Raw genomic sequence first — 72089 nt, forward strand, 5'->3', positions numbered from 1 at the left:
ATTTATTCATTTATAAATTTTTTTCCTTTTTTAGAAAACATTCACTAATTTATCAAAAAAATCACAAGATGTCGTCTCTTAATTAATTATGCTTATAATTTTCAATAAAAATTCAATGAAAATTCATTTTCATTATTAGTTGTGTATAAATGTAATTTTTATCAGCGCCCATATTAATTTTAATAAATAAATTTTATTTTTACTTGAATTTAAATTTTTTTTTCCCCGTTTTCTCTCAAAAAGAAATTTGTTTCGCTTTAGATACACAAAAATAGTATTTAAACCTTTTTTTTTATTTTACTCTCTATTAAAAATATAGAAAAGTGCACACCTTCTTTGACTTGCTTTTGCTTTATACCACGCCACTATACGTTCATCCAATGTATAATATGCAGGTATTTAAAAAAAATTAATCTAACTCCTCCGCCTTTCATTATATTTTTTTTTTATTTCTATACTTAATATAGTTATATTCAAATATGGCTAATAAATATATATACATATAAATGTAGACTATATTAAGATACATGATTGTATGTAGTGTAGTACAGATATTGTATAAGAAGATAAAAATCTAATTACCATTTTTGATTAATCAGAATAAATTTTCCGCTATGCCTTAACACCTTTATGAGAAGGCGATATACACACCATTTATTTTATATATAATATACCAAGAGCTATATTATGGGACTAATTTGCACATTTTGTTAAATACCGCATTCTATTTTACTTGACTGCTTATTTGCTTGATTATGCTTACTACTAGCTTGCGTTTCTTTTTATATTTTTATATGGTAAGTATTATAAAACACATTATCTTTCTATATGAACTGTGTTGTTTGTTAGTGTCGCTGTTTGTTAATGTTGTTGTTGTATAGCGAAAAAACTTTTATGCAATTATAATTCCTTTTTGTACTTTGATTTATGTGAAATCAATGCGGGATATCAAAAAGAATTTCGCATTTTATTTTTCTTATAGTATATAATGTTGATTTTTCTATGTTTTATATACACTAAAAAAATTGTGTTGTTTTTAAGGCGCGTGTATACTAAAAAAATTTCAAAATCTAAAGACTGAAATATTATTTAAAATATTTTCTTCGATAAAAATTCAAAGCATCGTCTGATTTTTATTTTTAATTTTTAAGAAAGAAATTGCTAACTAGCTATATACTGTAACAAAAAAAATATTAGTGTGTGTAGCTATGTATAATACTTATAGGTAAACTCAATTCTAATTAAGTTTTGAAATTAATTTAAAATCGTGAATGTCTGATAATTAATGCATTCCATTCATTTAATTTTTATCTGTAGGTGATTCAGACTAAATAATTGCAAATTATATATGCATGTCTTTTAAGTGCTGCCACGTGTATCTCTTTGTTGAATGAACTAAAAATTGTATATATTTATTATATGAAACTTTTAGAATTAAAAGAATTATTTTAATATTTACTTGAGTTCAGTATGAGAGTTCAATAAAACCTTGTCTTATATTTAAAGATAACAGCGAAACTAAGATTTCAGAGCCATGTAGATAGCAAATGGAATCCGTATTACAATTAATGAAGAAGGGAAAAGAGAATTCCGAAGTTCAACCACTGGATAACGGATGCAAATAAAAATTTCTTTTACATAAACAAAAGTTACAACTTTATAACAATAACTAAAATAAAATTTTATTTATTCTTAAATTGAATAGATTCTCAAAACCAAAAAAAAACTTAAAAAAATTATAAAACTAATTTATTCATATGGAAAAAAAATCTGACATTACGCTTTGCATATTTCAAGAAAAATATACAATGTAAGCGAATTGTTTCCGTAAACCAGCAATGTCATCGGGGAAAATAACCCAAGTTGATTTTAACAATTTTATTAAACACGCTTGCATATTTAATATTTTACAATTATAATTTTTCTTTATCTTATAATAAAATCTCTGACTATCTCACTCTCTTTACTACTTACTAAATTACTAAATAAAAATATACGCATTTTATTATTGTGAACATTAATGAAATTTTAAATTATTATATAATTCATTAAATCAAAAGAATAATTTAAAGCTTATTTTTGAATAGGTATACACATACGTATATAACGTATATGCAGGTATAGGTAGAGAAACTAAAACGAATGTAAGTATGCTAGAGAGTAAATAATTACACGCTAAGCAATTACTTTTATTTTTAATAATATTCATACAAAATTTTATTACGACATAAACATCTCAAAAGAATGTTTGATTATAAGTGAGAGAAAGAAAAGAGAACAAAAAATAAAAATTCCTTTTTTATCACTTTACCAACAAAATTTTGAAAAAAAAATGTTTTTAAGTTTCCCTGTATTCGTACGTCCGTCCATCTGTTCATGTGTCTGTTTACAAAACTTCTTTACCTTTTAAGATAGAAAATTGAAATTTTATTTGTACATTTTATTTTTACTAGATTTTTTATTTGTAAATTTTATTTTTTACTAGATTAAAACTGAAATTTTATTTTTACTAGATACTTATTTTCATAGAAAATTTTTCAAATGCTGCAAAGGCAAAATCTGCAAAGTGGTGGAGGGTTTCTTCTATCGCGGTGTATAACATAAATAATAATTTAAAAAATCTCTTTTTTTTCTACCATTTGACACCGTTTCTCTTCTGAACGATAAGATACGATAATGTACGAGTCTGAAGTTAACAGCTTTTAAATGCCAATAACCAGTTTATTTTACTAGAACAAAATTTCTTTTTTACCTCGATCCCCTCTCAAGTTACCATCTTTTAAAATTAATGAAATTTGAATCATCCTAAATGTATGCAATATATTAAAACATTTTTGTATATGATTGAAATTAGTTTTAATTATGTAATAAATACCAAGATTTTTTTTAAAAAGAGTATTTTGCAAGGAAAAATGCTACCTTACAAACCATTGGTTTGACCCAACTTTATTTTCCTTATTATCACGTCAGTTTGAAGTTGCAACTTATATAACTACTATATACCATTTATACTATTAATATTTTTAATATTACATCATTGCCATAGTAAAACATATCAGGTTCGTCATTTAAAATCGCCATGGGAATACTATTATTTGCTTACGTTCTTTTTTAATTTTATAATATTTTCTCTGCTCATTTCATATTTTATTAGCGGATTTTTAATGTTGGAGGGTTGCATGAGTTTTTCTGTGCGTTAATATAATTTTTTTTTTTCTTTTATTTTTAAAGATATCCCGGATAATATTTTTATGACTGAAATAAAATTCTTTTCTCATTTTTTTTTGTATTATTTTGTCTATTTTAAGCGGGAGTTGAATTTCAATCTAAATATTAATAAAGAAAAAAATTATGAATTCAAGGTATGTAATAGAGGAAAATTTTGGTTGACCATTTGATAAAACAGAAAAAGTGTAAGTGTGTATGCACACTCTAAAGAATATCAATTAATAATTAAATTCATTCTTATAAATGATATGTTAACTTTACATTTTTTGTCCCCTTGAAAGTGTACATTTAAGCCTGTTTCTTATTCACTTAATATTGTGGAACAGCTCTTTAATCGAATGGTTCTAACACTTTGTCATCAAATCTCTTGATATTTGACGATAACAATAACTTATCAGTGATATAATTTGAAATTGGTTGTAACAATCTAATAGAAATTTCAAATAATAATTCTCATTTGAAATTTCCTTCTATATCAGAATCAAAATTATTACATTCACATATGAAAAAATCCCGGTAAACCAACATTTTTTCTTTTACGAGTACCATAACTATACCATAGAAAACTATTCTAAAAACTTTTATCAATTTCTTCAATTCAAAGCATGATAGTAAAAAAATTTTAAAATTTTTGAAAAATTTCACTTACAATAGACAGACAAACGATTTTATAATTATAAGTAGAAAAATAACTTTCAAGTGAATTTCATAATATGCACATTTTGGAAAATGTACTAAAACAACATGAATAAAATAGCAGTAAATTTTTATAATAATATAAAGGGGAAAATCTATCTACGTGTGATTTTATTACAGTTACAAAAAACAAAAAACACAAAACAAAAAAAAAATACTTTTAATATTTAAATGTAGAGGAGCCACTGATACACTTCTTCAATTTATTGGTTATATAGAATGTTATGACAGAGTTATGTATTAAGATTAGAAATGAAAGATTTCAAAATGAACGAATAAAAAATAAAAAAAAACAACAAAAATTGTAAGAATATTTTAAAAGGTATATGGGAAAAAGGTGTGGATTTTATGACCAGAAAAATGTAATAATGAAAATATTTATAGTCAGTTGATATCTGCTCAAAATATAGTTGTCTGCTACTATTATTGTTCTTGTTGTTGTTGTTTTTGTTATCCTTATAAATAAAACAATAAATAGAATGGACTGGCTGACTAAACATTAACGAAATAATTTTTTTTTTTTATTATTTTATGTTCAAAAAAAAATAGACAGGCGATATTTCAAAAAGGAAACAATCCGTAAAATTGTTACGATAATTCATTTTTTACTCTTTTATATTATTATTTTTAATTTAATATTTTGTTTTCATTTTACTCCGTTAATTATGTTAAAACGTAATCAAGAAACGACAAAACCGCACGTTCGTTATACCTAAAAAAATTACTAAACCAATTGTACTTTGTGTTTCTATAAAAATACAATTTTGTACTTTTGTTTATCGCTCTGTTTTGGATTAATTGGATTCGTTGAAGTTTCTCACCATTTAACGGATAAAATTACCTAAAAAAAAATATAAAAATATGAAAAAACAAATGAAAAAACAAGATCAAAACCAAAATGTAAAATAATCAAAAGGTGTTGTTTATAGCAATGGGGGGTTAGTTTTTGTAATTTTCATAAATCTTTTCTTAATTATTATTAAAAAGCAGGAAAAAAAAACTCTTGCAAATTATTCCTTGTGTTTAATTCTTATTATTTTCATAACTAGATTTATGAAATCTCACCTTAGTTGTTGTAGAAATCTTAACTTAGTTGTTGTTGCCTTCTTTTTCCCTCCCCATGCTTTTTCTTTTGTGTCAAAAATAATTTCATATTGTTTTCAATGAAATTTATGATTTACCATTATTTTAATTTGCCTTTGAAATGTTAATTATATCGTTCAGAATATTAAAATAATAAATTTTAATAAAAAAAAAATTATATAAATTTTTATTAAAAATTAAAATTATACCAAAAAAAACAAAAAATTCAAATAAAATTATGAAAAAAAAAAATTTGAATTATAACCTCAAAATTTAATTCAACTTTTGTGTTAATATTAAAACTTTTTGAATATAATGGGGAGATTTTGAAAAAAAATCTATTTTAAAGAAAATCTAATTTTAATTTAAAATTTTATTTGAAAGTTTGAATCAACTTTAGAACAGTTTTATAAGAAACTAAGTAGCAACTAAGAAAAAAATTTCACTAACATTGGATCAATATTATAGGAATTAATTACGCAGGGTGATTGAGAATAAATGCTGCATAAATGAAACTTGTGCCATCCTGTATAGAAATGTAGGCTCATACTTAAACGACCATATGATATACAAACGGCTACATGGGATATATACAGTAGACACTAGGTATTCATGACGCAAAAAAATACTCTAATGTAATTGGTGCATATATGGTATACTCCAGATATTTTAATGTATTTTCGATAATGCATGTTCTGAAACAATTAATTAGTTCCAAGAAATTAAGTTTGAATAAAATCGAATGAAAAACAAAATATAATCAAATATCAATCAATGTTGCTATCAAGAGAGGATGTATAGCGAATCAAGATGGTGGACAAATAATATGATTAAGTTTTATGACATTTTCTTCAAAATTGCTAACACTTATTTGAATTTGTATTGATCATTTTGATATTCTTAAGTGTATTAATTACAAAAAAAAGGCGAAAATATAGAAAGGAAAATCTTAATTTAGGCTTATTATACTCTTCGAATTAGGCAACTTGTTAAATTCTTTTGAATTAGCGAATTCGCTAGTATTTATACAGTATTGACAACATTTTAAAATAAACAATCACAATAAAATTCCTTCTATTTTTAGCACATTAAATTATTTTTCACATCATATTTTCACTTGTCAAGTTTTTTCACGAATCCGTATAGAAATTAACGAATTCGCCTTACATAATTAATAAAACGCATTGGAAATTCAATTGTAAGGTCCAGATTTGCTACTGAAAACCTTTTCTGTATGAAACACTGCATAAAACAAAATAAAATATTGAAGAAGAATGGTAACTCAATTTAATGTGTTATAAAATATACCAGAACAAATTCACACAAACTTTATATAAAAAACATACTTCTTAATTTTTAGACTAATACAAAAACAAAATTCAAAAAATTTTGCAACTCTTTCCACAAGAACAGTAAATGCACAAGCAAACACAAACATAAAATCTAAATTGAAGTTCAATTACATTAAACTTCGCCAGACAGAATTTCTGACATAAGATAATTTATTATCTCAATTGCTTCACTTTTATTTAAAATGACAGCAAAACAAAGATCACAATTTTCACGACCAATCTGCCAATATTAAAATGTTTATCAGCTCAAACATTATTCAAAGGCATCTATACTACACATTTAAGTATAAGTATAATAAAAAGTAACTTTAAAAAAATATTTTTTTTTTCTTCGTTCTAATCCTTTTTTGTAAATAATAGAGCACCCCTTTTTGCCAAAAAAAAAAAAATCATTATATAAAGCACAAGGATCTTTAGTCGTCATCTATATTTTTTCTTTTTTGATAGTGATAAAAAATGAATAAACAAGAATTTCTCAATACAGAGTACTCTTCCCCCTTCCCTTAATAATGTCAGTTGATTTTGTTTTTTTGCACTCTTAAATTTTTTAATAAAAAAGAAAGGGAATTTAAATGCTTTGATTAAGTGTACAGTTTACATAGGGAAGTTAGCAACTGTTCGATTTTAAAGGTCTTATCCTATGACATTTTTTGCTTCTTGTTTAAATAGAAAATGAGGGCGAAAACGAAAGTGAATAGAAAAAAACAACAGGGGAAAAAAAATTAACTGTGATTCATGGATTCGCAGCTTTGTTATACCAGAAATTTTCATCATGTCAATAAGTAAATGTTTACTGATGATACGATAACCATTTGGGTTTGTATTTAGATCAAATAAAAAAGATTTATCGTTTTTCATCATCATCCTAGTTGTCATTTTTTAACAATATTATAAAGAGAGCATATATAAATATTTTAAAAAAGTATATTACCCACTCACCTGGTATACCATAGGATAACAAATGGTTCAACTCTTTTTAAATTACAAACTGAAATTTAAAATCCCTTTTACCTTTACGCCTTGTTTTTGTATGCAAAGCCCACATTAACCGAATTACGCCATGCATTTAAGAAATCTTTTTTTCGTAAATACATGGCAAATGAAGTATGATTTCCTTGCAGATTCGTAGAAAATAAGATGTACACGGTCATATTCATTAATAATTATCAAAATCCTTTGGAATTTTTCGCCACATTATAAAAGTCTACGAGTAGTATGTTGTTAGCAAGTAGCGGAATTGAAAAACTGAATTTTACGTATCATGAATGTCTTTTAAATAGTCGTGTAATTTTTTGTTTTTTGACATTAACGCATTATGCTAATTTATTTGTAGATGTTCATAGTTACGTGACTTTTCCCGGTAAACATGTTTTCAATACTCTACTTTACTTCAATAGATATTAGGAATTCTTTAAGAAGATTACAAGGTTGGGCAAGAACCAGTTGGGGATTCTCACGTTTGGAGATCACCTTGGGAATCGAGGCCTAAAAAATGAAAGCACTTGCAAATGGGCAACACTATTGGCAATATGAGGAGACCTCAATGCAATTTATACGAAATTGTGAGACCTTCAACCGCATGAATAGGGTTATACTAGGAAAGTGCGTACTCAAGTTGGCGGAGGTGTAGTCTACCGCATCTTTCAAGTCAGTCGAATTCATCAGAAGGTCAGTCTATTGGGGGTGTTGTAGGGACCAAGCGGGGGACACAATAGATACTTACATTATAATTTGATTTCAATAAAGGAATTTAATTTTATTATACCCGTATTAAATAGAAATTAAATCTTTTATTACAGCATAGCAAACGAAATAAACGAATCGGCAAGGATGTGAACCAAAATAAAAATTTAAACGACCGCCGTAAAATAAGGAAAAGAACTAAAACAAAAAATCTATATTTCAATTCGGCAAAACTAAAATAGTTAAAAAAAGAAAGTGAAAATTTTATATTTGAGCTCTGCAGTAAAAATTATTGAATTTTTTTCTCTTTTAATTTTTTTGTTTTTTATTTTGCATCAATTAATTTTATATATTACAACCTTTATTTTACATTAACCTTTAATAAAAGCCCATTAAATAAGTTGATTGATTGTTTCATATTATCTGGTTTGATTTTAAATTACCCTCTTTTGATAAATAGTATTTTAAAAATTTTATTAACCTATAAGGGTAAAAATTAAATTTCATATTTAAAAATAAATTTGTTATTGCTAGAGGGAATCGTTATTTAGTCATTGGAATATTATTGATATCATTTATTCAATTGGTTTTTTCGCAATAATTTCGCTAAAAACGCTACTGATTTAGGATCTCTCAAATAAAAGCAAAAGTTTGTCTCGCGAACCTTCTTTTCTATATGGCGAAACTGCATGTTTGTCTCTAAACATGAAGAACTACAGCAATTATTTTGGGATAGTAAACAGCAAATTGTCCCAAATGTATACATTGAGCGGAATCTACACTCCAGCTGAAAGAGATATTCAATTTATATGTTATTATATCGTGAATAAGAATGTTCAATTAGTTAAAAGGCAATTAACGTTGTTAACGAAAGTATATATAACAAGACTGGAATTATACTCATAGGAATCGACTCTATGTAAAAAATGGGAAGATCATCAAACTGATTATTGAATAGAGCTTTACCTTGATAAGTATTTGATAATTTTTATTCAATTTCTGTAAATTACTTACATTGAGCACAAATACAAAATTTTGCCAAATATTCACAGAATTTTTAAATTCCTTAAAGTTATAACGCAATATATCAGTGTTTCTTATGTTTCTATGATGGGAAGCATAAGTTACCAGTAAAACAAACAAAAATTATTCTACGCTACTGCCGTATATATTTTAACTAATTATACATTAACATCTATTCCAACTAAAATTTCGTTTTATTTATTATTATTAACAATTTTGTGCATTCGTTCCATACATCATTTAACTTGACTTGTTCCCTCCCCCAATTATGTTTCGTATTATTTATCCAAGTTGATCTTTAAGAGTAATTTCGAACTAAAGAATGTGTACCTAAAAAATTTTCTTTAAGTGATAACATAGGAATGTAATTAAGTCAAATTCATTTTTGGACTTGAACTAGATATTTATTCAAAAAAAAAATATGCATATTAAAAATTATTTATATAGTCGTGTATGCAGAGCGTTTTAAAATAAAGGATATACTTCACCACCTATTACGTAACATAATAAAATAATATAAATATAAAATTAACATACATAAAACATAAATCAAAAGACACAAAAATTTTCAAAAACTAAACAAAAAAAAAATTGTGTGCATTTTCCCCTTCAACTTTCAACTCGATTCATAACTCAGTTTAAGTAATTTCGTTTTTTTATTCTGTTTTGTTTGTTAAATATGAATCATGTTAATTAAGTTATAATGTTTTAATAATTCCTCAAAGAGTGACTTATCTAGATTCAACGATCTGAAAATAATTCTTTCCTTTCTATATATATATTTACGTATATATATAACTACCATTAATATTAAACAATATATATATATATTAAATAATATATGTATGTGTGTGCAATAATTACAAGATTAAAGTGGTGATAACTACACAACTTAATCTTAATATTAACAAAAAAAAAACAAGAAAAGAGACGAAAAACTATGTTATTTTCCTTTGGTTTTCTGCTAAATTAATATTTTATCCTATTTGAATATTGAGTGACGAGACATAAATACGAAAAAAAAATGACAGCAAATTAGTGTTAAATTGTAGAAAAATTCAACGTTTATTAACTGGTTTTAACTAACAAGTATTGAAATTATAGTTGAAATTATAAGAATTCATATTAACGAATTTATATATAGAAAACCAATGATTCTAATAATGCCAATGGTAAAAATATTGGAAGATTATTTTGAGACTATTTTTTAATCTAAATAAAATTGTCATAATTGTATGTTGTATAGGTATTTTTTTAAACGTTATAGTTATATAATACGTTCATATTTTCATTTAAGTTCAATTACTTACTTACCGAATTGAATAAATTTCCTAAATCAATACGGTTCAAATAGCATTTCAATAACTTTACAATATTTTTAAAAGTATGTCCACAATAGCTTAAACTCGTCCTTTCCGAATAAATTTTTGCAATCTTCCAACATGTTAATCCAATTGTTATGCTAAAAAGAAACAAAACCATTATAATTGATAAAATAATATGCAATCATAAATTTTAAACTATGAATACTTGATATTAATTGCGCAAAAAGTGACATATTGATTTCTAATTTCTACTCTTGTGGAGGCTACCCAGCTGCCAGATATTTCTGATGTCCTTTATCTCAATGCTTTCTACCAAATTAGACAATGCATTGCTTATAATTTATTTTTTTTAAAAATAGTGTGATCTATAATGGTGTTAACACCTGACCATTGATGCAGTGGTTATGGCACCGGCGCTTTAACCGAAGGGTCTCGGATTCAAACCCCGGTCAGGTCACTATAAAAATTATATTCAATATTATATAACTTAATATGCAATACTAATAAAAAAATATTATACAAGTAATTTTCAAATATTCCTAATATTCGATACTAAAGACTAAGAAAAATAAACAGTAAATTAATATAAACTGAATTATTCAGTTTATTAATATAAACTGAAATATTTAATATAAATAAAAACTACGGTAAGATAGTCACCTACCTAGCTAACTCTCTATGACTATAGAAACTAGGACATGATAGATATCATGCACTAGCCCTATACTCCTCCTAGGAGAGAAGAAGAAAAAAAAAAAATAGTGGTGTTAACGAAATTGGCAATGACTCTTGTAACGCTGTCCAAACTTCGCCAAAATTGAATGTGGTTCAAAATGTTTATATTATAAATAGAATGTTAAAAGTTGCAAGTGGGATCATCCAAAGAAGTATTTTAAAAAAACTCAAAAAAGTTACTCAGAAAATTAATCAAAAGTGAGTGCTTTTTGGAAAATCAAAGTTATTATTTTAATTAAGTTGTTAAATATTCTCTACTGAGGACATCATTTAAAAATCATTCAAAAACAGAAATGCTTGAAAATATGAGCCTTTTTCCAAAATAAAATAGTTTTTGAAAAATTACTTTAAAAAATTTAAAAGTTAGCTAGAGCTTTCAATACTTGGCCTAATTATTAAAGGATATCGAAATATATTTTTAATACTCACTACCACCAAAACTTAAAAATCTTAATTTTTTATACCATGTTATTTGTTCAATTTTTAAATACTCTTATTAATTCTGTTAATTTCATGTACATATATTCAACTCTTCTCATACACCATACAAATTTTTTATTAAAACTCTTATAAAAATTAAGAACGCTACCATCCATTACCACCATTAACTAAACCATTAAACAAGAATTTTTTTTCCCAATCCTATTGAAAAAAATATTATTATTTTTTTTTTTATTTTTAATTCCATAATTATCAATTACAGATTCTTTTATTTTCCAATATTTTTATTTGTAATTACACAAATTCAACATAAAATATATTTAATATATCACGAGAATAACTTATCAACATACATACAAACATACATTTATACGACATAATTTTATACATCAATGAAAATGATACTGTTATGTTACGTAATTAATAAGATTGGCTTTAACAATTATGATTGAAATAAAAAATTTTTTATACATAAAAGAAATGGAAAAAAATAATATTTACTTAACAGCTGCTGTTAGTGATATTGGCTTTTTTAATCAATAAATAAATTAATTTTGCAATACTTGCATTTTATTATCGATATTAATAATTTAATAAATTTATATAGGGAAATATAACCTCAATGTAATATTTATATGTACAAACATAAATGTCTCTATAAATTGATAAACATCAACAATATTCACCGCATATAATTACAACATGGTTATAAATTCATTATTTCAAGGTTAACGATTATAAATGTTATTACGACTTTTCCCCCATTCTAGTATATTTTTAATTCTCGGCTCTACCTATAGTGTAGTGTATGATATGTACGTTATATTTTGAATTCCCGATCGGCGTCTATAACTATACATAAATACATGCATGGTTAGTTGGAAAACAAAATATATAAAATATTTTTAATCAAAAATTATTGACTTTTTCATCTTCTATGTAAACACATACATAATATGTATATATATATACAAAGGAAGCCTTGCAATTTACATGCATTGCGTATAAGTACGTAAAAATATATGAGCATTAAAATTAAACAACGCAATTACAGGATGCATACTCAGTACATGCATGCATATACGTGCAATACACGTATATTTGTAATAAATTTTCGAATATCCCTGAATGATTTACTTAGAAAATGGAAAAATAAGGAATTTTGTATTCGCAGGCAAATTTTATGTCATTCTTTTATAATGTGGCATAGTTGTTATACATGTATGCTATACTTAAATAGATGTGATCATTTTTTTTATAAAATTATTGAATGAACAAAGCTGGAATAAATTCTAATTTTCACTAGAAACACAAATATTTTTCTTGTACATTTTATAAGCATTTGCAAGGCTAAAATTAACTACTTTTTCATATTAATCAAATACTAAATTTTGTAAATTTTTAGGAATTAATGTCCGACACGCAAAATTTATAGTTTTTTAATTTTTCCAAAGTATTCGATAATTTATACAATTTAAATCTTATTTCTACAAATATAGGAATATGTTGGCAAAAAATTTTTAATTGTAATTTCTAAATTTAAAGAATATGGCGATTTGCAAATTTTTTAAAAAGAACATTTTTTTATATGTACTGCTTTGACTCCTCAATAGGAAGTCTTCAAGTTAACCTTACCGCGTTTTAACACAATTAGCAATTTTATAATTTGAAATCTCTATTTCCTCCAGGCTTTTTAAAATCAAAATTTCAATAGAAATTTTCCTAATGTTTTTCTAATGTTATATAATATTCCGAGAAGATTTTAAATAGGAAAACTTAAAAAATCTAACCTATTTTCTGTAAAATAATTTAATAAAATCAATAAAGTACTTTACTGAATATTAATTGTCTTGTCTGCGCCTAATAAATTCTTTTTCAAATAATAACGGGTTTCTTATTGTAATGTATGAATAATTCATGTTATGAATTCATTTCTCGCACACTTGCACATTATATTGCCTATGTATACACCGTAAAACTCTTTTCTTTGAATTAAAGTACCTTAGATTTTGTCTTATTATAATTATTAATCTTATCTTTCTTCATTAACATTATTAAAAATTTTTTTTTAAATTTCATTTTTATGCCACAAGTATACGTATAGGTATAAGTACCAACCTTAAGTACAGACTGCATAATTTCTTACAAAATATTTGATATACGGATCTCGTGGCAAATTTTAAGTATTTTAAAGGAGGAGTGGAAAAAATTCAAAATTAAAAATAAAAAGCTGACTGTTTACTTTTCAAACTAAGAATTTTAACTTCTAAATATAAATACCATTTCTAGTTTAAAATCTCTAAAATATTAGAAGGGGTCGTAAAAACACTACAGTTTGATGTTTTTTCATTAATTGAGTGTACTTAAAAAATATTTTCATCTAGACATTTAATTGTTACAACTCAACTATATTTACGGACTTAGTGTAATTAAATTAGCTATATATAATATAGATGGGAACATATAATACATTTTTTCTCAGTATTGAATTCTTAACTGATTTCGCTTCACTATATCTTATCTTTAGTTCCAGTAGTAAATTAAGAACGCAATTAGCTTAGAATGTTAAATTTTTATAAATTTTTTAAAGCAATTTTTTGCGCGAACTTCAATTCATCAATATAATTATGCTTCTGAAACTGTAAGACTACCTCGCTCTAATGTGGAACAACCAATTTTTACCAATTTAAACCAGTTAAATTAATAGACGTTTTCATAAACACAGTATAAGCAAATTTGCTCATAAATAATAAGTACTGCTTTTTATTTACTCATAAACATGATTTATTTCTCATAGTATAGCAAAACTAGTATTAGTAGAGCAGTTAATGATAAAATAAACTGTTTTGATAGTTAAGAATGTCGCAATATTCATCATGTTGTTTTTGCAGTGTTGCGTTTCGCAGTTATTGTTTAACAATATGTGTTTATGAAAATCTTTAATAAATTGTAGACTATTAATTGTAAAATAAAATACATATTGCAGAGATTGTATAACTTGCTATGGTAGCTGTTCTCAGCTAACATATATAACCTAAAACCTTGCTCAGCTTCCACACAAGCATTATATAATTACCATTCTCAAACAATTAGTATGGACTATATGAACCTTTCTGCCATTTCTCATATAATTCTGGGCGAACATTCGTACTCGTACAACATTCATATAACAAAATTTACATGTTCGATTCTATTGCTTCTTCATACCATTTTTTTTTTTAATTCTGGGAAACTTTATACCTTACTTCTTCCCAATAATTTGTTTTTTTAAATGTGTCACCCTATCCACACTACATAACATAATAATATAGATTAATTACCTCCTTTTTAATTTAAGACAAGTTTTAAATTGCGTAGTTAAATGAAAAGAAATAAAAAAAAATAACACTCGTTCCAATTTTATAATATTTTTCCTTTTTTGAATTTTTTTTATCTGATTTTAAATGTGTTGGTTGAAAAACATTTTCTTTAGAAACTACTACAAAGGGAATAAATAAATTTAATTAAATAAAATTATAAAAGTAAAATTCGTTTCACTTTAATTAAGTTTTAAAATTAATAAAATAAGAAAAAAAAAAATTAAAAAAAAAAAAAACTTTTTACAACGTAGAATATTTAATTAAATTTATCCTTAATACGGTCGCCATATTCAGACATTTTTTACTGTAAAGAATAATATGAAAAGAAAAACAAACTATCAAAAGTATAAAAATCCTGAAAATAATTTTTTTTTATTCTGTTATAGTTACCATTGCCTTCTTATTATTATAATACTGTTATGCTTGAAAATTTGTGTCCTGTCAATTCGTTTCGCACAACTGACACATTATATAATATGTATATGTATACCTTTCTACATACACATGCATGTATGTATATAATTTCTGTAAATTCATTTTAATAAATCAACAGTTATAGCGTACTAAAAACGTTTAAAATGCAACAAACATTTTGTAATTATAAAATGTAAAATAAAATATTTTTACAATTTGTTACACAATTTAATTTTAACAATGGATTTCTAAATTGTACTTTTATCTGTTATACATATATATAATAGAAAATTTTGTTTTTGAATTTTATATAAATTTTGTAAATAATTTTATTTCTATTTTAATTGTGAGTGGACAAGCGCAAGGAAGACTATCGATCGATCGACCTTTAAAAAATATTCTATAGAAAAATGAAAATTTTATATTTTTCCTAATTTCAATTATTGTATTTAAGTTTCAAATGCCAACATCCGACTAGACAAGGTATTTCCGCCGGTTTAAAAAAAAAAGCGAAAACAAGAAATTTAAAAAATTTATATAACGTTATCGTCCCACATAACCCAGCAACAACAATTTCAGTTATTATAAATATATTAAAACAAAATCTGATGTGGTCAGCACATAACAGAGCGCAATGTGTATTGTCTAGTTAAGTGAAAATGTTACAAAAGATTATAAAAATGCCTTTTAGACACTTCTTTTCAATTTTTAGGGCTTTAGTGAGCTTTTAACTAATATACCTAGAAAAATGCAAATTTGGCTCTTAGTAGAGTTTCGCTTTGTGCAATCCAAATTCCCTGAAATTCGGTAACAACCACAGCTTAAATATCAAATTTCAAGACATTCCATGAATCCGTTCCCTATGGTATTAAATGTAAAATCATTGTTTTAACACTCCAAATTTAAATATTAAATTTCGAGGAAATTAACTGATTATTTCTCTTTATATGGGCAAAAATCTGAAATTGGCCAGCAAAAAAATCCAGTTCCCAAAGCCTCATATACGATAAAAGTTGATTAATTCGTGATATATAGCCAAAACAAACTCATGTATAAAATTTCAGCCGATTTCAAAATCGGTCCAGCCGAACTTGAGATACACGCGTGCACACATGGACAGACGACAGATAGACAGACCAACAGATTGACGGACCGACAGACAGACAGACCGAAACCTGTCTAAAAATTGGTTATTTACACTACCCTATACTATGAAAAAATGCGTTCCCATAGAAAACTCGATATTGCGCAAAATTTTTTGCCATCACATAACCTTCCTTATTGTATGCAATGCGGTCAGTAAAAATTCTGTTGAGCATTTTCAACACTTTCCCCTATCGTTTCGACTTTACACACATATACAAAATCACAGGAAAATTTAGAAATTAAAATGTAATTTAAAAACAAAATAAAATAAAACAAAAAATTTTTTTGCGCAAAAAAAAAAATTTTTTTGTTTTCAATCGCATATATTCACTTAACGTTTTACATTTTTAGCGGACAATTTACTTCATTTCAAAAAAAAAGTTTGAAAATTAAAATAAATATAATATATAATGTATGTATAAGTTTGTATGTATATGTGCCTAAATTGTATATGTAATATTGTGTTAAACAGGATGTTAATAGCTCTAAAATATAATCTCTATGAGTTGAAAGCACACGTGTTTCATTGTTTCAAATATCCGGTATATGCTATATAGCTTAGCTATGTTATATATATAGAAACAATAAATAAAAAGTTCAAAGTAAATTATATGCAATATTATGAAAATTTGTGTTACAACTACAAAAACAGAACAGGATAATATAAATGTGGCAATTTCAGGGACATTTATTCAAATATTTGGAGATTAATTTGGTTTTTGTTTCTTATTTTCTTTTTTTTTTTTTGGAAAAAAGTTAATAACAATTTAGGGTAACCGAGGTTAATAAAATTTTAATAGATGGTTGTGTTGCAATTATATAAAAGAAATAAAAATGGAATATTCGTTTAAAATTTGAATAAAAAATATGAAAATATAATGAAGAGAATAGCAATTAAATGAAACGGATGCACACTATAAGGATCAAAAATAGATGAGATATCATAGAAACTTCACACCCCTTAAAACTTACAGTATAGAATAAAAACGGGTCTTTAACTTTCAGAAGGGGTTGAGATAGTTAGAAAATTCTCTTCTACAAAAAAGAGTTTCTAGTAAGGAGCTGTCTACATGAAAGTGTGTATACAAGTTTTGCAAACTGTTCCACGGACAGACGGAAAATTTTTTTGAAAAAGTGCTGAAAAGAAAATTTTAAATAAACATTCCTGAAACATGCGTGCATGTATTTATCTTTATGACGGCATGAAAGGATGCTATTTGTATATAGTATAATTAGATGTTGAAATGCACTCTTTCGGACAATTGCTCTCCTTTTTAATTGCATGACTTTTACTTAAGGGGAAAAAATGTTACAGAGTATGCATTTAATAACGAATTAAGATTCAATAGATTAAATGAATTATAAATAAATTACAATAAAATAGGAAAAATTCAAGGCGAAATTAGAAATAGGATAAAAATTAAATAGCATATAACAAAAATAGAATGTAAATCTGTCAAATATATATCAGTGTTGGTAAAACCGTCCGTCGTTTCCGCCGTATTTTCACAGTAAACATTGAGTTGGTATTTTGGTCAATACAAAAAAAGTATAGAATAACATGCACGCTTTTTTTATCATCCATTCACTGTAAATAAATGGGTTGATTTTTTTTTAAAGAACCCACTCTTTAGAAAAAAATTTATTTATGCTAATTGCGAAAATTATTTTAAATATATTAATAAATTTTATTTTATTTTTTTCTTTTATTGTTTAATTTCATTATTGAATTTTATTGATACCAGATCAATTTAAATGTTAATTTGATTGGAAATTATAATATTGATATTTGCCTTTTCTTCTTGTTCTCTCATCAGTTCAACATTTTGTGAATTTCGCTAAAAAAAATGGGTTAAAATGAATTTATTAAAAATTAAAAACAAATCGCAAAATGAACAAATGATAAAATATGAATAAAATCGCAAGTTATCCGATAGTTTAAAGTATTCTGAAAGTAGAGCAATAAATGGAGCCCTCTTTTTGGATTTATCTAAATTGCGACTCAAAGCAGGTATTCCGCATGAATAGCTTTTAACATTTCTGCTATTTTTTTTATTGTAAAATTCAATAAAATAAGTAAATTTTACTATAAACATATCTTGAATCTCAAAATTTCGCTTTTGGTTCCACCATTGAATATATTCTTTGATTTAGCAGATATATGTAAATATTTAGAAAAAGAATTTAAAGTGATAGTCATTACTTGTCCAACATTCTTGAATTGTTGAAATTATTTAGGAAATTAGCAAAAAAATAACCACCAATTTTTTTCGACCAGTGAATATTTTGTCAATTATTAAGTGTGAATATTTTGTTAAAAAACATGACTGTTACGAGTTAGTTACAAGTAAGATACATAAGATTATGCAACTTGCTTTTATATTGAGCTACGCCTTTTGTGTAAGTTGGAGTCGTTCTTAAGCCCATCGATCGAATATTAATAAGAGCTATCACTTCTAATAAGATAAAAAGAGCTTATTCTGCCGTTTAATAATTTAATTCAAATTTGAATACGTGTAAAAATAGTGAAATAAACTTTTCAAAATCAAAAAAAAAATTTCGACCCTATAAACCGCATGCCTTTTTTTCGACCGTATGCTCAGATCATAAAAAAAAAAAAGAACAAGAATTTTTAACTCTGACCGCTCTAGTACTTGTTAATAAAAATTGACATTATCTGTACAGATCTGACAATTCAGCGAGGTGAAAAAGAAAATCTCCCACGGCGATTGGTTCCACGTACAGGAGTTACCATGGCATCACAAGGATCGACTACAGATCCGGAGCCGCTACAACAACAACAAAATCGCCCAACTATCCAAATAAATTTGTTATAAATTAAAAAAATTAATTATTTTACCATACCTACACGGCCGTAATTTTATTTTATATAAATAAATGTACAAAAAAAAATTAAAATAATAATTTTATTATATGGATTTAATTTATTGTGCGAATTTTATCTCAATATAATATATGAATGCAAAATAAGTATAATATTAAAAAAATTTATATAGATTAATAATTTTATAATAAAGTAGATTTATACTGCATATTTATAGATAGAATTTTTTTTTACATTATTTTATTGAAAATAAATTAAAAAAAAATAAACAAAAACTTCTCACGTCATACTTTTATATTCCCACCATTATAACATAGGAGAGAAAAAATAGATACACATATGTATGTATATGTGAGTATGTAGATAGGTGGAATGCTACTGAATAACAAAAGATATTTTGTTTGAATAAAATAAAATTGAATATAACAAATACAATAAAGCACCCCTACTGTTGATATCCGATTATTTTTCTATTGTTTAATAAAAAAAATATGATCAAAAACATAAAATATATTTATAATAATTTTTGCGACAGCCAGACGAATTATTTGTCTACATATAGATTGAAAAAAAAAAATTACATATTTTTTTTTTCCTTTTCTCTATTATTGTTTGCTGCCGTCATCCTCCTTCAACTGCTCCTCCTCTTTTACCACGTTTAACAAAAGAAACAACAAAATAAAAACAAGGTGATATAAGTGGGTTCATTTTCATTTATAAAACAAAAAAAAATATTTTTATAATGAAAATTTTTTTGCTCCTTTTTAATTTTTTTTTGTTGTTTTTTGTATTTTATTTTATTTAAAATAAAATTTTAATTATATTATATGAATCTGTAATTCAGTCATGTAAAACAGAATCGATAAATTAACACGATTATGCAGTTTCGACTTTATTATATTTTTATTTTTTTTTTTCGATTTTTTTGATTGTACGTGCTGACAAATTTAATATGCGCTTCATGAATTCCCATTATACTTTATAGTATTAAGGTCTAAAGTATATAAACATTTATATATACATAAGTGTTATACATTATATGCTGAATGGTTTGAGATAGTGAATATTAAGGATTCAAATTGAATTTTCTTGAATAGTGCCTAAAAAAAATTGTTTACAATTTTTTAATATAAAAAAGCGTGGACGTCAAATTTTTAAAAATCAAATATAGTATTCATAGAAAAATCAACCTTGATTCCTCCATTCTCTAAATCCTGAGTTTTGTCAATTCACCAGTTGGAAAAGTTCGTTTATCAAAAGATTGTTGATATCAAAACTGTCTTACATGGCTCATATATGAAAGGCACCATATGATTTTCTCCGGTCAATTAATTTTCGCAAATGTAAGGGAAACTCGATTGTTGCGTTGAATATTTGCATAACAGAAGCGAGACAGGATTTTGAACGGTACAATTTTCTAAGTCATTGAAGAAAAACAAATTTTATAAAAAATAACGTTTACAATACTCTATTTTTCTAACTCCTGAACATAATGACTCATATATCAAATTGAATCCCAATTGACAAGGTTTGCAAATGTGCTAAAATTGCACACGGATTCATTTTTGTCTTTATACTCGTAAAATCAAAATTAATTTATGTTTTCGAATCATATTTCTACCAAAATGGAATTCACAATTACAGTTGTATCATCAAACGAATTCAATAAAGTTATTGGAATACGATCGTTAACTTTCCATTCTAGTTTACTCATAAATAAATAAATTCATAATTCGGTTCTGAAAAACTTCAATCACAACTACAATATCATATCACATTATGTAAAATTCAAGTACAATTATACTCAGATTCAGAAATTAATTATATTAAATTCCTCATTATATTAAACATGCTGAAACGAATTTAAATAAATGTGCACCATAATGTCTTTATAAACATTACACATTGAGAACTTTAATGTTAAAAATAAGTTTTCCTAATTAAAGAGTTAAACAACAAAGTGCATTGTACGAATATGAAAATAAGTTGAAAAATTACATAAAATTTTAAAATAAAAATAAACAAGGACAAGGCAAGTGAATCGCTCACAAGAAAGCACATTTCTGATGTGAGACAAAAATATGAAAATGTGCTTGTCTTTTGTGGAATTCTCGACAGAAACGATATTCCCCATTGAAGTGAAGCGTAAATAAATTACTTTTAGAGAGATTACCGGCACTCTGTCTATCTGCCTGTCTGTCGGTCTGGCTGTGCAGATCAGTATCTCAAGTTCGGCTTAACCGATTTTGATAAAATTTTATATGTGAGTTTACTCTGAAGATGAGACGGTTTAACTAACTTTGGGGATATGTCACGCCTCAAGAACTATGGATCAACCACATCAAACTTTTTTTATTGTCAAGGTTAAAATCAAAATCATTCACAATTTTAACCGTTTGTTTAACCCTTTTATTCCCCTTTTCTTAGCTTATAGACTAACTTACTCTCATTTCGGTTATTATTTTGAAGTTTAGAGAGGGAAATTACTTAATGATTCATGATTATGTGGTTTAATCACATGGTAACAAGGAAAACCTAAAAATTATTGTAATTTATTTTTTGAATGATTATTAAAAAAAACACACCAAATATTGAGCAATTAAAAGTTTATTCAATTTGTCAGAGAATGCCGAAAAATCAAATTTATTTATAATTCTTGTTGGGGTACACATAACGGTAAACTTTTCGACTAAGAAGAAGAAAATTGACATTTTTCTGCTAGACATTGCTTTTGAATGTTTTTTGTTACTTTGAGTTCCTATACAAAGGCAGGAAAGGATTTAAAAATTCTAGGTTTTCAGTTGAAAAATAGAAAGACCGACTACATTTAAAATGAAGGCTCAAAATTCAATTAATGTTTTTCTCATCCAACATGCTACGAGTATATAAGAGAACTAAGAGAAATTTAAACAAAATTTTCATTCAACCTTTTCCGCCTTCTTTTTCTCTTTTTTATTTAATTCACATTTCACTTTTTTTGACATTTATTTGATGTAACAGTTACATAAAAGGCTGTACAGTAGGTCTAAATCATTTTAATGTTATTATAATTTTTAAGTGAATTGTATGTCATCCTAATCATCCCACAAGAAAAGACCTTTCCAAATTCAAAAATTGAGGGTTTTAAATATGACATTTTCATTTTTTCCAATTCACATTTTTTTCCCTTTCATTCATTTATAAATTTGTATAACAATTTTTCACATAGCTAGTTACATACTATTAACAATTTTCCTTTACTATGCATGTAAACAAATCTTTTTTATACTTAAAGAAAGGACTAAAATTTGTTGACGGATTGTAATGACATATAAATTATAAATATACAAAAATATATTCTATGTATATGTATATGTAACTATATATGTATATAATTGAAGGACAACTTCTTTATATAATACATATTTAAAAAATATGTACACCAAATTAAATTATACAACAAAATGAAATTTATTTAGACGTCAATGTTAAAACTTTGTCGTATATTATCGTACTTTAATGTGCTCTCATTCAGAAAATATTATGAATGAATTTTTATCAGAATAAATCAGTTTCTCTATGTATAGTGTTAAATTAATGCATATAACACAATTTATAAATGAAATATATGTAATACTGTAACGAACAATAAGGAATAATAGAAATATGACACATTTTTAATAGGATTAAATCAAGATTGGAAGCGTAAACTTTGAATTTTTCTCGTCAAATGAGTGCATGCTTACGAGTATAAACAGATTTAACCATAAATGATATAAACAAATTTAAAAAAAAATAGTTTTTCTTTTGATATACTTAAAGTATTAAAAAAAATCTGTTTTTTTTTAGTATTAAAATGGTATATAAGAACTTTTCAGCATCCCATTTGTTTTTTTTTTTTTGGTTTGGCATTCAACCCCTTGCTTAATTTTCAAATGAAACCTTTTTTAACAATATTTTCTAATACCACATCTAGTCTAGAGTATAGAGTAATTCTTTTTTTAGAAAAAAATTATCGCTCAAGTTTCAAAAATAGAAAAGCTGACAATACTAAAAATTTAAAATCTAAATATCCGAAACTTTAGTATAAAAATTATTTATTTAGTAATGAACCTAAATTGACGCAATATGCAATATGCGATAGTTAATTAAAGGGAAGCTATATGCAATATGAGCAATGAGTGGGAGCTGTTTGCTTTCTTTTTTCAAAATTCTAATTATCTTCGAAAGGGAAAGGTTTTTTCTATTGTGAAAATTTACCCAAAATCTTTTAGGAATTGTTATGTGAGTTAAACCTAAATAAACAGAATAACACCCTTGCAATAATCGCAAGAAGGTTACATTATTTTAATAATTTCAAAAATTCTTCTTTAATCTTCTGGAAGCAAGACCAATTCCTAAAATGGTAAATTTTTTAATTAACTTTGAATTTTACTAAAAAAAAAAAAAAAAAACCAGCTGTTTTTGACGCAGTGTATTCTAGACAATCAATTTTGAAGCACTCGGCACTTGAGTACTGTTGGCCATAATTTTATGAACAACACGAATATTATTTGTATTCAAAGAATATTATTAATTTTCTATCGCTTTTTAACGAACTCGCTAAGACAAAAGTGAGTCTTCACGCAATTTTACGATATTTGACTTCAAATTGGATCTATTCATGATTATTAATCAGAGATCTAACCACAAAGTTCGTTATGACATCCCAATTCGTAAATTCTATCTTTAAATTCATTTAATTTAAAAGTTATAATCATTTTAATTTCAAAATGTCAACCATTTAATTTCTAAATTTGTTAAAAAACTAACACAAAACAATCAAATGAAAAAGCCATCTATGTATGTATGTGCGTATTTGTATAATATAAATTAAAGATTAAAAATTTAATCTCCTTTTTTTTTTTTGAAAAAAATTACAAATTTCTAATGCAATTTTAATAATCACCATATTATACGAAAACAAAAATAAAATTTAAGCAAAAAACCAAAAACTAGGAATTTTTCTATTTAAATTTTTTTTTTAAATAATTTTTTAATTCTTTAAATATGTATGAATTAAAAAATGACTGAATTAGTTTTTACAATAATATATTAAATATCATTACCATAAATATAAAAGACACATTTTATAATTAGCATTTAAATATTTACTCTTTTCAATTAAAATTTTGAATTCCTTCGTATTTTTCTATTATAAAATAAAATTTTACAATATTAACAAAACTATTTGTAATAAATATATACACACATACATAATAATTAAATATCTATACGCATACATGAACATATAAACATTCATATATGTATGTATATAGGTGCAAGTTAATGTATTTTGTAAAATTTATGTCATATTGTTATGCTAATCCTATAAAAATACAATTATATCCAACTCAAATATGTAAAAGTTTTATTTGAAATTTTGAACTTATTTTTATAAAATTATTTTGAATAATTTAAATATGAAATTATGATCAGTGGCACCGACCCTGCAACATCCGTGTTTATAGTGCAAATTTTATAATTTTTGTTAAATAATGTAAATTTTATTAATTAATCCAATAAAAAATTATGGATTTTGAATTAAGGACTAATAAATTTATCAGGAAGCTGACAATAACTGTTAACGCAGGATATTTTTTTTCAATGATTACACAAATCTAGTCATAAATTTGATACTTCTTCTGACCATATATGTAAGGGTTCAGTGATAGAATAATAATAGGATGCAAAAGCCAACCGATGGATGGTATAAGGGCACCCAATTGCGGCTATTAAAATTTGTAAAATTTCTTTCAAAAAAATTTTGAAAACTCAATCATAGATAAAATAGTTAATGTAAGAAACTCGAGTGACCTATACTCATACTAAATTACCATGACTTTTGCCCATAACCAACAAAAGTTTTCCGAAGGTCATAATCAAAATCGAAGTTATTAATTTGGGAAATAAAAGGACGTCCATTGAATAAAAAAATTAGATTGGATATAGGAACTTTATACATTAGGCTGATTCTCCTCTTACCTTTACTATTTCTAGAAATAAATTGCAAATTTAAAATTACTTGCTTACATATTTCGGATATTTACAGTATTCTTTTTAGTCTATAACTTAAATTTATGATTTTCGATTAATTTTGATGGCTTAAATTAAAAATATGATAATTTTTGTGATCAAATCTAACCTCAAATAATTATAACCAAATCAACTACATACATATACAGAATTATACACATTATTTGGATGTGCATTTACATATGTATATTTTATATGTATGTAAATTTATAATACAAAAATCCGTATGACTTTGAATTAAAATAATATTGTAATGAAAATTAAATAAAAAAAAATCACGTAGATTATTACGCATTTATAATTATAAATGAACATACACACATACATAATTAAGTACAGCATCTTTTACATTTATATTGTATGATTTTTATACAGTAAAAATGAAATCAAAAAATCCCAAATCTACATAATTCCGGTATTTAAAACGGAATTTCATAAAATATGAATTTATTTAAAATTTATACATAAAAAATTTTTGTCTGATTTCATTTTTAATTTTTTTTTCATAAAATTTTTCATTTTTAATTATGATTTTGATATTATCATTATTATAATACATAATAATAATAATCACATAAAAGAATTGACAAATAATCTGTTTTTAAAACTGTTATATTGAAAAGTTGAATTAAAGTTAAAATAAAATTTTACAATTAGAATAAAATTGATTTTAAATTTATTAGATGAAATTACAATTAAAAAGAAATTAAATATAAAATTTCTCAAAAATCGAATTAAAAATGACAATAAATAAAGTTGACCGTAACGTCGGATATCCAGATAAATTTTTGATTCTTTTGTGATGCATATATATTAAAAACTGTTATATTTGAATTTATATTATACATATATAGGAACATAAACTTACCTTAATAGCTTTCGAATGAATATTACACCTTCTTTTTATAAAAGTAAATCACTATAATTATGGCAGAAATATTTTCTTATTGGATTTATGTCAGCTATCAGCAATTCAAATATTCAGCAATTAATAAAGAATTTGTTGAAAAATTTGATCATTGAAAAATTGAAAATTCTTAAACTGGTTTATGGAAAATATTATATAGTACTCTATCAGAAGCAGTTTTTACTTTACTACAATCATAAAAAAAATTTAAATTATCACTGTTCTATTACTTTAAAGCTGGCAAGATTTTAACAAGCAAACACAGTACGGCCAGAAGATCTCAACAATTCTATGCAAATGCGAATGCAGTCTGTGAGTATGGCAAAGAGAAATGTTATACACAATATCAAATGCTCCATACTATAATAAGTTAACATAATGCGCACAGTACGAATTTGAATGCCGAATTGTTAAAAATTTTTCTGTGACTCTAAATAATCCAGATATGCTCCAAATTTTATTTTAAGTTTTAGACAATATATAAAACATACGAAGTTAAAACACGTTGGGTTTTACATTCGACGGTATAAGCCATGCAAATTTAAAATTCATATACCGGAAATTACTGTTTTTACAATACAACTTAACATAAATATTATTACTTACATTTAAGTAGTTTTTAAAATGTAAATGTCTAAGATTGGAATCAATTAAATCACACAACTATAATAATTGTCACATAAAAACCTATTCACTTTTGCATTACAAAATGTAAATAACTAATTAATAAACTCAATTTTAAACTTTTTCTCGTTATACAATTTATAATACGAGTAATAAATAAATTAATTTGACAAAATTAGTAACAAAAAAACTGAATTTAAAAATTATTTAATTTCTAAAATTATGGAACTTTTACAAATTCAAATATTAATAATAATAAAATATGTAAAGAACCTATTTAACATATTTATACATACATACATATATATCCTTTTTATACGCAAATATGTAAATTTAATTTTTAAATATTTATAGAATATTTTGGCAATTATGTATTTAATATACAGTAGACTCGCAGCTATACTGACATTATGTATGCACACACAATATGAATAAACAGAGAATAAAGTATAATAAATAAAAATAAATAAAAATAAAAATAAAAAAAATTTTGTGAACACAAAATTATTTATATTAATTGCTCTATTATAGGAAGTTATGCCCACTTTGGTGAATAATACTAATTTTGACATAAAATTTTAAAAATAGATCAACAATATATTTACCTCTCTTAATCATATTAAGGGCGCAGGAAAACATGTAATTTTTAATTTTGCAACTGTTTGATTCTTTATTTGTGTTCCAAATATTCATGCGGGCCCATACGTGCAACTGTGTGATCGCATGCAATTAAGCAATCAAACAGTAATTTTTTACAAACTGATTGTAACTTTTAATTAAAGCAATCGATTTGAAGTAACGCAATAGTTTAGTTGCTCAGATGTGCGCGCAACGATTTTACAATCAAGCAGTAATTACAAAACTAAAAATTCCATGTCTGCCTCAAACCTAACAATTTTATTAACTGAGCCCCTTCTGACATTAATCAGTTCATATGAATGAGAGTCCACTGCCTAAAATATGTAAATATTTTGTATACATATACATATAATATTACATAATGTTATGCAAATATACGCAAATATATACAAATATTTTTCCAAATTAAAATTTATGTAAATCATAAAATATTTTTGTTTAACTCATAATTCTCATAATTAATTTTTTTTTATTTTATTTTAATTTTTCAATTCTATTTTCTAAAAATGTAAAATTAAATTTTAACAAAATATTTAAAAATTAAAACTATTCTAACATCTATTCTAACTACATATATATACATATATTTATGTATGTGTAAAATAAACAAATATTTGTATAGGTATGGCAACATAGCCATGTGCATTAAAAACCAATTTATTGATAATATTTATGTGGAAAACAATTTTTTTGTTTCGAATTATACGGTATTCGTTATAATTATAAATCATTAATGTAAATAAAAAAAAAATAATTTACTTTCGGTTTGAAAACCTCAATATTTTAAGCCATAACATTTTTATTATTAAAAACTTTCCAAATATAAAAATATTTGGTAACAATTATAGTAATTAATATTATATAAGTATATAACGCTCATAATTAAGTATGCAGATAACTTTTTTCATTAATGTTCGTGTGTGCAGTTGCGTATATTTGAAATATTATTTTACATTTATATTAAATATTAAATGTTTTTATGTTAAGAAGTTTCATAAAAATTTATTTACTTATTTTTATTTGGACAACATTATTTATTATGCCATTGTACACATACACATAATATGTATATGTTAATAGAAAATATCAAAATAATAAATAATTTTTTAATATTTAATTTTTATTTAACATTTTGTCATTTACCACTAAATTAAAATAATTTTACCAATTTTGGTGTATCGTTTCACTTTAGTAATTAATAATAATAATTGCAATATTATGTTCATATAGTACAAGTGCCCATATCCATTTATTTATACAATGTATACATATTATTATGTTGGATATGTAGCATAATACACATGTACATATATCATAATTATTATTCATAATTGATATTATTGGTATAGGTTAAAGCAAGGTGCTTCTATCTTATGAGAATAAATAATGGAAATTCCTTCAAACAACTGCAGAACAAATGGATGGCGTAATCAAAGAAACGAGTCAAAGCAGAAAAAACTAAAAATTTCGAATTGGATTCGAAACAATGATCTACCGCTTTCTAGGAGGACGCTCTACCAACTAAAATATGAAGAAATTAGCGGCAAATTGTTCATCACATTGGTTTTTATATAGCAAACTACATGATTATGAAGTATTGTTTGCATGAAATTGTTACATACAATCTTCTATTTGAAATTCATATAATTACAAGAACGTATTGTGCCTATTACACTAATGATATTATTAACAATACAACGCGTAATTGTTTATCTTATTATTGTTAATTATACGAGTAAGGTGCAACTTTTTTGTTGATAATGAAAGAAATTGGCATGTGAATTTCAATATACCAATCGATTTTAAAATCGGTCGTCTGCTTTTTAAAAAGCATTCGTATAAATAAGGATTTGCTCCCTCTTCAGTTTGTTTTCTACTTAAATATCAGTGAACATTTTATTCCTGCCATTATTGAAAATTAAAATATTTTTAATAACATCAAATTTGTATTATTGAAAATTTTATTCTTTTCCCATTGCCCCCAGCATTTTACTGTCGAAAAACATAAAAATTAGAAATTTTATATATCAATTTGTTTCTTGTTTTCATATTTTTAGGCCCAATCGAAATCAAAAACCAAATAATGGATAAAAATTTAAAAGGTTCTTATATGTTTAGCTTTTTTTGGACGGAACTTCCTGAGCATTGAGGAACTGCTGTGCAACTCCTTTGGAGATATCTCCAGCTTTATACTTAGAACAGGAATACTCGTATTGTAGGCGTGGGGAGCTCTCTCGGTTCCCTTAAAATCCACAATCTACAATATTTTAACTGTTTTCAATTACATTGATTATCACCATTTTTAGTCAAATTTAATAATTTTTTTTTGTTCAAATAATTAACACTCTTTTTTCTTAAATTATACAATTTGGCCAGTGTTAAGCCAATCATCTTCAATAACTAATAAAACTTTTATTTTTAGTAAATAATTATTATTGGAATTAAATTACTCAAAATAATGATTTAAAATTCTTTATTCATTGATTCCAAATGAATTTTGTTTTACTTTATATAACAAAATAGCTTGGGGCTGAAGGATTTTTTCAATTTTTCATAATAATTTTTATAAATAATGTAATCAAAATTTTTGTGTGTAATTTTCTTTCATCAATTTTCCACACCATACTTTAAATTATAAAAATTACATTTGAAAAGTTATAGTCTACACACATTCTTAAAAAAATAAAATGCCTTAACCTTAATTTCCAACACTATTATTTTACTTCCTCCTTCAAGCAATTTATGCTTTTTGAGGACAAAACTTTTTTTAAACATCCACTTATCGAAGCATACAATAAAATTGTTAAATATAAAAGGAAATAAAAAAGCAAAAAATAAAATTAAATGTAGATCTTTAAGTAGAATGTATCTATCAATTGTTATGGGGTTGAAATTTTTTGTACTTCAATAATATGGCAATAAGAATGACAACAACTGAAAATAATTTTTGTTGAAAAGGCGATGAATGGTAACAAATAATAAAAAATATAATAAAAAAATAATAATAAAAAAATAAAATAAAATAAGAAAAGGAAAAATCCTGAAAACTGTCAATCATTCTTACAGCCATCATAAGACGAGAATAAAAAAAAATGACAGAAGAAACAAACAAGCCAAAAAAAAAAGAAAATATTTTAATGGAAAAATTGGAAACGTTTAAGTGAAAAATTTTTTACCCTCGACTAAATAACAATCTCCTGTCAAAAAGATATACATATACATACACATAAATTTTTTCTACTATAGGTACTTCTTTTTCTCATCCTCCATCTTTGTAATCTTGCAATGTCGACTTAAAATTATTTTTTTTTCCAATAATCTTTAAATATAGTTGATACTATAACAATAAATGTACTCGAATATAAATACTACATAGTTACATATGTATATGTATGTAAACGTAAATATGGATATATATATACAAGTACACAAATATACAAACATATTTATCTAAAATTTTCCTTTTTTATTTTTTCTCTTTTCCTTTTAAATTCTCTTGATTGGAGATCTCCAACTCTTCATTCTTCATTTTCTTCTTCTATGTATCGTAATTGAATATTTACCGTTAGTTTATTTTTATTTCCTTATTTTTATAACAATACAAATTAAGTTGTAAAATGATATTAGAGATTTATTTTTTCATTCGTAATGTAGTCATGAATAATTTTAAAAAATGAAATATCTGTAGTTTCGAAGACATATACATAGTATGCATTGTGTCATTCTATATGATATGTCAAAAGACAAAATAAAGTTTACGATATTAATAATTCATTTAACGTTCTATTCGTAAACCCTTAGGTATCACTGTCAAACGATAAAGGTTTCCATTTTAGATTTCTGTTCAAATTTGGTTAGACTTGTTTAATTAAGTTGAAATCGATGATTTGTCCATAATTATATTTTGGTGATACCGTTATATGTTTTATACAAAAATTTCTAACAATGCTATATAATATTACCAAAAATAAAATGGTTATAATAAGTTTAATTTATATTTAAGATAAGCTTTGTGCACTCATCATCGTTGTGCAGCAAGTTTTAAAGTTTAAAAAATTTTTCTTCTCTCGACGAATCCTCTTCAGAGTCTTCTAAAACGAACTTTTTCAACTTCCAAGAAATGTGTAAATTCTTGGAAGTTGAAAATTACTGAATTCAGTTTAAATAACAATTCCTGAATTGAATTTAAAAAGAGTATTACGACATAATGAAACTCAAGCATCTAAAATTAAATTAAATATGGTCAGAAAAGGCAATATATTTTCATTCGTACTTGGCTACTCATATGAATTAGAAATGATTCTGATTTCCGCACTCATTGATAATATTCAAGTATATTTACAAATTTTAAAATTGCAATATTAAGACATTAACATGAAATTCAGTTATAAAATCTTATAAGCTGAAATGTGTAATATTATCACAAATTTCTAGTCAATTGACCTGAATCTACACGTGAATAAATTGAGCGTATACATAGGCCTTCCTTTATGCTTTTTACACCGTTTCTCCAATATACGCATATAAATTTTATTTTCTATGAAGAGAAGATGTATAAGATATAAAGGAAGTACTACCTACAGACCCTAAATGTACACATGCTAAAAGATTCAATAGCACATTTTTTTCTATCATCAATATACCCTATAATAAGTAGTTAATATACTTTTCTTTTATGTTTAACTAAATAATACAAAATTTTGTTTTTTTACATTTTATGTTTTTATGTTATACTCGTATATTATTGTTTATTTAGCTTTTTCATTGTAATAATTTCAAATAAATATTGAATAGCAATTTACAATAAAAGCAAATATGTACAATCTCTACAATAAATAAATTTTTAAGATCAATGTTACTACAAAAAATAAAAAAAAATAGAAAAGGTGAAATTATTATATTGAAAATGTATAACAAGTAATTTTCTATTTTGTATTCTTAAAATATAATTTTAAACATAAATTCTTGATTTTCTTCTCCATATTTGTATATTTTTGGTATAATATTCATTATTTTCTAGCAACATACCTTCGTACTTTTGCATTCTATACTGAATACTTTGTTGTATATATTTATAGAAATTTCTTATTTGATTTAAAATGTATACAATAGAATTCTAGTAATTTTGTGTATTTTAGAATGAATAACAATATTGTAATTGCATCTAATATAAAAAATATTTCAATAAATAAATTTAAACTATTCATAAAAAATTATTTTATTTGAATTATAGATGTAAATAGATAATTTTTCATTATCTAGTTATGATCCTTAGATTCATTAAAAGATCTTCAAAACAACCGAATTTAAATTTAATAATTATTTTATTCATAAGTTTTATTCATACTCTTCTAAGTACATGCAATAAATTACAATGATGTGTAAGAACCAAAAGCGAGATGGTTCTCTAACTTGTCTGATCTAAAAATTAAGATTATTAAAATTTTTAATAGTATGTTAGTTTTGTAGAATATATTTTAGATTTTTATTATAAAGAGCGTTTTTTCTTAATTTAAATAAAAAATTTTTTAAAAAATCCATGAGCACTTTAGCAAAATCAGCAAATATCTACTCTAGAGCTACATATCTAATATGTAGCTCTAGAGTAATCTAATATCGACTCTTCTAGAGCTACATATATTTAAGAATGGCATTGTTCTAAAATTAGTAGTCTTTGTAAGATTAGAATTTCAGAACTTAAAGAACTGTAAGTTGAAAAAGTAATAATTTTCGGTGTTTATCAAAAATTTTGGAAACGCTGTTACCATCAACCGTCGTAGAATTGGCTCAATATTTTAGAAATCAGTTTGAAATCAAAAAGAAACAATTGGAAGCCCTCTTTAAGTAATTAGCTCACTTCTCCTTTTAATATTCATAAAATAAAATAGAAAAATTCAAATTTTACTTTACTAAATTTCTAATTTTTAAACCATTTATTTTGTCATTAGTATATTGTACAAATTAATCCAAAACCCTTCAAAAGAAAATCCCCAATGTATATAAAATAAAGATTAGTTTTTATGAATCGTTTTACATTAGAAAATTTTATTCAACCACAATATGAGAAATTTTATACATATTGCATAGAGGTAATTTAAACTCTTATTAGACAAATACAGGAACGACTTCCCTTATTAAAATTATTTTAAAATTAAACATAAAGGGTTTTTTATGAATAAAAACAATGTAAGTTTGTCTTATTTATGTTTGATCTACTTTAACCATTATCTTCTATATCTAACAGTCTATGTTAAAATGTACACATGTACACATACAAATAACATATTTTAATGCAATTTTTAATCTTTTTCCTTCGGGAATTCAAATACATATATAATATAAATACATTTTGTACACAATAATTCGTATATAAACAAATAAGACAAGTACTTAAACACATTTTTAAAAAATTACTTATTCATTTTTAAAATGAAAGTTAAATAATTTATTAAAATTTTAAAATTTATTACACTCACATTGTTTTAATACATGCGTGTATCTCTACACAAACATAAAGAGATTTTATAATAGAAATATGCGAAATATTAATTGATTATAAAAAAAAAAAATTTTTTTTTCAAAGTGGTAAACGAACACTTAATTTCCCATTAAAAGATCAAATTGAAGAGGTTATACGAGTATGTAGATGTATGGAAAATATTGTTTTTTGTTTTATTTATTTTATAAGTATAATGGGGTTTACTATTTTATTAAAAGATTAAAATATTTAACATTCCACATAACATTTTTATTTAAATGTGGTAAGAGAGTCATAACATAAATATGAGGAGGAAATTAATGAGGTCTTAGTGATTTACAGCAAACTCTTTTAGCAAGAATATATTTATTAAATGTAAAGAACGATATAAAAGATAAACAAATGTGTCGACAATGCTACAATATTTGTTCTAACAACTCTCAGCTAATATAAGTGCCAGTTGCTAAATGCTTTAGTAAAAAATTTTAAGAACTCGAAATCATCCATTTAAAACTAATTAGAAAATTTCTAATGAAGACTTCTCCAAACAAAACAGAATGCGGTAATGCTTTCTAATTCGTTCACTGTTTCTAATTCTGTTGGGCCAGAATATTTGGCATATGATGCTGAGGCACTTATTTGTGAAGACCTGTATTATATTAATGTATTTTTTGTTCACTAGTCAAGTTTCATTGCCGTACAACATTATTGGCTTGACAAAGGTGTCGGTGACCCTCAGCTTGATATTCCTGGAAAATTGTTTGGATTTCCAGACCTTCCATAATCTAGTGAAAGACGCCTTAGCTTTTCTGAGCATGCCCTCTACATCAGCTCTTGCCCCACCACCTGCACTTACATTACTCCCGAAGTACGTTTCGGTATTTACATCTTCTATGGCTTTGCCATCAATCTCACACGCTTCGTTGTTTGCAGTACTGATTCTGATGGGCCTTGTTGTCCTTGTATTTATTTGTAGGCCGACTTCTTCTGCGCAGTTCTTCAACTTCTGTAATTTTTGCTTCATATTTTCATATGTGTGTGTGAGGAAGCATACATCATTTGCATACACAAGATCATCCAGGGTATTAAAGATGTTCCAGTCGATCCCTTTTCTAACTTCATTTGTTTTCCCCACAGTCTATAACAAAATTAAAGAGGACTGGCAAAATAAGACAGACCGGTCTAACTCCCCTCGTTATTATTATGGGTCACTTAGTCTTCCCTTATAAAGAATTTGAGTCTCTGAATTTTCATACATCGCCTTAATAACTCTAATTATCTTACTAGATATTCCCCTTAACTCTAGAGCTATACATATTGCATTTCTTATATAGATTGCTCTGCAATTATTCTTATTGTGTTATTATGTTCAATACAGCTTCTTCCTACTCTAAAGTCCGCCTGTTTTGATCCTTAATTCTTGAGTGCATGATGATGGTTAGTATTTTGATAATAGCATTAAGTAATGTGATGTCTCTAGAGTTGCCGAGATCGCACTTTTTTCATATAGCTTCATTATAATTTTTTTTTCATTCTCTGCATATATTTTCAGTTTGTCAAATTCTATTCATTATGGGCTGTAGTGCTCTAGAACATTATGCCATCGGGCAGAGTTGCTGAAGACGATTGCAGTAATTTTTTTGAATTTTTTTCATAATTTTTGAATGGGCTTATTGAGTATATTTTATCCATAAAAGACAACTTAAAGCATTAATTTTATTCTTATTAAAAGCCTTTTCATAAACGACGACATAAAATTTTAACAATGCAAAATTTAGATTGGAAAAAAATATCCTTTGAACAAAATATGAAAATAGAATTTTTTTTTCAATGAATTTTCCTTTTTTTTAATTTATATAAATGAAAATTTTTAAATTATTAATTTCGAAAAAGAAATAATGAAAATATTTTTTTCCATGTCCAAAAAAAAATTAATTTAAAAATATTTTTATAAAAAATATTTTATTGTCAAGGATCAAAATACGCAAACACAATACAAAATTAATTTTAAGGTTAAATCCCACATAATGTCATATAAAATATTTGCAAAAAAAAACTCATTGTCTTTTAATAATCGTTTTTATAAAATATTTTCGATTCCAAAAGCATAGGGCTTAATTGCGAAATATTATAAAAATTTAAATTATATTTTTTCTTAATAATAAAGGATGAAATAAAAAAAATTAATATTTATTTATAAAGAACATTGTTTAAAATAATCGTATACAATTAAAAATAATAGCTTCAGATTTATTAACAAATCATATTTCATTGTTTTCCAGCCCTTGAAAATAATATATTATGTATGCTCTTGTAGTTTATTGTAATCCTTAAACAATTTCATAAAATTTATAGAATTCAAAATTATAATAATTTTTAAATTTCATAACCTAGAAATAATTATTTTTTTTTTCAATTTTACTTAAATTTCAAGTACTAACATTTATCATAGCTTGAAAATCGTATAATAACACTATACTGGCATGTACAACTCAGTAATTACAACTCCAAAACTATGGGTCTTAAATCTTTTATGATTATTAAGACTTATTATTAAAACCATAATTATGTAAACCAAATTTAAGTAAGAAATATGCCTTCAAAAACAGAAATTTAAATTTTTGTATATTTGTGCAAAAATTATGTTTCAAAAAATAACTCCACTCTCACACTTGAAAATATTTTGTATTATTCAGAACTCATTAACTTATTTCAATATATTAATTTATCTATATTAATTTCTAAAATTAACCAAAAATTTATTTAAACTTCCAAATTCTATAGAATCTTAAACTTTTAATTTTATAAAATATGCAATATTCATAATTTAAAATCATCTATTTTTAATTACACTCTCCAATATTTTAGAAAAATCCCTTCCACTACAAAATTATCTATTTGGTTTATTAAGATTAGAAATATGTATGTATGTATATGAAAACTAATTTTGAATTTCAAAGAATTTATAATTTTTAATATTTATCTACTTATATATTAAGGGCATTATCTTAATACTTAAACACAATATTTTATATTTTATAATTTTTCCCTTTATTGCAAAGCATACATAACATTCAATCTTTATCTAAGTATGATTCATACTTTTAAATATGGATTTTGTATAAAGAATAAAATGAGCTTGGCAGCTATTATAATATATACATATACTTCCATAAATTCACGCTCTTTATTAGGACATCATTATGTTAAATAATCTTCTTTTGAATCATTATAACGTCTAAATTAATCAAAAAATTTTGCGTTATTTTGATTAAAATGCATTAAGTCATAATGGTAATAAAGGCAATAACAACAACAACAACAGCAACAAAGAAAAAAAAAATGTCTATTATAATAAACCTTTCCTAGAAAATTCGCCTTTTCAAACTTACTATACGCATTCATATACACTTTAAAACTAACACAATCAAATAAAAATAACAGAAGAAAAATAGAAATAACAAGAAAATCATAATTTGCATAAATATAATTTTCAAATAAAGCACATACTTTTGTATGTAAAAAAAACAAAATTCGATGATGATGGGAAATCTCTCATCTCTTTACCTTTTCCTTTCACTATCATCCCCCTTTTCGTTTTTCCCTTTAAACTCTATTATTCTATATTTAGACTTTAAAGATATTTTTGCAACCCTCCGCAAAAATGATCAAAAAATTTTTTTCTTTTTCTATTCTTTTATTTTGATTTTGTTGAATATTTTACGAGTATAGGTATAGATTTGTTGCATTGTTAGCATATTATCCTTCTTATATATCCTTATTGAAAAATAAAATGAATATTCGTATATTTTATATATAGAGGAAAGTATACGCATTCATCTATAATGAAATTTATTAGAGGGAAGCAGCGTACATCTAATATTTTACACGGATATTAATAATGAGAGTTTGCATATATAGAGTGTTCCGAACTCATTCTAATTTTTTCATATAATATTCGTGATCAAATCAAATATTGAACAAGTTGTAGTTTGGCCGAATTACTTTTATAATACTGAATTGAAATTTGGATTCATTTCAATATTTACGAAAGAACCTGTCTGTTAAAGCCCTTTTTTGAAATACTAACACGCAGGATTTTTCGTACCATTATAACATTAGTGTCGCTTTTAATTTCTCTAAAATATCAAAATAATGGAATATAAATAGTACAATCTTGTATTGTTTAGTATATTGCAACAACTTGCTTTCGTTTAACGAAAATAATGTTTTTAATTTAAGAGATTTTGGGTTTTATAACCACAGAAATAAAGAATAAGTTATAAAAGGTTAAGATGACAAAACTAGACTCTTAGAGTCTTCAAAACATTAATAAAGAAATACAAACTAAGCTCTGGAGTCTGAGTTAATACTCCATTCATACATCTCCCTTAATTGTAAATGGTTAAAATTCGATACACCTTACCCAACATAATACTTATATGCGTATATATAAGATTCGCATACATATATTATTGCGTTTATTTCATAATTTTTGTGTTCTTTTACATTTTGGTTCTTTTTGTCAAAAAAAAAAAATTTATATGGATTTTAAAAGCATAAAGTAAAATAATATTTGCCTTATATTTTTCACATGGGGTAAAATATACAACATGTATGTTACTACATAATATTTAGATATCTACATCTTATATAAGAGATGTTGATGTTGCTGCTGATTATAAAATATGCATTTAAATCACTGGATCAGAATATAATTCAGTGGTTTTAATCAAGTTTTTCAACAATAAACAAAATGTTATTCTATAATAATAAATACATTAGCCTTTAAATTAAAAAGGAAATCAATACTTTATATATATATATAATACATATACATATCCTTACTAAAATTACATATTACATAATGTATGTATATGTACGTATGCATGTATGAAATGTGCCTATACACGGAATCATATTCAAAAAATTTGTGAATTTATTCGTTCATTTAAATTAACACACGAATCCTTATAAAGCTTAATATTTTTCGGGAATTTCCTTAAAATTTAGAATATAAATGTTTTCGCTTTAAACTTAAAAAATTAATGAATTCTCGAATTAAGTTTGAATAAACAGAAATTTTAAAGCAAAGAGTGTTTATACCCCAACAATATTAAAATAAAACTGAAAGCTCAAACAAATTACATAATTTGTTACAATTCCAGTTAAAACCAAGTTATTGTACTAATCCTTAAAATTTCACTAATAAATCCTGTGACTCATTAATACTATCTCAATTATTGATTACTAAATTGTGTTTGGAAATGTAAAACCTAAAAATTTCAAGGCAGAATCCCGTCATTAAGACTTTCTATATATGATATGTGTGCATATGTGCTCCTGAAAAATATGAAACGAGTCAATTAAATGTCTCAAAAATATGGTTCTTCAGACATTAAGTAATAATTTTTTGCTATAAGAAGTTCAAGAGTTTTTAAAACCTCTTATCTGCCCCATAAATAAAAATGAAAAATATTCATTTTCTAGGTCGTATCTCATTAGGAATCATTTTGTTATTTTTTATTCGTGTTTTTTTTTTCCTGTTCATCGTTGACTCCTGAAAAATCTCATATTTCCTTTTAGCTCTCAACATGATAAGAAAATTAATACACTAAAATGTAAAATATGTTGTAGTTATAATAGTCTAGTTGGAAAAAAAAATAAAAATAAAAAATTGTTTACATAAATATTTATAAAGACTCTTTTTCAACTTCAATTACTCAACCTGTCAGCATTAGAAATAGACCTTAAAAAATATTCATTTCTTGGTAATGAATACACAGATTTTACATTTTTCTTTTTTTCCCATTTTTGTTGTCAATGAGGTCAGGTTACTACATATATTTAGGTTTAATTTATAGAAAAAGTTTTTTTTAGTTTATCCCTATAAAATGCTATTTAAAATTTTGTAAATAGTTTCAATTTAATAATAAAATATGATATTCATGAGAATTGCCTACGTTTCTAAACAGCCCAAAGTAATTTTTGGAAAAATTATTGCATATAATTGTTACAGTGCTATTGGTTAAGATTAAGATGTGAAATAGGACACAAATAACGGTCTATATGATAGTATGTAATTATTAATAAAAATAAATCATTTTCATTTTATGATAATCAGTTGAGATTTGTAATTAGAAATTTATTTCCCTAACTATCTCAGTAATTTTATCTGATTAAGTAAAATTACAGGTTATAATTTCGTTTGGTTTCAGGTATATAGATTCGTATAAGACACGGCAACATCAATTACTCAATTATTCAGTTCGATTATGAAGAAATCGACCTATACAACGTTAAAAATAACAAGTCTATTTGACACAAATGTGGGATTATCGGATATCAAACTTCAATTACTGTTATCTAGAAGCATTTTTAAGCAATAATACAGAAATTTATCAAAAGGTTCAACAAAAATTTTTACATTGACTGTTATAAAAGTTCTTACTATTTAGTGGATAAACTGACTATATAATTACATACTAACACGTATTCTATGCTTCTCTTCCACAATTTAACTGTGTATTTATAGATTTTCCATTTGACTTTATATTGAATAGGTATACATTGGTCGAAATGTTTTCTTTACTATAAAAGTTACTGCAACTTTGAGAAATTTATGTTATTCAATGACCAAATATTAGTATAAATTTGTATATCTAAAATAATTCAAAAAAAAAATTTAGTTTCTTTCATAGCTTGCTTAATTAGTAATTTAATAGAGTAACGCTTACAAGTTTTACTTAAGATTTCATAGGAATAAACTTTAACACGATTTTGTCTTAGACATTTGAAGCGGCTAAACAATTAACAGTTAACTTTAATTGTCTCGACACGTTCATTAATTCTATTTTATTTTAACTTTGACAATAATTAAATTAAATCTATCTAATTATAATTATAAATAATCCACGCACATAATTTAATGAGAATTGAGAAAAACTAAACTGTTTACTAATTTTAAAGTTGAAGTGCTGCCTACATGACTGAAAATAACTTCAATTTCATTTTATCAATTTAATTTCAGAGCTACCAACTTCAAAATCTATATTACTTGTGAGAACTGCCATTTGCGTGTTATAAAATCAATTTAACAAATCGAAAAAAATCTTCTTCGAACTAAGCTATAAAAAGGACATTATTATTTTATAAAAAAAAAATTTATTATATTATAAGCAAACATACACACACATATACCCATTCAATACATATAAATAATATACTTACATAGATGAATAAGAAGAGCCATTAAATGTTAATAATTCTATCAAGCTGTCAATTACCAAGCCACCAAAATAAAAAAAAAAATAGCAATTTTTTTTTTATTTTCATCCTCTACCTAAAAAACATAAAAATGTTAAAGGATGACACTGAGAAAAAAACAAAAAATAAATAAAATTAGCAAAGAAAAAAAAAAGTTTAAAAGTCATCGTTATTGATTACATTTCGGCATTTTTTTGTTAGGCTCATTACCAAAAATTTAGAAAACAATAAAGCTGGGTCAAACCAATGGTTTGTATTGTAGCACTTTTCCCTTCAACAAGTGAAAATACTGCTTTTAAAAACAGTCTATGTACATCCACCACACTATTAAAATTATTTTCATTTATAAACGAAACTATTTCTAGGATTGCATATATTTAGGATGAACCATTTATGCAGTCTTTGAAATAAAGCAAAATTTAATATAAACAGGGGTTAACATAATGCTCGATTTTAAGGGTTAATTGTGTGAGTTAAGAAAAATAATTATATTTTTTAATGTCATGGAATTTACCGTTAACTTTTTGCGTTTATAGAAATTTGAAAAAACTTGCGGTTTCAGAAATATAAGGTGTCAAAAATTAGAATTTTACAAATTTCAAGAGGCGATAACTTGAGAGGGGGTGGAGATGGAAAAAAATTTTCTTCTAACGAAATGAACTACTTGTTAATGTCTAAAAGCTCCTAAAATTTCAAGTTTCTACAGTTTGGGATCTAGAAGAAAAACGACATCAAAAATTTGGAAAAAAAGGACTTTAGATAACGGTAAATTTGAACGGCCATTTTGTTTTTCTAAAATTTAACTATAGTATACCGTGGGAGGGGAAGCAAGCCACTACCTTTCTGCGTTTGCAAAATTTCAAAAATGCTTATAGTTTCATTGCAACAAATAGTTAAAATAGGCCGTTTTTAGGGCTTTGGGGGGGTATAACTTCTAGAGGGGGGGAGATAGGTAAAAATTTTGTTCTACGAAAATAAGTTTCTAGTAAAGATCTATGTACGTATTAAATTTCAGCTTTCTATCTTTAAGAATGTAGAAGTTTTGTAAACAGACACACGGACAGACGGACGGACGGACGGACGGACGGACGGACGGACGGACGGACGGACGGACAGAGTGAAACTAATAAGCACTTTTTTTCAAAAAATTTTTGGAAAAGTGCTAAAAAACGAAAGTTAAAAAATACAAATTCTGGCCGTACGCTATGCCAATGTTATTTATAAAACCTGTTAAAAAAATAACAACTCATCTCCTACAAACTCAACTAACCAAGCATCAAAAAATCTATTTAACTCCTAAAAAGGGTGTTTCCCGAAAAAATTTCGTCCCTTTTTTTTCGCCATGAATAATAATAAATTAACTCTTGCGGCTTTTTTTTTTACCTTGTCTTTTTTGTATTATTTGTCACATTTTTTGCCATACATACATTCATATATATATTAAGAGTATATACATACATAATTTATATTGATTCTTTGTAATTTCTTTTTATGTATTCAAGTCACCGAACCGTATGGCTTTACAAATATGTACTCCTTAAGAATTTTTTGAGAAAAAGAAGTTAAATGACAATAGAAGTGAGAACCTACCATCCACTATTATATATAATTTTATTTATTACAATGGTAAAAAAATATAGTTTGCAGGCTGTTATAAAATTAATATTTCGCTTGACAGTATTAGAAATCATAATATGCTTTTTGAATACAATGAAATATCAAATTTAATTTGACAAATTGTATTCGGATATGAGAAAAACTATCACAATGAAATTGACAATTTTAAATTATATTGATGGTTTAATCTTATGACGTTTCAGGTATATCATAACAATTTATGTCAAAACTTATACTTAAATCTAAATTATAAGAAATTATCTGAAAGCTTTAATAAAATTAGCGCCTTTTTAATTTTCTACATATTAGTTTCAACTGAATTGATTTGCAATGGAAGTTTTGTTTTAAAGTAGTGATTTGATATTTCTTTGAACTCAAGAATTAAAACATTCAATTGACAATAAATTATGTAAAGTTAACTTTAGTTTATAATTCTAGCAAAGTTCTGCAACAGAATTTGTAACAATTTTTTTCGCAATGTAATCGTATGAACTTAACCATTATTTTAAAAGAAAATGTACTTGATTTTTATATCTTACTGTTGCTTTGTTCAACCAACTATAATTCTTCCAGGATTTTGTTTTTTTTTTGTTAACATTTTTTGAAAAATCTATTAGTTTTTGTATTTAAATGGCAAGGTAAAAAAAAAACAAGAAGCAGATGTCAACTGTCATTTTGAATATATAGGATGTCTTATTTTATTACTGATTGTTATTATTTTTCTTAAGAAATATTGTAATTGAAGCCGAAATAATAGTCCTTTTAATATTTAATATTAAGAAGTCAAAAATATTTTCTTGTCCAATATTACTTTACGTTTTTCTTTTTTTGTTATCATTTTGTAGATTCAACTGTTACATAATTTATTTTTGATCCTATTTATTACACAAAGTTACACATTTAAATATTATAGAATAAAATAGTTCATATCTATATGTATAATAAAGTGCGGATCTATTAAATTGAATTGTTTTCCTGTTAAATTTGTATTTTTAGTTCGTGATACATACACATATACATACATATTCCGTCTCTAAAGTAAGATTTTTGGTCTAAATTTTTGCTTTTGAAATTCTTCTGAAGCTGTTATAAAGCAAAAGAATAATTACAGAATAATAATTTCATTCATTACCTTAAATTTTAATAGAGATATACCCTGTGTTTGCACACGTCTATTAACACGTGATTTTTTAAGTATGATTTTCAGAGTTAATGAGAAATCGTTGTAGGTCTTACTTCTAGTAGAATTCTTATGAGTCACCCAAATAAACCGAAATAAAATTAAATAATATAATTAAATATTTTTATTCATACTTCGCTCCTGTGAGGCGGATAGTGCTGGTGCACGATATTGTAAATAACCATGAACCGCATTTCTTACGTCATTGAGTTTACTAGGTAGGTGACGAGCCTACCGTAATAATTAAATATAATGTAATTAAGTAATATAATGCAGTTCAACAAATTTGACGTGTTGTTGAGAAGTTAGTTTCTTCATTGTTAAATAACAAACCAAATGCTATAGATACGCATATGTACATATTTGACATTTAACGAATAACTCATGAATTGTCAAAAGCCAAAAATTGAAAATGACCCGTTATAATATAATTTTGTGATATTTTGCATTTGTTATTATTATACATATTACATATACGTAATTACATATACATAAATCATATCGTATAATAATATATTAACAAATGCGTATACTCGTATACATATGTTTTGTATAGTCAATTTCATTATGTTTTATAAATTTGAAATACCAATGATGAAAAGACTGATGACAGTATAAAAGGATTTATAGTTGAACGATTTTCAATAAAATTTTTTACATTAGACCACTATTATATTTCAATTATAAGTATTTCATTTTTTGACCACTAACTATCACATTTATTTTAAGTTTATTATTTTGTACTATATGGACATAACATATATAAAAATAAATCTTTTTTATAAAGGATCATCTTGTATATTAGCTAATAATATACTCGTAACAATCCTTGCGGTTTATAAACTAAACTAAAAATTAATTATAATGATTAAGTAAATAAGGAAGTGAAAGAAGAAAAACTATTATGTATATCAGTCTTAAATAATAAAATAATTGATATTGAAAATAGCTACTGCAGAGTAATTGTAAAAATGTAAAATTCGGATTTGGAAGCGTTATATAATATTATACGAGATGACAGTGTAATCAACAAAAGGGACCATAGAAAATATTGATGAGACTTATAAACTTTCATCCAAACTTTGTTATACAAATATATGCTTTGCCTAAGAATTGGGTTATTAGATTTTGAATCAGTTGAAAAAATTAAGGAATGTTTGTTAACATGCTTAATTTTATGTTATGTGTGGCCTTAATATGATTCTTACAGCAGTCGTAAAAGTTTAAGTCTGAAGCTTTATTTGAACTCAATTGGATTTTCCCACTTATAGATAAAAAGTTAAACGCACTATGTCTTGAGGTACATAAATTCTTAGGAAAAATTAACACTGAAATTGAAATACTAATAAAATTTTGCACTCACACTTTCCAATTACTACATTGCAAATTTCAATACCTACTTATGTATGTATATCTAAATTTTATTTAACAAAAATTTTCCTTGTCGTATATAGATTACTTCGTAGTGGTAAATTTTCGAGAAATTTAATCAATTCCGAATGTATGTAAATAATTCACAATTTATCGTAATATTGTTGACATATTTATTCATAATAAGCGTGAACCATAATTAATTTATATAACAAATAAACGATATCACAAGTGAACTTTCATATTCATTACACCACTCTTAAAAATAATTTCATATAAAGATATTATAAAGAAACAAAATAAAGTATAATAAAATATATAACAAATATATTTTTGACTTTCAGGCAATTTTTTGACCTTTACAATGTCATTCTCATCTAATTTTTTAAGGCATCAACAAAAAAAAACAAAAAGAACAAGAACAAAATTACAAGAAATATAAAATATACAAACAAAAAAGTGCAAGTTGATGTCATCATCAATCACTTTTTAGAATTTTAACGAAACTTTGACAAAAATTCGATTTTATTTATTTATAGTAGTCTTTTTTCCTCCTTTAAGCGAAAAATTAAATTCTTACGTTATAAAATATTGTTCTAAATTTATACTGTTTATTTGCTAAAATAGTAATAAATAAGAAAATTCTTAGGAAAAGGAAGACTATTTAATTACAAACTCTGGAAGAAATATGTACTTACTGCGGAATATATAATGTATATTGAGAATTCCTAACAAAAAGCTTCATCTTGTAGCATTCTCTATGCAATCATAAGTATAACTTGTGACACCACAACAAAATTTCTTTTCAGCACTTCTAGTCATGAGTAGTCTGAAAAAAACGAATAATGGCATTATTTAAAATTAAAACTTTATACTACATCTTTGAAAATTTATTACGTCACCCAAATTATGGAAGAAATCTTTACATAGATCAATGAGAGGAGGTTTGAATTCTAACAAAAATTTGTAATGGCAGCACATTCCGTTTTTGTTGCTAAAACTACAAAAGACGTTCTATCAAATCTGCATTGTTGAGAGAGTGTTAGCAGATAGACATTATTGAGATTATTCGAGTCAGCGTTGCTTTAGTAGTTCTATTACAGTGCAGGTTTGTCTGATAAAATCTCTTGTAGTCAGAACTCCAAACGCGAATTCAATCGAGAATCGCAAAACTAAGCTGAATGACTAAATTTGATTAATAATTAATTTGTGATTTTAAATATAATAAAAAAAGACAAAATTGGTACAAAATTGAAGAACGAATTTTCAGAGAAGTTTAATGTTATTTTAACAGCTTATAATATTTTTTAAATCAATTAAGAAAAAAAAAATTAAATATAAAAAGGATTAAGTAACACTTTGCCCCATTTTATATGAATGTATGTGACATTCACCATTTAGTTGAAATGTGACACAATTTAATTGGAAAATTTTAACATTTTAATTTTTACCGACCCCATTATATACAATAAGAGAGGTTATGTGAAAGCATCAAATTTGTCATGACGAGATTTCAGCGAACCTAGTTTAGAAATGGTAATTAAACGTAAATAAAATATTTTTTGCAAGGTACCAGTCCGTTGCTCTATATGTGCACATGTATGTATATTACAATTTTGGCTTAACGGATTTTGATGAAAATTTAAATCAAAATCGGTTAAATCATGACTTTACCGCGAATTAATTGACTTTTAGATTGACAAGTCTCATGAACTGAATTTCTAGTAGTTTTTAATGTGACTTTAGTTTTTTGATCATTTTTAAGATTGAAAAAGATAATTGGAAATTTTATAAATAAAATTCGTTACGACAATACGATATGTCAAACAAACTCTTTGACCGTAACAGAACTGTACCTTAATCAAAAGCGGAATTTAAAATTTTGTATATAGAAAAATAATTAAAAAATTTGAGTTAAATTTCAGATTTCATAACATGGGTGTAAAGGAATGATCTAGTACTCGTATAAGTTTTTTTTTGTAAATATTATGGCTTTAAAGCCGAACTATCACTAAGTGCCGATTTTACATATATTTCTTTGCCATATATAAGGAATTAGATGACGGAATTTCATGAAATTTATTATTTGAGTTCTGTTTAACAAGGAATTTGGATGACTATTTTCCAGGCGTGTTAAAAAAAAGTTAATTGGCGTATGTGCATTTTAAAAGGACCATTTAGAGGACATTTTTATAGTCTTGTGTAACAGTATCGCTCAACCAGGAAATACACTTTGCGGTCGGTAATATGCTGACCACATTCGATTTTTTTTTTCTTTTAAATTAAATTAATAAAATTCCCAAATGGTTTCATTTTATTCAACAATATTTTATTAAATGCGTTCATTTATTAACTATTTAAACACTGAGAATGCAGAAAATAATATGAACTTATGTATTTATATACCAACACATACATACCTATAAGGATATACATAATACTATAACGGGATAGTTGCCTATTAACAAATTTTTGCATATTTAAATAATTGAAAACTTTTTCTTTTTTTTTATTATTATTTTCAATACAACAATTTTATAAATTTTCTATATATATATTTTTGATGAAAAAGAATATATAGAGAAATAATACGTACATATGTACATACATATATGTAATGTGTACGTGGAAAAAACCAAAGGATAAAAAATATTCCTCTGAAATTTTTCGAAAATTAAACCAATTATAATAAAAAAAAAAACTTCTTATATACACAATATATAAGTATATAATCTACTTTCACAATGCGGTGAATGCACATACAAATCTGTTAGTTTATATATCCTTATATACACACATATGTATACACAAATAGATTTGTTTAAATTCACTAGTAAAATGTTTCTTTGCACATAGTTTTTGTTTTTTGTTTTTTTTTTTTGCACAATGATGATGAAAAGAAGAAATTTAATTAAAATCAAAAAATATATTTTCCATTTCCATAAACTTTCGTACATAATATCTTTCATCATATTGTAAAAACTAGTACACACCTATTAATCATACACATATACCATAACAACTTAATATCACTCTCTTAAGTTAATTTTCTAATAAAATTATATATGTACGTACAGTAGTGTGTAACTCAAATCCAAACATGTATGTATGTATATCTATCTAAATGTACACTTAATATAATTACTGTCGAAACTAAAGCGCAACATATACAAACCTATGTATACAAACTTCATTACTTATAAATGAGTTTTCTCATTACCGGAGTGCACCAATTCTATTTCCTTCAATGTTTTTAATTAACTCGAAAATTCAAAAAAAATGTAAAAGAGAGAAAAAATATAAGAGAGATTTACACACCAGATGGCTCCCTTATTTAATGTACTTTGCACTCACATATGGTTTGTCTTTAGTGCATATTCCGTATAAAATTTTTTTCTTGTTTTTTTTTTTTAGGTAACTAGAATGGGAGAGTAAAATATTATGCCACCAGTTATAGTTAAAATAAAATGTTTGATACCTTTTTGAATTTTTTAAAAATAGTTACTAACAAATATAATAGTTTGTATACGTAAGTATTTCGTTAGTAACTTTTAAATGCAACTTGTGGTTGTAAAATGGTACAATCCTTTTTCAGTATTATGCATGATATCGTATGCAATGCAGCTAACTTTATTATAAATTTTTAATACTGTCATAAAATATTAAAAAAAAAAAAGAAAAATAAAAGCAGAATTTAATGAGCAATATTCCGCATAACTTTCCCGATTGGTTAACAATTATTTTTTAAGATCAGTACACAACTGAACTGGGGTTTTTTGTCGAAGTAACAAAGAAAGCAATTATTATGTAGTTATTCCTAATAGATGAATTAATTTTTTTTATAACTATATATGATTCAAGTTCATTGACGTGAACAGGTGCTCGGAACTCATGTATTATGTCACAAAAAATAATCTAAAGGCGTCGGCACGATTTCGGTGCACAATTTGATTTGATAGATCCAAAACACGGAATTAATTTCATAAACGAAAGTTCAAAATTAAATAATTAACGAAAATAGATAGAGCTGATGTCGTCAACTCTGTGATACCAGTACGAATGCATAATTTTAAGTGTTGTGTGTCTCTCTTCTACATAAGTACTCCTGTTTAGTATTCAATTTATATTTCACCAAAATTTCATATACACGGCCAAATAAGTTTTGAAGTTGTATGGCCCAAATATATTATTTGCGTGTACGAAATTTTGACATTATTAACTTCAGTAATATTCACATATATAGCAAAATAATTTTTAAAGTTTTAGGGCAGTTACCTAAGCATACTCATAACTTGACACTGATCAAAACATATACTTGAATCTATCAGGTTATTATTTCTTAGCGTTACAAACGATAAGGCAAATTTATCATACCATTCGAACACTCGTTTTAAAATGCTGTCGGGCAATCAATCTTTTCGTGATGAAGTGCCAAGCAAAACTGAGTAACCAAATATCAAAAATCACGAAAAATCAAAGAGCAGCGGAACTTCACATGACATATATATTCAAGGGCTTGTGACCTCATCATACTTCTTCATTTAACACTCTAATTATTGGAAATCGGGAAAATTAGATGTGAAAACCAGAAAATAAAGAGCAATTTATTTATTACATTGCATTACAATAATACTATTATAATAACGAAAATCTTAGTGTATGTAACACAAAAGATGCAAAAACAAAAAGAATTAAAACAAAAAATTCCATATGATTTGTGCATAGGCACCAAATATTCAAGTAGCTTCTATTTTTCTATCTCATTACAAGCATATTCAAAGACTACAACGTCTGCTTACTTATTATAAGGAAAGGATTATAATATTTTGGAAAAAGGATTATTAGCATGCATTGCAAAACTAAAATAAAGGAGCAGCCCCTTTCTTTACATTTAAAATAATAAAATAGAATCATAATAATGGTATGTATAAGACTCTCGAAGAAAATCTAAGACTAAGAATAAAAATAAAATGCAAAAAAAAAATTGCGAAACTTTATATAAACTGTAATTTGGTTGACAATTGCAGTGGAAACAGCTGCAAAATCTCTTAAAAACAAAACAAAACAAAAAAAAAACAAAATATTTATAAATAAAAATATTATTTGTTTCCAAATTAGTAATAAACAGAGGGAAACAAGAAAAACAAAAGCAAAGAAGAAAAATTTTTAAAAGGAAAAACTTTTACATTTCATGAACTTTTAGTGAAAACTTTTCCACCACCAGATTTACAATATTTTGAATGCGCTAAAATTCCTTTTATGTTAAAGAGCATTAAGGGGATATTTTGTTTCTTTAAAGGTTAACCACTTTAAGTTGATTACAATAATAATTTGCTTAAGTATAAATTTGGATTTTAGGAAATTAATTAAAAATTTTAATACTTCCTAATTTATTGGAGGACCACATCTAACAAATTGTTTTTGATATAATTTATTTTTATTGTTGGCCATTCGAAATTTTAATTTTATTAGTTTGGTTTCGATCGATTTTTATTTAAATCCAGTTTTTTATATCATCTTGTCATTCTTATTGTTCCTACTGAATTAACATCAGTAGTCCATTCAACTCTAACTGATATCTAATTCGCTATTAATAGTGATTGAAGTAATACGGCTGTTCATATTATAGAAATAATTACTAAATACGAATATTAAAGCTGACAAATACTTAAATAACACGCAAAATTAAAGTATTTTTGATTGCAAATAACTATTTCTAAAAATTTTAGAAAATTTGATTTATACTTCTTTGATCCAAAATCATTTCGTCCCAAACATAAAAAAATCTGATGTGAGCGGCACATTACAGCAATATAGTTGCATGGGATGACAAAAATGTTCTTTAAATACCTATTTCACTTTGGCATTTAGTTAACGAGCGTGGTTAGGTTCTTATAGATATGGGAAATATGTAAAATTGGCCTTCAGGAAGAGTTCTGTTTCGGGGTGTTGGTCATCGCAGAAAACTTTCCCGTTAATTGTTTAACTACACTAATGTAACCTAATAACGTAACCGAATATTAAGTTTTTAAGGAAATTGGTTGTATTTCTGCGCAATAAATTAAATTCGGTCCGTAGTAAAGGTACAATTGATGACACCTGATTTCTTTAAAAAAAATAAATGGTTTGTCGTTATAAATGTACAAAATTTATAAATGGCAGCGCATACTTGGTATTTCAAGTTAATCCCTTGAATATTCTCTTAATTAAAAAATGTAAAATCGGCCCGTAGTAAAGTTCCAGTTCCTATGGATCCTTGCCAAAGTTGATCAAACCGTGCCGTTCCTAATAAAACTCAGACATAAATTTTCGTTAAAATCGGTTAAGCCGAACTTGAGGTAAAGGAGGCGCACACAGACTGACAGACAAATAAATATTTTTCGAAAATTTGTTACAATCAAATATCATCCTTTATTATTTTATGCAATCGGGTGGGGTAGGTACCTGCATAACATATTTGAACAAATTTTTTCACTAGAAATTCGTTGATCCTGATTAATTCCCATTATCTTAATTTATTTTTATTATCAAATCTTTAGATTTTAATCTAAAAAATTTTGCTAATCATTTTCAATATGAACGATGTCTAATCTAATTTTGTAATTAGATTTATTTTTTTCTCTCATTTTGTAAAAACACAATTATGAAAACAAAATTAACGTAAATTTCGAATAACAACAATTGAACTCTAGTTGAAAGAAAGAATAAGTTGGAGAAAAATTCAATTTAATGGCATTTTATATTTTCATCATTGTAAATTAGCCGCTAAAGATTTTTATCTTTCCAGGATTTAAGGAATAAACAACAGCGTCACCTAGAGCAATTCTGTTTGTATCACACGATTTTTGATTGTATGAATACCGAAATAATAGGTTTTTGTTCTTTTGTTCTCCTTCTTTTCTTTTATTTACTTTTTTTTATCGTATAGTTGTTTTTCTTTTTTTTTTTTTTGTATATAGCTAGTTTCTTCCGCCACGCCGTTTTTTGATGTTACACCGCATATCCTTTTTAGATTTTATAAATTCATTCTTTATTATTGTCTTAGATTTTTTTTTGTCCATTTCAGATAGAAAGAGAACAACAAAAAATAAAGTTGAGGAGCTCAAAAAGCAATTATGTGGCAAACAACTCTATTAAAAAAATAAAAAGAAGTTCTTGTTGTTTCTTTGTACTGTCTCGGTTTTCTAACAATTAAATGGGTTCCTTGACAGTTTTCTTCTTTTACATATGATTGAGTGGGTTCTTCCTTTACGTAACAACAATAATTTGAGAAAAAAATTATGTTTGCGATATTGAATATAATTGCATAATAAAATAAGATTAAATTTTAGCAAAAGCATACAAGCTTAAAAATATTTATATAGCGGCTTCTGACAATATTGTATACCCGTACGAACCTATGTTCGATGGGTATTACAAATTTGCTGCGGCGTGCGTAACCCTAAGAAATGGCCGTCTTACAAAAAAGCCAGAAGTATAAATATTTGATGCGTTCGTATATCTGTGAAAAAGTAATTGATAACCCAATTATAAGCTATAAAATGCCATTTCTATTTAAATTAGATGTGATCGAGGCAGTGGTTCAGATATCTATCATACAACTTCAAATGTTATTTAGCTATACATCAGAAACTTTTTTTAAATTTTACACAAATGAACGTACGAAGATGGCCGGCCATTGTTTTCAATGAAAGCCGTAGAAATTGCATATATATCCTTACGATAAGTACCAGTTTAAAATTAAGTAAAACTTTTAAATTATCGTAAAATACTGCACAGGAAACTGTGCTATAATAGAGCACGAAGTAAACGGTATATATTTCTAATAAGAGAAGGGTTTCCCATATCATGCTTTCAGTAAAATACATCTTGTTTGAATTGAAAAAATGCGGCAATTCTTCCTATTCAATTTAGCTCGAAGTTTGCTTTTTGCTCGTTTCGCCCTCGGATAATCGAACGGCTTTAAAAAAATTACCTAATATTTTGGTACAGTTTTCGATTATCTTAATCAGCTCCGCAATCGTGACGTTTCAGAAAGTATAATCAAGTGTGATTATTAATAATCTAGTGAACCCATTTTTTTTTTTACAATTTTGACCACATTATTCGAAAAAACACTTCAAATTTCGAAATAGAATAGTTTACTATACTTTCCCTGTATTGATCAACAATTTATTCTTGCAACTCGAATTTAAAAAAAAAAATTTAAAATTGGTAAATTACGCAACAATTTTATTTACATAAGAATTTCAGAATGCTCAACAATTATGTAAATTAAATTATTACTAAGAAATTAATGTGAACAACGTTAAAAAAAAACAGGGTACACTATACACGCTTCGTTATACTCGTAGTACATACGTCGATGCAACTATTCATTAAACTTAAATTTTCAAAATTAAGAAATTAAAATTACTTTTATACCTCTACATACTTACAAACGTACATATGTGCACCTATAAATTTATAATCTAAAACTGTTTATATTTAGAATAAACAATTCAAAATTTTTTATTACAATATTTTTCCATCTAATTATTATGATCTGAATATTTAATATTCGATTTTTTTTTTATTTAACATTCCATACAATCACCTGGTGCGATAATTACCCATGTAAACTTCATATAGTGTTATTACCTATGTAAGTATATAAGTATACATTATTAAAACCTGTATACCTACATATAATATATATGTAACGAAAATATTAACAGAAAACGCATAAAAATTAAGTAATTTTCTTGGACTGCCTTCATATAATGTAGCTAAACATAAACACTCAAACCTGTGGGACACGATATAAGGTCTGTTTTCAACTCGCTTAGTTTCTTTGAATTTTGAGAATTAAAAATTTTGTTAATCAAATCCATGGTTTTTTTAAGTAGCACATTTCTTTTGAATACGTGCAATATTGCATTAACGGTTAGTGTACATTTACTTTTGCTATTAAACATATAGAACTCTTAAAGTCTAAATAAATAGAAGAATAATAGCCGAAAAATTTATATTTTAGAAAATTTAGAGTGTAATAACTTCCGAGGTTGGAGAAATACATATAGGAACTTGCGCTTATGCTTGTTTAATAAAATATTTATGAGTATCTGTAAGTTATTATTATGGTAATTATTATAGTAATTATACCTGTTATTATGGTCATAAAACAGTCATCCGAGTTATTGTAAAATTAGCGAAAATTTGGGCAATTCAACAGGCTAACATTTTAGAGCATCTTTTAAAATTTCATTCCAATTTTCACTTATAAAGAATTTTCTAATAATCCTGGTGCAATTCGTTCAATTTTGGATATTTGCAAAAACTAAAAACTAGATTTTGGTTTAGACTTGTGAGCTTGTATAGAAACTGACATTTTCGCGATTTTGAACGGCTATAGGTTGTAGACGAGGGTAGATATGAATATTAAAATTTTGTTCCAAAGAAATTATAAGAAAAAAAACAGACGGAGAAATGGACAGACAGGTACCATTTTTCCAAAAATTTTTTAAAAACACAAAATAAAATTAACACATTTAAAAATTAAAAATAAAATATATAAAATAACACAAGAAATTGAAGTAAAATCAAAAAAAAAAAAAATTTAATCCAAAAAGGACCACAAATTAATATGTAGAATAACAAAAGGTGTTACTGAAATTAGTGTTTTTGTGTTTAGAATTTTTATTAGAAAGTCGACTTTTCTTCTTCTTCTTGTTCTTCTACGTCTTATATAATGTTTTTCGTTCATATTTGAAGCAATAAAATTCTTGTTAATTATATATGTACACACATAGATTTTTTTTTATTGGATACACCATAAAAATGTTTAAAAAAATAACAATGATTTTTGAAAAAAAAAAAAATACAAATACAATAAATACAAAGGGAGAACACACAATAAAATATAAAAACAAAAGGACACAGGAATTTTGGTATTCCAAATACAAGAGAGTACATTGTCATTATATAACCATTTTTTAATTTATTTAGATGTAAAACACAAGAAACTATCGAAAAAAAAATATTCAAAAACAAAAAAAGCAATACCAAAAAAATATAACATGAATTTTTTTTTTTACATTTATATTCATTTGCCATATTCAGGATGCACAGGTGCATTCTAACCTAGAACAGCAATTAACAGGAAAACTATATAATAAAATATGAAAAACCAAAAAAAAAAAAGAAAAACAAAAAAAAATTGTTCATTCATTTCGCGGAAATTCGAAAACAAAAAATAGAATAAAAAAAAAATAGTACAGGAATGACAGTAAAAAATTCCAATAAATAGAGAAAGTGTAGTGTCAACATAGGTACTAGTTTCTCTTTGTCTGTTCGTCCATTCGTCCGCCCACCTGTCCATGAATATATTTACAGAAAATTTTTACTTTATTCCCTCTCCCCCCCCCTCCCACTTCTTTTTAGTCATACAGACTAAAAAGTGACCCTTTCTTATTATATATGCATATTATATTATGTCGAACCCAAAAATATCTTTCAAGTTACGCAAATGCGGAAAAAATACCGAATTGATTTTGACAACCCGAAACGTCACATTTACACATTGAAATGATAAAATATCCTTTGAAAACACCCGTTATCTTCAACCTGTTTTGTTTCTGAAATTTTAAATATCGTTTTTCCTCTTAAACGTCAAAGTTTAGGAACCTGATTAGCAGCTTTAAGATATTAATAAATAATTTATTAGAAAAATTATTTCTATTTTATTCTTATTCGCCTACTCTCGAAATTATTAAAATTTTTCAAATTTCTATATATAATTATTTGCTTATAAATAAATATAAAAATTTGATAGAAAAATATAATTATTTGCTTATTTCAACAAATCGAACGTCGAATTCCATCATTAACGTTAAAGTTTCTTTCAATTTTTGTTTTGTCATCCTAAAAGTATGCAATAATTTTATATATTTTATATATTTTCGTGTTTTAATGAAAGTAATTTGTGTGCTTAGTATTAAGCTGTATTGTTAAAGTGAAAAGTGCTACTTTACAAACCTTTGTTTTGATCCGGATCTATTTTTTTTTATTTTTTTGTTTGAATAAAGTTCACTAATAAATATTCTATTTTATATGAATGAAAATATTTTTTTTTTTTTTAAATTTATTTTTCATATAACCATAGTAAATTATTGAATACCACAGATATATTTTTGTATCGTCCGCCAGGAATTAATTGAGAAATGAATATGCAAAAAAAATATAAAAATGATAGGGAAAAAAAAATAACTACTTTACTAGTATTTTTACTATTATTTGTTAGGTACCCAGAGTTATTTTTATAGTTATTTTTGGAAAATAATTTATGCCATCCTATAAAAATGATTTACATTTGTTTGTTTTTATTTAAATTTTATATTTTTTTGTATATGTAGAGTCAGAGTAACTCTCGTATAGTCCATAAGAGATTGTCAATGCGAAAACTTTAGTTTTAACCTCTAACTATTTGGAATTATGACATTAATTTCTTCCGTTTCATATAGGTACGTACACATTATAAATATGTATGTGCATATATTATTTTCTGCTATGTTATTATTATTTTACGATATGAATTTTATATTTTGTATCTATAGTTTAAAAATTGTAATAAAAGTCAATTTTTTTTTTCTTTAGTAAAATATTATTTAGAAAATAAATTGGAAATTTATTATTTTAGATATTTTTGTGATTTTTATGGCTTTCTAAAAATTCTCTTTTAAAATTTTCTAATTTTTTTTTTTCTTTTAACCATTTTTAATATTTGTATTTTTATAATAAACTTGTTTTTAAAATAATGTATTCAGATAAATGGAATATAGGCCTATGCCTTTGCATTATGCATAATATAGGGAGCACGTTATAATTTTAACAATTTCAAGTCAATTTAGTCAATATACAAAGGCGAATACATTGCATGTAATAAAAATGTAATATCTATGAATTATTCAACTACATATTTATATGCAAAGAGATTTTCATTGAAGACATTATGTTTAATGAATATTTTGTAAAATGTGAAATTCTTTACCTCACATTTTTCGTCGCACATACATATATTATGTATTTTTGCGACGTATACAATTCCATGTGCATGTAAATAAGTGCAGTAAAATGACGTTATTAAACCATTATTAAGAGGCACATGGGGACACAACTTACACATCCTAAATTTATTCATAAAACTAAACTATATTCGGAGTTAACATACTTATAAGATATTAAGATATTAATTGAAACAAAATAAACGTTGCTATATCAAATGATGACTTAAGACACTCTCTCCTCATATAATTATTCCTAAACAACTTTAATGAATTTAAATTAATTCTGCTCAATGTACGCATGTATTCGGTTTTCAATAGACAAAATTTTTGCTCCGAAATGGGTGAAATTCATTTTGATGGTTTTCAAAACAAGAATATTAAGAAACTCAAAACAAATAATTTTTACGATTAAAATAATAGTTTTATCCATTTGTGATCTGCTTGCCATTGTCAAATGCCTTTCTGAATTGCCCTGTATTTGCGTATCAACTTCTCTGAATTGGATAGGAAAATGGAATATAAGAATGGAAATTTTTATGTGAAAACAAATCAGCTAACATTTTTGCCTTACATTTTTTAAAATTTCCAAATTAAAATTTTGTGCTTGTATTCGAAGTCTTTTATTGAAATAATATTGAGAACATAAATTAAATCAACTCTGTCTCTCTCTATATTCCATATACATATGTGGAAAATATCACCATATTTCAATAAGTAGCGTCTATAAATATGTTAACGTAAATCTAGATGTCATTGTGGTAGCCAAAATCGTTAAACCACGAATTTTCATATTCCGTTTTTAATATTCTAAGTATAGTTCAACTTCAACATATTTTGTTGAATATTTTATTCCCAAAAACATTAAAAGCAAAACAATATTTTAATAACGAGATTTAATAATCATCTTTTACAATAAATAATTCATTTCAATTATATTTTTAATTTCCATTTTTTTTTCTTGTTTTCTTTATAATATTCGCATTCAAATATCATAATTTTAGTGTTATTAATAATGTTAAAACTTTACTTTATTGCCACATTAAAATGATATTCTGAATTACTTAATTTTATCGATCAAAATTATCCTAAAAATAACCAACTAATAGCATTCTTGTATACATATAACAAATTAAAAATTATTACAATCATACGTTTTTCGTTCACGTTTCACTTTAAGTTATTTTTTGATAACCCAATTAAAAATTTTATTCGCCTATTAAATTCGTTGTAGTAAAATGAACTTGTTGAAATCAAGAGAACAAAATACCATATACGCAATACACCAAGTCCAATTCAGTTTATTTCCATAATTTTATTACTGAAAACATTTTAATTTTTTTTTAAGTTTTTTTTTTTTTTATAATAAAAAGCAGAAAATGAGGAAAAATCAGACGAAATTCCCATAACCTTAAAAATAAAATGTCATTAAACTCAATTAGTTGAACGATGTTGGTGATTGTTAAAAAATTGTTTTTTTTTTTATGGTACTCGGTTCTAATTGATATTGTATTGAAAATTAATTTTTTTAGTTTAAAAGGAAATACATTTATAATTTTTATAATGATGAACCAATACAATTTATATGCGTTAGTTAATGAAATGCGAAAAAAATATTATACATTGTTCCCGTTTCTGTTGTACACGAATATAAGAGAAACGAGTTAAGGAGTTGCATATAAATTTTTAAAAATCCAGTTTAATTAATAAAATTTTAAATTTATTAAAATATTTAATAGATATTTTACATATTGATTGGATTTCTTTTGATGGAATATACCCACAGAAATAAAATTCCACTCTATACCCTAGAATAATCACCTGGATTTTGTAATTATTTTTATAAGTGATATTCGCTGTTTATTAAAATAGATCTGTTGCATTTGGCGTTAGTATTCCGTATATAAAATTGTTAAACTATTTATTTTGTTCTATTACTAGTCCAGCGTCCAATTTAATTAACAGCGACCGAAATATAACATAACAAGTTGTTCAAATTTGTGAAGTGCAAATTCTGTTCTCATAAGTTGGTACCTACGCTGCAGTTAATACTGAATAATATCTGCTTTCGCCTTAATTATGCGTTGCGTTCCTGTTTGCGTTAAGTTGTGAAAAGGTTGACTGTAATCTGAATTATTTAACTCCATAATTCTGCTGTTTTTACATTAAAGTAGTCAAAGACTAAAGCAGGTTTTTTGTTTTCAATTTTCTCATAAATTTTCAATCGTTTGAACTATGACCGTTCTATACTGAATAATGGCATTTCAATTGCAGCAAAATTATTGCATTTCTTGCTGTGTGGCAAATGCATTTTTTCCTGTGTGGCAAATGGTATTTGAACCCACAACAATCTTCTGTAATGAATATCTTCCATTCACATTTTAAATACTCAAAACTATAATTAAAATGTAAAACTGCATTTTTAAACACACTATAGTAAGCTTATTTGAATATGTTAATTCTATTCTTATACTTAAAATTAAATGCATGTACGTTAATATAGAGAGTGTTGACTTTTTAATAATATCATAAAATTTAATTGTTAGTCTTTTGCAACGTTAACATTTTTACAATACCAAATATAGTTCAAAAACCCCAAATAAATAATCTAGAGATATATTGTGTTTAATTGAAATGCAATGCCGCACAAAATTCAAGTAAAAATTAATATTTAATAAAAATTTTCATTTTATGTTTGCTTAAAAGATCTCAGACATAATGTGTTCTTAAAGTAAATACATAAAATGTACGCATACACCACAAACAATTCAAAGTATTCTTATAATAATATTGACACTTAAATATAAAAATATTTTGCATACATTAAATCCATCATATATTATTTAAGAAATCATCTTAAAAACAAACTTCTTATAGGTATGTAGATAAAATACACAACCAACACACACCCTATACATAATAATTTTTGAATTTAATCCTTATAATATACAATATTAATATTTAAGTTTTCTAAACACGCGAATCTTTTGTCGGAATTCTTTCTTAAAAAACAAATCTAAACACAAAATAACAAACTTATTAAATTCATTTACAAATATTCTTATAATTTTTTAAAAATTTACTTATGTACATATGTGCATATATGGTAAATGAAGGTTTAAAATTCATTATTCCCGTACAAACGTATAATAAGGGTATACTAAATTTACCTTACCGTTTGTAACGCTAAAAACTAATTGTCTTAGATATAAACATAGGCGTATGTTTTAGATCAGAGTCGAATTCTGAGTCAATTTGACCATTACTGTCCGTCTGTTCGTCTGTCCGCCCGTTCAGCGATAACTCAAAAACTTATTCAACCAAGATCACCACATTTTCGCAAATAATTGATTGTAGTAAACCCTATTCAAAGTGGATTTGATCGACGCACTGTTTCGGGTAGCTGCCATTCAACTTCAAAATTTATTTGGCTATATTTCAGAAATTATAGAAGCTATAGTGTTAAAATTTTACGCAAATAAATATATTATTACGGCTATTGTGTTTGATAAAAGCCGTTAAAATTTCTCAACTACTTATGGTAGCTGCTATACAATTTCATAAGCCGTTCGTCAATAGAAACGGCTTATAAAATTGTATAGCAGCTATAAAAAATTATTAAAGCTATAGAGCTGGACTGTTGAACAAAGGAACTCGGTCACTTGGCCAACATTTTCAGTGAAACTCTTTTACTTTGTATGTATAAAACACCGTTAATCATAAAAAAATAGTATGAAACTGTATGTGAATTATCTCCAACATTTAAAATCATTCATTTGTACAGTAGACACAGAGTTGACATGACCAACTATGTATATGATCTATAACTATTGTCGTTCTCATCTAATATTAGTTTAAGTTCTTAAGAATAACATCATATTTTACGTGTACACACATATTTAATAATGCACATGTATACCAACTCTTAAAAGGCATTAATGCATATAAATATGGGTTTTTTGTTTCTTCTTTTATTATACATAATGATTTTGGTTTTCTATTTAGATTTAATTTTAAAACAACACTAGCTATAGAAAAAGAAGAAGAAGAAGAAGAAAAAAATATTTTAAAATCCATGTTACTAAATAAACACATCATAAAAACTCGTATTTTCATCTAATTAACACCTGGCTTATATTTTGTCACCTTTATTATTATTATAAATGTTTTGAAATGCAAGATGAGCTAAAGAATAGGAAAAGTACACAAGAAAAAATAAAAAAAGTTAAAAACCAAAAAATCTAAATGCAAATATAAATTGTCTGAGAAAACACAAGAAAATCAAGAGAACAGCACAAAATGTGCTGCAGTACAAACGAACAAGCGATTTGAATAAATTGAATTGGCCCAAAATTGAATAGAATATACAAACATATAGATGGATCAACAGAAATCTTTACAAAAATTGTTCTGAGAAATGAATAGAACGATTAAAAATTGTAATAATCTTGTAAGGCTTACAGCTTTATTCTGGTATTCATATGACAAAAATTTAATTGAAAAATAAACCCGAACATGTACAAAGGTTAAAATTTTGGATAATTATTGTATTATAAATAAATACGGTAGGTATTGTATGCTAAATAAAAAAAAATAATTAAATTTTGGACTATGGATTATTTGCTTCATGTTCGCAAAAACAAAATCCGAAGGATTAAAAATAACCACACTAAATAAATGAAAAAAATTTTTCATGCATGTGCAAAAACGTTGGTATTTTGAGATTTTTGAACAAATAAAGTAGGAGTAGATTAAACTTAAATGTTGTACACATTTTGCTCTTAAACAGCGTTTAGAAATGATATAAAAGGAACCTTTTAGCTTTATAACATTGTTAAGCCTTAAAGCCACAGATATTACATAAATCCCTTTAGTCTGAAATCTGCAGTTGATTGTTTGTTAATTAGGTTTCGTAGCATTTTATTTTGCTTTTAGCAGTAATATGCAGAAGCATCGTTCGGCTATTATGAAGGAAGACAATTTACAGGAATAACAACAAAAATAAATACAAAATTTAGTTTTTAATTGGAAAATTAAGGTTAGTTTTTGATATTTCTCAATTTTTTAGAATCAAAAGCAGCCAATGCTCCAGAGATTCGTTTTCCTTTCCTTTCCGAGAATTATTATGCCTTTAAGATTCGCCAAAGACGTTGGTTGATCCAGGTAGGTGGTTTTCAGGTAGGTAGTTGTTAGTTTAATGGGTGCCGATGGGTCTTTTTGTTGGTCTAGGATATGGGCTTCGCATGGGTAGGCAGGTGGGGTTCTCCTCTCTCACTACTACTACTACTATGTCTTTCAAGGGAGACTGAAGTTTAAATTTTCGTTAATCCTCGATTTTTTAGTAGTGTTTCTCAGGAGAAACACCAAAAAGAACACTCAGTCATTATATTCTCTTAATAGTATACAGGGTAAGGTTTATTACCCTGGTATATTCGAGCCCAAATTTATAAAATATGACTGAATTATCATTTTGAAATCTAAGAAGTTTCTTAAAATTTTAGTACCAGAAATATTACTGCCTATTGCTATTATATAAATTTTAATTTTGAATATTGTTAAAATTTCTGTAATGACCATCATCACATATAATATAACATTCTTCCGATATTATTTCTTTGGGTTGATAACTTATAATCATACCATAACCGCATCTTAACTTTAGATTTGAGATTACAACTTATGAATAAAATTCAAAATGGGTTTTTGTTAACACCGGAATTCACAATATGGCCAACCTAATGTATAAGAGAAATATATTTAGAAACTTAAATTGAAATTAGAAGGATAGTAAATTTTAACGAAAAAATTTATATTTCTTATTGTATATGTAAAATGGCTGTTTACAAAATTTTAAGGAAAGGAACAATTTCTGCCGGTAAACGTAAAATACTAGAACAAATATCAAATTTTATTTTACATTTAATTCTACATATGCAATGTTTGGTTTTGTTTATTGAATGAAACTATTGTAAATATAACATAATGTAAACCTTATTACAAAAACTATGTAGAAATGTAACGAAAGGATTTGAAAATTTTAAGAAAATATTGTTTGCTCTAAATATGGAGAAAATGTGGTAATTTTGTATGTACGTTTTAAATTTTGAACAATGATAATTTATATTTTATTTACCCAGATTCTTAATATGAAATTATAAATTAAATAAATAAAATTTAAATTCTAATTTAAGGTTATAACATAAGGTCCTGTGCCAAACCTCATAACTCCGAAGGTATTAGACTTTTAAGCAATAGTTTGCAGCGTTTCGGCGAACGTTCTAAGTACTTTTCCATCGCAATATTCTTACCAATAACAATATTTACCAATTTCTAATCGACCGTTTGTACTTCTGAATTGGCAGTAAAGCAATAACTTTTTTAGACAAATTAAAGTAGCTTTCACCTCCATTTGCTATCTTACTAGTTGCAACGAATGTAATCCATCACTTCTGTGATATATTGTAGGTATTCTCCGTTCAATAGACAGAAGTCTGATCTTGAATTAATATTTATACACATTCCGAATTCCGCTGCCTTAACTAGGTGCTCTGGAGCTAACACGATTTCTTTTTATAGGTATTTACTCAACTAAATAGAATTGGCTAGATTTATAAATAATTTGATCAGCTTATAAATTTTCCTTGTGCAAGAAGTTCATGTAACTATAGCTGAATCAAATAATTCTTCCAACGCAAAAGATATGTTGTAGAGAATTCATGTAAATGTGACATTTTGTTTTGTTAATGACAAAATGACAAATTCACAAAATTAATAAATGCACACTTCCCAAGTATGCAGCAATCGCTCAATGTCCTCTCGTCTTACATATAGCATCTTCATCACCGTTCTATTTACCCTATTTTACTGACCGATAGTTAAAAAATTTAAGTATTGGTGACATCATTTCACAAATGGCACATGTGTGAATTTCTCAAATGTCGCACTTTAAAAATATACAAAAAAAAAGAAAAACACATTCAAATTTTTATTCATATTGTTTTCTCATCCTCAAGTTAAATTTAATTCTCTTTGAACAAAACAGAACATTTTCGCACAATAGCAATATTATAATTATTGGAAGATTAAGTGCGACGACCATACATTTTGGGAACAAACAGATGAATGCATTAAAAAACATTAAATTTCTCATTAGCTACATTTATTGTTGATTATATAAATATTAACATCATTTTCTAAGTACTTTGCATGTGCTTGAGAATACAAAAAAAAAAGGATGTGTTAGACTCATAAATAAATATCACACTTAAATAAAAGAAACAACAGGAAAACAATAATTATTCCGTATATATGATTTAATTTTAAATCTCTTATTCTCTTATATACCGAAAGTTACACCTCCATTTTAACATAAAATCAATTTTCCATATATTAGAATACGGAACCCTTAATTATTTTAGTGTTTAAGAAGAGGAAGTGAATTATATTTCAACAAGAAATTTGAGACCAAGAATAACAATTTAAATTTTTTAAAATTAATAGTGTACAAGGATTTTCAGTAAAAACAAAATTTTTTAATACTATTGAACTTACTTCACCAGGGTGACATGTGGCACTTTGGACAATGTTATTTAGATTGATTTTTTAGGAAAACGAAAAACTATTTATGGATCTTCTTTAATTAAAGAAGAAACTGTCGCCACTTAATAAATTATTATAAATATAGAAATTTTTCAAAACTGTGGCCAGATATTTTTGAAATTTTTTGAATATTTTTGAAAAAAAAATGTCCGAAAAATATCGTTAACATATTATACGAATAAATTTACGTTTGCTACCGAAAAAATGATACGAGAAGGTCACAAATATTTTTTTCTCTTAACTTATTTCAAGTTAAGAGAATATTGACAATTATTTAAGACCCGGTTTCGCTACATACACATGCATTATTTTCCCAACAAATTGAGTAAAGACATGAAATTTCAAAATTTCAAGGGAACTCAATAATTATTATCTGTATAAGGCTCTAATAATATATCAGCAAAAATCAGCAAAAACACATAACAGTAAAAATATTAAAATTTCCATTCTGGAGACATAACGAATTTATGTCAAAAAATGCTCGATTCATAAACGGAACATCGATATAAATTCTCACTGCGGCCTATGCTGTCTTCAGGATGAGACACAAAATTGAATATAGGTAAACTGACGAAGCTGAAAGAAATGGAGAAAGGGAATTGCTGTTGAAAATTCGAAATGTAATATGGATTTAGTACGATTACAATACCTTTCTTATTGAAAATTTCGGTAATTTACAGTCCGTATTAAAGATCATCGTTTGTACAAAACCGACTGATTTTGGCATACCTTACGTACAAAAGTGACGTAATTCTTTACAAATTTCTAAAATAAATGAAACCTTGATTTGCCTATCTATTTACACGTAAAATCTATGACGTTTGATCTTGATTTGAATTAGGAAGTTTTAGACCGTGTTATAGAGTGTTTTAAAACAAAATTAATTGAAGCCAAGAAAATTTTAACAATAGTTGAAGGTTCTTTCTTTGAATTATTCCGATAATATCTAGATACAAGAGAAATCAAAAGAAAATTGTCCTTAAAAAAATGAAAACTTAATATTTATGTTCATCCACATGCACACACTAAGTCTTTGCAATTAAAATATCTATACACAATTTTCCAATTTCATATATACATACTTTAAATTCAATTCAATTTAAAAAGGATATTTTCTATTTTATTCAATATATCGTATTTCTTTGTAACCATCATAATATTGGATATTGTTTGTCGTCTAAAATTAAGTCAAGCGTTTATAATTATAACATTTAACATTAAAATCTTTTGATTTCTATCCTCTATTTTTAAGTAAAAAAATAATAATAATAAGAAACAAATAATAATTTTGCAATTAAAGAAATATCCTTGTACATATACACCTGGACTATTCGACATCATTGATGCGAATATAATCGAACAACACATAGCAAGGACCTTAATGTGCACAATTTCAATAATAACTACATAATAAGTGAATTAATATCAACTAATCAAATTAGTTACAGAAAGGTGCATATAGTTATATAATATATTCTATATAAAATGTGTTTACGGAACTCATATACATATATATATATAACGGTTTGCAATTAAATAACAAAATAATAAAAGATCCTCGCTGCACTACACTATAATGTATCGCATTCAGAAAAAAAAATTCCCATACGTGTCAAATAGATATTTAAGGATTTTAATGTCCTTAATCAATATAATTATGCACACATGCATATACATATGCGATTGTGTTCATGTCAGTATAAAATTTTTCACAATATCGATTTAATTGACGGGCTATCATAGCTTATCATTTTACTTTTATCATTTCTTTTTACAATATTTGCAGATTTTATTCTCTAAAGAATTTTCTAATTAATTCTTTTGTTTAATTCTAAAAAAAGGAAAGAAAACTAATAATATAAATTGAATTAGGAATAAGTAATAAAATCGGTTCTATTGATCTACACTTAAAATTTTACAGAAAGTGATGGTTGTATTCATGGAGGTTTATTTAATTCTGCGGTAAAATCTAGGAAAATTGTTCGAGGTATTTGAATAAAGGCCCCAATATGAATTACCAGTATAAAAGTGAAAGTTGTAGTGGATCAAACTAACAGTTAGTAAACTAGCACATTTTATTTTTAAAACAATTTAAGTAAAAATTTCATTTTAAGCATATTTAAAGCTTTAGGAAAAAATGTGGTAATCCTCAAGGAAATATAACCATGTAGTTAATGATCGAAAGACTTTCTACTGTCCTCTTTCTACTCTTCAATTGTAACTTATTTCCTAAAATTTTAAATAACAACACAATCAACTCAATTTTAATTGAAATGATCATACAATAACATACAGGCACAGTAACACTATTGCAAAATTTAAATTTTAATTACAAATAATTTGTTGGTACTATATTCCATTAGTGTATTAGTGTATAATATTCTCATAGAAAATGGAGTCTCTAAACCAATTAACTTATACTCTTGTTCTTGCCTTCTGCCATCAGAAACATTCAATAATGCGGTAATGCGGATACCACAGAATCTCCAGAGGTATTCGTACAATTGGTATAAGACTCAACTCTATTTTTATTCTATGTACTATTAAAGTTTTATACTTCTTGAATTTCCACATATCTGCAGTTTTGTCAATAAAACAGAAACAAGTATTGAATTTTCTAATTTGATTCTAATCAAAGCATTTTCTTATATTTAATACCGATACTTATATTCAATAAAATCAAAATTAAATTTAAAAAAAAGCTAAAAATTTTTAATGCACATTTTCTAATTTTCAATTAATTTTTAGCTGCCCAATATTGAAAATTATTCCGCTAAAACTTCCTCAAAAACATTTGTATTGTTCAAGTATAAATGTGCAACTTGTAAGAATTATAATAAATTTCAAATACCTTATACATATGTATATATAATATAATTAGTGCTATTTGAATTTCTAGTATATATCATTGCAAATCGAAATCATTGGTAATCGAAATATCCAAAAGATAGAAAAAAATAATAATAAAATCATTAAAAAACTATTTAAAAAGAAATAATTTTTTAAGTTAAGCGAGAAAAGATCCAACAGCTATTTATACGATTTCATATGTATGCAGTGGAAAAATTGTAAAAGAATTAATTTCAAAATAGCAGAAACGTTTTTATATATAGTATATATAAGAATTATATAAATATAACAAAAAGCAATTAAATGAAACATTGAAAAAGGATATTATTGAACATTTTGAACAAAAGCGCACTCATTTTAAAAACAAAAGCAAAAGAGAAGAAAAGGAAAAAAATATTCATTCAAAGCCAAAACGTATATATTATAAAAATTCATATATTTACAAACATACATACATACAATACATGTATGTATGTATATGCTTATTCATTTATCCTTAATCTATATTATAAATGCTTAAGCTTAAAAGTATTCAAGAATTCAATTGAATCGACATTAAAATGTATATATATACGTATAGGTATGTATATGTATATGCTGGTATATATATATAGAAGAATAACAGAAGAAAAAAAATAATTCAAAGACAAAGTAAATCATCTGACTAAAAATGTCCTTCGAATTAAATTATATCAATTTAAAATCAAATAAGAAAAAAAAAAATTAAATTTACAATCATTTTGGTTGAAGCACTTCTGATATCCTTATTAAATATATTATATATATTGAATTGCTTGAATTGCCTCTAGTGTTAAAATAATTACAAAATCTTTTAATTAAAAAACAATTCAACTATGTACAAAGGCATCCATGCCCTATTACTTTTGTAGATTTTTATTGAGGAAAAAATTAAAGATCTTTATATTATATAGATATTTTGTATTTTCCAAATTTTTATAATAAAATAAAATGATTGTATATAAATTAATAATTGTATATAGATATATAAGTATTATATACGGGAATTATAGAAATCAATAAATTTAATTTTAAAGAAAAAAATTTAATTCATATTAATTCAAGATCTTTAAATTTAAATCTAATAAAATTTAATTGATAAAATGGTTTCTAAAGTAGCACTTTTTCCCTGGAACACGTGAAAGTACTGCTTTTAATTACAATCTTCATTGTGTTTAGCACTTTTAATTCACGTAACGTACTCTTTAATTCGAGCACTATGTTTCAAAAAAAAATTTTTTTTTGTCTCATCCCAAATATATGCAATTTTTAACATATTTCGGTATATAAAATAATCTACTACAACTTTTGGTATTTTCACTTGTTGAAGCGAAAAGCGCTTCTATAAGTAACTGTTATTCATTTATGACCAAAATATACCAACACATTGCATACATTTAGGAAGAGCAAAAAAATAAATTTAAAAGAAACGTTAACGTATACTTAATGGTTTAAATAGACGTGTAATTAAGTAAGTTAAGACATTTTTCGGTGACGCGGCAATTCCTGTTAGCTTTTTACATTTATATGAATTTTGAAAAACTTGCAAATTCGGAAACATAAGTTGTTTCGATAACTTGGAAGGAAGTGAGGGTGGAAAAGAATTTTTTTCTAATGAAATAAATTATTTATTAATATTTTAAAGTATATTAAGGTCTTGCAATTTTTAGCTTCTACAACTTACCATCTAGGAAAAAAAACGATATTAAAAATTTGAAAAAAAAAACATGTTTTAGATTACCGTTAGTTTTGAATGCCAATTTGTCATTACAATGCTTGACTAGGTTGTAAAGCTGTAGCAGAAGTCAGACACTATTGCGTTTCCATAATATGAAAAATTTTTGCTGCTTCGATACCAAAAAATATTCAAAAATTGGCATTATTGGGACTTTAAGTGAGTACAAGTTTTAAAAAGGAAAGGTAGGTAAAAATTTTCTTCTAGTGAAATAATATTATTTTAAAGAACTCCTTTTGTGTATAAAAATTTAGCTTTCTCTCTTAAAGAATGTAGAAGCAGGCACGCGGACTGACGGACAGAGTAAAATTAAAAAGCACTTTTACTTTTCAATATTGGTTTTGGAAAAGTTTTAAAAATTAGCAAATTTGATTTAAAAATTTCTTACTTAGACAAATTTTAATTCATAAATTTTAATTTTTACTCTATTCCATAGTTAATGTGGTATTAAGTATTCCATGTAATTTTTTTTACTATATTGAATTTCATGTCTTCATCTCTTTTAATTTTCGGATTCCGTATTTTATCATAAAATTTTTAATATATCACATTTTGAACATCCTTACAACAATTTAAACATTCTTGTATCCAAATTTCATTCATTTCATCTGTATACACAAAGTAAGTATGAGTTTATATTTTGTATAATTTACTTAGAAAAAAAAAATCTATTTCCAAAAATAGAAACCTCAATTTTAAGCTTTAAAGATGAATTAAAATATATTATTTATTTTCATACAATTTTGTAAGTCAATTAAATCATAATATAGGACTTAAACAGGATATATTATCATCAATCATTTCAAGTTGAATAAATCCATAAATCAAAAAAAAAATTATGTACACACACATGAACGTACATTTACATATACGATTTAAAATATACCAAAAAAGTAAAATGTCAAAAATTACACTTGGTAAAATGTAGGTTAGATATTAGTTGAATTGATATACATACATAAATATTTACATATTATGTATGCATATGTGTATATCAATTTCAAAATATCTAATAAGGACATATCATAATATTTAAAATCTAATATTACATTAAAATACATAGACACATTCTACAATATAAATGAAATTGTTACATATAAAATTTAAATATTTTGACATTATCCTTTCATATATCTTATCCTATATTCTAAGTATAAACATGAATTATAAACACATATACTCGTATGAACATTTTGTGCATATGTATTTGTATTTGTATTGTTATATCATTGTATAATCGATTTAAAATTATTTATTTTTGCAAAAAAAAAAAATTTCAAATCATTGAAATTTTACCTCAAATTACCTTAATACCTAATAAATAAAATTATGACTCCAATCAATAGCAATTAAATTAAAATATCCGATATTCTACTTGCTCTTATTGAAATAGAAGTTTGTACATGGAATGACAATAGAAGAGAAGTATGACAGTAGAACATTATACTTGTATGTATTAGAAATAAAATAAAAATAATAAATAAGAAAAGTTCACAAAATTTCCGTTATAAATGAATAAATAAATAAAAATTGTCAACTTTTTAATATAATATAATTGCGATCACAATGACAGATGAGTAGAAATCATTTGTGAATAATGAGACATGATTACAAATCAATAAAACTAGAGAGAAATTAAGAATTTATTACAAAAACTTTGATAAACAAGAATTTTGATAACACTATTCATTCATAAATTAAATACTATGCAAGTAAATAAAGATTTCTTTCTGCTTTTAAGGAATCTAAGAATTCGTTAAAGTTTTAGTAGAGTAAACTGCCAAAAACTGAGATATTTAGGACTTGGAACGACTAGGATTGAGCCGGAGTTGAAATACTCAAAATTTTCTTCTAAAAATATAATTTTCTTAAAAAAATGTTCATTTTGAGCTTTTAGGCTCAGATATACGAAAAAAAACGAATATTGAATTCGGTATCCACTGTTGTTAAAATAAATCAACTTACGATATTTGTTATAATCCAAATTGCAGAATAATTTTCAAAATTTAGTAGCTCGAACAACTACTGCATTTCAAATACAACAACAACTCCTTATCTATGACTCTCAGTCTACCTGAACTATCAACAATGAGTATATATACGGCATGGTAGGGTCATTGATTTTTTAAGATTTATATTAACATACACATACATATGTATATGTAAAGCCAAACTCCTATAGGTACTTTCAGTTCCGATTCAAGCACCAACTCTCACATATGTATTATCACATTCGTATTCTGAACAAAATTTGAAAATCAATTAAATTCTACATATTGAAGAAAAAAAATCATTAAATTTAACTGTCCAGCTTATATCTTGAATATATAAAGTTAAAAAAATTCCTAAAATTCATTACACAGCAGGAAAATTCTATAAA

Source organism: Condylostylus longicornis, unplaced genomic scaffold (assembly GCF_029603195.1).
Source record: "Condylostylus longicornis isolate FDR11 unplaced genomic scaffold, ASM2960319v2 ptg000080l, whole genome shotgun sequence".
NCBI lineage: Eukaryota > Metazoa > Arthropoda > Insecta > Diptera > Dolichopodidae > Condylostylus > Condylostylus longicornis.